Genomic DNA, 71,434 nt, shown 5'->3' on the forward strand with positions numbered 1-71,434 from the left:
GTATGACCCCTTGGGTTACATTATCCCTTTCACCACCCGAGCTAAGGTTGTCATTCAGCGTCTTTGGGACAAGAAAAGAGAGTGGGACGACCCAAGACGCCCTGAAGACCTGCTGCAAACATGGGAAATCTGGCAAGCAGAGTTGCCTGATTTGGAGAAGATTTCTTTACCCCGATGCTACACCACAGCAGCGTTAGATATGCCGGACAGCAAAAGGGACATTCATGTGTTCTGTGACGCATCTGAGCAGGCATATGGCTCAGTTGCCTATCTAGTCACAGAAGCTCCAGACAGGCTCAAGGAAGTCGCCTTTCTAGCAGCAAGGTCACGAGTTGCTCCACGAAAGCAGCTGTCCATTCCAAGGCTGGAATTGTGTGCAGCTCTTACTGGTGCCCAGTTAGCTCATGTGTTAAAGACTGAACTCAACGTACCTATCCAGAGAGTTTTTCTGTGGTCAGACTCCACCACTGTTCTAACTTGGTTGCAGTCTGAGTCATGCCACTTTAAAGTGTTTGTTGGGACCCGAGCGGCAGAAATCCAAGAGCTGACATCACCTCACGACTGGCATTTTGTGCCGTCGAGGGAGAATCCGGCAGATGACATCACTAGGGGAAAAACTCTAACGGAATTATCGTTCATCTCCAGATGGTCACAAGGACCACCCTTTCTTCAAGATCCTGTTGACAAATGGCCGCTCAGGCCCTCACTTCCAACACTAGATGGCGAAGATGAGTTAAAACGTTCGGCGTTTTGTGGAACCATGTCAGACATTCCAAGATCCACCATCCCTGATGTCACACAGTATCCAACTTTCAAGGATCTTGTCGAGGCCACGGTGAGACGCGTTCATGGGGCGGCTTACATTCCTGGCACCTCCACAGCAGATGATTATCGGAAGGCTGAAATGGAAATATTGCGTCAAACTCAAGAAGAGAGCTTTCCTACTGAGTTTCCCAAACTCAAGTCAAATCAGAGGGTTGGACCTAGCAGTCGCTTATACCTCTTAGATCCACAGTTTGACCAATCTATAGAGCTCATTCGTGTGGGAGGCCGGCTGCGACGTGCCACTGAGCTGGAAGAGGATTCTGTACACCCCATAGTCCTTGATTCCCGTCATCCCGTGACAGGGTTAATTATTAAAGATGTGGATGAACAACTTCACCACCCAGGACCAGAGAGAGTATTCGCTGAAATAAGGAGAAGATTCTGGATCCTCCGGGGCAGGGAGGCGGTTCGACGCTATCAGCGACATTGTGTTGGCTGCAAACGATGGAGGGGAAAACCAGTCGCTCCTCAAATGGCTGATTTACCACCATCCAGACTCAGAACATTTAAACCACCGTTCTACTCCACCGGAGTGGATTGCTTCGGACCCTACGTCATCAAGGTTGGTAGACGACATGAAAAGAGGTGGGGCGTCATTTTCAAATGTATGACCACCAGGGCCGTACATACAGATGTGATGTCAAGTCTTGATGCTGACTCATTCTTGTTGGCCCTCAGACGTCTGATATCACGCCGAGGGAAGCCCTTTGAAGTTCTCTGTGACCGAGGCACAAATTTTAAAGCTGGAGAACGTGAACTTAAAGAGGCATTCCAAACCCTTCAGCCACAGATCCAGGAGCAGTTGGCAAGTCAACAAATTGACTTCAGATTCAACCCTCCAGGATCACCACATTTTGGTGGATGTTGGGAAAGGGAGATTAAATCACTGAAATTGGCACTCACTACGACTTTGGGAGTTCAGAGCGTGACGGAGGAGGTTCTACGGACACTCTTGGTGGAAGTTGAAGGAATACTCAATTCGAAACCACTTGGCTATGTTTCAACAGATGTAGCTGACCCAGATCCCATCACCCCTAACATCTTATTGATGGGGCGGCTGGACCCATCTCTTCCCCAAGTCAAGTACCCAGAGGTGGAGCTCACTGGTCGGAGGAGATGGAGACATAGTCAAGTGTTAGCCGACCACTTTTGGAAACATTTCCTAAAATTCTACCTTCCAGGCCTTCAGGCCCGCAACAAGTGGCAAGAGAACGCTGAAGACCTACAGATTGGGACCGTTGTAATGATAGTAGACCCACAGTTGCCACGGGCTCTTTGGCCGATTGGCACAATCAAAACAGTTTTTCCTGGAACAGATGGAAGGATTCGCACTGCTGAAGTCCAAGTGAAGGAACGCAGCTATATTCGCCCAGTAGTCCGTCTAGTGAAACTGCCAGAAGTCCCAGATTAAATGGTCCGTCTTGACCGTGAACAGTTTCCCAAGTTGCAAATTATCATAGACAATTTGGGGGCGGCTGTGGAAAAGACTGGAAACTTGTCTGCCGGTGCATCAGAGGCTGATCTGGTACATCATTGGCCGGCTCGCCTGCCAATCATAATCAGCATCGACCAATCAGCGCTTCAGGATTCCGGGACTTAGCAGAGCAGTAGCACAGGACGGCGATGGAGTGCAGGAGGACTGTGAGCGAGCAAAACCGGACTTTCCAGTAGCTTTAAGTTGTTTAGGCCACTCAAGAGAGCTTTGTGTGTGCGTGCAGCTAACTGTAAGTAGATGACATTTAAGAGTTGATATTATTTGGTAGCGTTGAATTGGTAATAACTGAGTTCAGTGGTAATTAGCTAATTTTGTGTAAGACATTGCATGTTTACCTAGCGAATGTGGAAATAAGCTAACGGTAGGCGCCTGCAGACGCCATAGTCATGTATGTAGCCGTTAATTATCTTCTTTATCTGACCTACTGAAGTTACTTTGGCATTTAGGATGTAGCTTGCTACTTATTATCTGTTTGAACTGTATATAAGTGATGGAAGAAGATTACTGAGCATATTGTGCAGGTTTATAATTTGAATCCTGATTAGTATATTTTCTTGTTGTGTACTTTATAGAAACCATGCACAAAGGAACTGTAATGTGAGCAGAACTAAAATAAACGACAAAAGACAAGTAACGCCTCATCCTTGACCGGATGCCCGCAGCCTTTCCCCCTAAGAGTAACCAAGCCTTTAGTACAATGACTGAACATATTCTTATTAGTCATGATGGATAAGTGAGGTCCACAAATGCAAACTCAACAACTGCTCATTGCTGTGAGACAAAGTTTGTACCCACAGTGTTCAAGTGTGGATACTTCACTGACCCACACGTGGATTTGGACCCTTCAACATCCGAACGAGGGTTCTACATCACAGGCTACCTGTGAGTGTTTGCTGGGGTACCAGCAAAGTTTGAATTAAGTCCTTTATGGTCTCACAGATGTGTGTGTGTGTGTGTGTGTGTGGCAGCTCTGTGCATGACAAACTGGTCCAATTTCAGGCGTGTCGCGGCGCCCGGCTGATATTTGTCTCTCTGGCGTAGCTGCAGTTGTTGTTGTGGCCCTTCTTTACTTCCTCCGCCTCTTTTGGAGCTCCGTCTCAGATTTGAATCGGCAGGAGGGCCTCGGTCCGTTCCCCCTCTGACAGCGCAGAAATAATTACAGTACAGCCTTCCCCACTCGCCCGCTGTTATATTAGCCCTCTTATCAGGCTGCTGAGGGGGTAGTTGATCAACTAAGGTCACTGTATCCTGACCACAGCACAACAGCTACACCACCATTTGGAGATATGATAAATAAAAGGCGGGGGTGAGGCCGCAACAACACTGTTATCTGCTTCTTTTTGTTCCAGCCTCTCCCCTCCCTGCACCTCATCTGTGCTGGTGTCTCTGGAGGAAAAAAAGGGGGGAGTTAAAGTCAGCACAGGCAGGAATATGGAAAGCTGCGATGTTGTGGCGATTCAGTGTAACTGATTAGCTGAGAAATAAATTCACCTGCACTCCAAGCTTTACATGCACAGCCTTTTATTTATTTCCTACCCTGCTAGATAACATGCGAGGTTGGGGGGGCATCCTTGTAAATGCAGCTACATTATTCTGAAAGCGACCACAGACAGCAGCGCTGGTGTGAGCGGAGATAATAGATGCACCTACATTATCCTGAAGTGGTGGGGAAATTGAGGGGTTAGGGGGGTGAGCAGAACAGATGTGCCTACATTATTCTAAAGCCAGATTGATAGCGACGGGGGTCGAGTGTAAAAATAAATACATCTACATTATTCTGGAGTCACGCGAGAGCGAGAGGTTAGAGTGAGCCAGGAAAACAGATGCAGACGCATTATTCTGGAGTCAGAGGGAAATTTCTAGAGGTGGAGGTGAAGCTGGAAAACTGGACGACCCATTACTCTTCAGGTTAAGGATGCAGGTTTACCTACATTATTCTCAGCCTGAGGGAACTGCAGGGAAATCACACAGCAGTGGTGCCACACTGAAGGCAGCTGAAGCTCCTCTGATTCCTCACAGACTCCCACAGAGCCCACCGACATCATTACAGCCTGATACATAACCTGTCTGGATCTCTGTGGCAACCCCCATCATACTAATAGACCCCCCCAGTTCAGTTTTTATGCAGACTTGCAGTGTTGCATCATTGTAGCCACTTTAACACACAGTTTAACGGTGACACAGGCGCTGTAGTTAGACTGGACTAATTCAAGTCATTAAACTGTGTTTCTGTTGTCGGTGCATTTTTAATGCAGATACACGTAATTGTGGTTTACATGCACACGAATGTCAGGCACGAATGTCAGCGTAAATCTCAGCTTTTAATGATTTCTCACACACACTCAGGTTTACAGCAATGCCAACCTTGCTATCCCAGCTGATGATGCTTTCTAAAAGATAAATCTATATCAAAGTTGGTGATGCTGCAAAGTAATCGCTGAAAGGAGATCTGATAATTGTAATGATGACTTTTAAATACTGTTCATACTAAAATGAGGTTTACAAAGGCAGTTTTGGACAGATGCTCTGGATCTGAGTCCTGGTGCTCGGCTGCAGCGTGCTGTAAGGTATGAAGCTCCTCACACACACACAGAGTGACCGAGTTTGAATATTTGCTGTGGATCCTCTTAATAAAGTCAAGTGTGAATTTGTTGTGCTGAAACCTGCAGGCTGAATATGACAGCTAGTCAATCCTGTCACAGCCCCCCCAGTCTGCTCAGTTTAAGCAGAGACGACATGAAGCCTCCCGACAGGCTGCGTGAATCCGGCTCAGTCTCAGCACCCTGATTATCACTTTAAGCTTCGAGAAAACAGCTGTTTGGATGAAAACAGCTGCATGTGTCACGTGTGGCAGGCGGGACACGGACCCAAAACACAGGATTCAGAAACAGATGTGAACTCAAACCCAGCCTTTATTGCTGGCAGGAAACAGGAAATCAGGGAAACAGAACACAGCTGGAAGAACAGGTGAACTACACCAAACCAACGAGACAAGGGAAGCAAAACTGAACACAATGCACAACAAATAAGACTAACAAATCAAAACAGGAAGTGACTTTCACATGACATAAATGCACACCTGACAACAAGATGAGATGGGGACTCAAGAACATAACTCAAAACCTACAAACTAAGAATCAAAACCAGAAGCAGGCACAAAAGGATGAATATCAGGACCAGGACAGGTGAGAGAGGGCAGGTGAGGGTAACACAGGTGAGCACTGGCTACCTGTGGGTGATGACGTGATCAAACATGGAATCACTGCATAAGTGTTAGATAAGATGACAACATTTAAAATGAGTGCGTTTAACTTCATTTATGCAGCAGTGCAGCTCAAAGCACTACGTCTAACTTTAAACCCTTATTTTAGCTGTTTGATCATTATTTTAATTTTATTGTGTTTACATTTGGATTCTTGTAGATTTATGATGTTTGAGTGTGAGAAAAATGTTTAGCTAGTAACACAGCACCGTGCCTGAAACTCCTGCAGTGATTGACTCCAGGTTAGTGAACAAACCCTTTATTGAACCATATCTGATAACTGGATTTGCAGCAATGGAAATTTTAAAAAGAAAAAAACTTGTGTTGAAATTTTGTAATCCTAAGTATTTCAGTGAGTGCCCTATACAGGTTTAACTTTCTTTAAAACACACTCTCTCTGATGCGTTTGCTCTTGGATACCCCTCCTTTACTACATTTATTATGTAAAGTACTGTAAACTCACAGTAACTAAGTTAGTGTAGCTCACCTCTCATAAGCACCTCTTATAAGGCACTGCTTATAAACGTCATGTACACATGCAATAAATATTATATTTAATAAACATTCAGTAAATGTTGGGCAACAGTGTATCTGCAGCTTTGAGCAGCATGTTTGTGGAGGAGCTGGAGAACGTGGATTGAGAACCAGGGGCCGTTATTTTAGATATTTATGTAACCACTAGTTAGATTTATAAATCATGATTTAATGAACACAAACTACAGTTTGAACCTGCAGATTATTTGGATCAGTTTGCTAAACATTTGATTCAAATGTGTTTTAATCTCAAGTGTTTCAGCATGTGAAAAACATACTGATGAATACAAGTAAAACTCCTGAATCTCAGTTTATTACTGAACCCACATATTTGTTATAATAATCACAGTCAGCTGTCAGAAGCCTTAAAATGAGTCAAATGTAGGTTTCCTCTGGAAGAGTAAGCAGAGACTGAATCCAAGCCGAGTCCAGAGGAGATACATTCCTTTATTGTAGTCAGACGCTCGCTCTGCAGGAACGTCACATCAAACCAAAAAGGCTTAAAAAATCTCAGCAGATAAAGAATTTCATCATCAGTGGAAAAAAAAATCAAGTGACCGTTCTCGACCACTGCACTTCATTCAGAGGCCAAAAAAGAGGAATAAAACAGAAGAATGAACAGAGTTTACAGAGTGAGGAGGAAACATCAACAATAGCTCCAGTTTTGAATAAATGAGCTAAAATATTTGATTTATAGACTTATGAGATTTGAAATGTTGGATTTTATTCTGGTGAACAGTTCAGATCACATCTGTAGGATTTTCAGACTGCAGTCGTCACCTTCATTAACAAAGAGAAAAAAATCAATCTCAGCCTGAGGCCGAGCTCCGGACGGACGCCGACACTTTCACCTCCACCTCAAACTGCTCCTCAGCTTCAACACCAGCAGGAAATCCTTCACGTGCAGCGGAGCCTGAGACGCTGACGAGCACATTCAGAGTTCCTCTTAAATTTAAAACGCAAACATCAAAGTGTCCTCTGAGCTGAGCGGCAGGAAGGAAGGTCACACCGAAGCTTCACAAATATTTCAACACACATTCAGCATGACGTCACAGAGGGGGAGGATGTGCAGCAGAGGGCGTTTGGATCATTTACAATACAACGGAGCTTTCACATTAGAATTGCCACAAACTAACAAAGTCCAGCTCCATGTGATGAAGCTCACAGTTTAACCCAAACTGCATCAGACTCATTTCATGCAGACTTTGGGGAAAAACACTTTCCTCTGTTAATATTTTAATATTTGACACTTTTCGTGGCAAATTTATAAAACTTCATGATGTTTCTATGGAGGCTTGTTTTCACCACTGAAAAAATTATTAGATATAAAACATTTTTTGTCCTCCAGATGTCAAAATTTCTGGTTATTATCTAAAAAATTCCACTTAACTCAAAGTTATTTTCTCAGAAGTCTGAGTTAGTACGTTTAGATTTTAAGATAATAAACACCAAATTCTGACTTACAGAGGACAAAAAATGTTTTTAGGTTATTTTTTTTTCAGTGGTGGAAACAAAGTTTCATAAACTTCACTGGTAATTCTATTTAAGACATTGTGATGTCTGAAAGTTGCAGATCAGCCCAATTCATATTTCTGCAGCAGCAGCAGACGGGGGATTCTTCCTCCTCGGCTCGCGTCAGCTCAGAGGGGCACAGACAGGGAACGTTGCCTTCACTTACGATCATACAGCAACAAAAACACAGGCTCTTGTTTTGAAAGGCATGAGAGGAAGTGAGAGAACAGGTGACGGGACACAATACACAAAACAGAGGATGCAGTCAGGCGTCCTTCACTCTGGACAGCAGGCACGTTCTGACTCAGCGGTTTGAGGCGTTCAAACACACAAAATCTTCCTCTATTAAAATCAGCTGATGACTTGAACTGGATGAAATTTACTGATGATTAAATCAGCTGGCGGAGGAGTTTTACACTCCTGTGGTGTGTGTGTGTGTGTGTGTGTGGGGGGGGGGGGGGGGGGGGGGGGGTGCATTGTATAGAAGCCGCCATGAAAACCATAAAGAAATTAAATGTGTGGAAAGGCAAATACTTTTCTTTGAATCCCCCTAAATAAGCTTTTATACGCGACGTTACTGAAAATGTTTCATTCCTTTTTGATGGATTCATTTTGGCTGAGGGGAACCAAATCCCACCAATTACAAACCCAAAGATTTCCAGTTTATCGCGCTTCCATACGTCCCAACACCAAAACCTGTTTGTTGATGTTTGCTATAAAAGCCCTTACCCCCCCACAGAAAAAACAAAGTATGTGTGGCCGTAACCTGTGCTGCGTTCACAGTCATACAAAAATAGGAATTTCCAGGCCAAAGATTTCAGATTTAATAAAAATGAATGCAGGAACTGTTTTGTTGTGTCATCTTTCCTACATGTCCTAAAGCTTCAGTCGGGACATGAATGCAGCAAAAAACAAACAAACAAACAGGAATAAACATGGTCAACTTTTGGCTGATTTGCTGCCTCACTTCTCTTCTTTACTCTGGGCTTAAACAGGAGGAGCAGGAAGGATCTGGGAGGACAAGTGCATTATGGGTGCTGTAGTTTAACCAGAGCCGGCCAGGACTGTCTGTGCAGGAGTGGAGTCTATGAGATGGCCTTGGCTTCAGGTAAGAAAGCCTCCCAGTATTTTATCAGCTGCAGGAGGAAAAAGAGCGATTCACTTTAATTTCCTTACTTGAAGCTGCATAACTGCTCCCAAAATAATTACATCAAATTAATTGTTAAATATTGTTATAAAGCGTAAACCTGTTTTAAAAATGTTCATTTAAATCTGAATCTAATAAATAAAAGACAAATTACAGCTTGAGACGAGTCCTGAGTACTTTATGATGACACTCCAACTTTAATGTGAAAATTGAAACTTTTCAGTTTTCACAAACTTTATAATTCTAATGAAAATGAAACATTTTTCATTTTAATATCAGAACTGTTACATTTGGTTGAACAATGCTGATTTTAACCCAAATACTGTTTTTATTTAAAATTTATATTTAAAAGGAGAGACTGAGAGTATTTACATATTTACAGTCATGTTTACCTGCTGCTGTGTCTGAACCAGAGACTCCAGGTATTTGATGATGATCGTTTTAAAGTCCCTCACCCTCTCTTTCTGTTGGAGAACCACACAAATTAATGCAAACAAGTGCATTCATCTGGACACCCATCCACCCACACTCCCACCCATCCATCCACCCACCCACCCACCCATCCATCCATCCACTGTCCAAATACACTGTCCATCCATCCACCCACCCATCCATCCATCCACTGTCCAAATACACTGTCCATCCATCCACCCACCCACCCACCCACCCATCCATCCATCCACTGTTCAAATACACTGTCCATCCATCCATCCACCCACCCACCCCACCCATCCATCCATCCACCCACCCACCCACCCACCCATCCATCCATCCATCCATCCACTGTCCAAATACACTGTCCATCCATCCACCCACCCATCCATCCATCCACTGTCCAAATACACTGTCCATCCATCCACCCACCCATCCATCCACCCATCGTCCAAATACACTGTCCATGCACCCATCCATCCATCCATCCATCCATCCATCCATCCACTGTCCATCCACCCATCCATCCATCCATCCACCCACCCACCCACCCATCCATCCATCCATCCATCCATCCACCCACCCTCCCATCCATCCATCCATCCATCCACTGTCCAAATCCACTGTCCACCCACCCACCCACCCATCCATCCATCCACTGTCCAAATACACTGTCCATCCATCAACCCATCCATCATCCATCCATCGTCCAAATACACTGTCCATGCACCCATCCATCCATCCATCCATCCACTGTCCAAATACACTGTCCATGCACCCATCCATCCATCCATCCATCCATCCACTGTCCAAATACACTGTCCACCCACCCACCCATCCATCCATCCATCCACTGACCAAATACACTGTCCACCCACCCACCCATCCATCCATCCATCCATCCATCCATCCAAATACACTGTCCATCCATCCATCCATCCATCCACTGTCCAAATATGTCTGTGTAGATTCTCAGTCATCCAGGTCATAGTAGTCTCTGGAGCTTGAAAAAGGCGACTGGACTTCTTTTTGTTTCTTGAAGACGTTTCACCTCTCATCCGAAAGGCTTCTTCAGTTCTCAACCAAATGGTGGAGAGACCCAGGTATTTAAACCCCTGTGGGCGTAGTCCCCTGGAGGTGGTTATGACCCTCTATTGATCATGTGCGTGAACACATATGCCCAGGTGTGAAGGGGGCGTGGGTCATATTTAATCAGTGGTTTCAGTTGAAACCAATTTAGGACTCCGCTCCATTGTTTCCTGTGGCCTATTGAGGTCACTGGAACAAAGGTGTGAATGGGGGTTGAGACGTCTGGGAAGGGAGCTCAGGACAGCACTGTAAGCGGGGGAAAGTTGGTGACTCTCCACCATTTGGTTGAGAACTGAAGAAGCCTTTCGGATGAGAGGTGAAACGTCTTCAAGAAACAAAAAGAAGTCCAGTCGCCTTTTTCAAGCTCCAGAGACCACTGTCCAAATACACTGTCCATCCACCCAGCCATCCATCCATCCATCCATCCATCCATCCATCCATCCATCCATCCACCCATCCATCACCCATCCATCCACCCACCCTCCCATCCATCCATCCATCCATCCATCCATCCACTGTCCAAATACACTGTCCACCCACCCACCCATCCATCCATCCATCCATCCATCCATCCACCGTCCAAATACACTGTCCATCCACCCATCCACCCACCCTCCCATCCATCCATCCACTGTCCAAATACACTGTCCACCCACCCACCCACCCATCCATCCACTGTCCAAATACACTGTCCACCCACCCACCCACCCATCCATCCACTGTCCAAATACACTGTCCACCCACCCACCCACCCATCCATCCATCCATCCATCCATCCACTGTCCAAATACACTGTCCATCTAGCCATCCATCCATCCACCCACCCTCCCATCCATCCATCCATCCATCCATCCATCCACCGTCCAAATACACTGTCCATCCACCATCCATCGTCCAAATACACTGTCCATCCACCCATCCATCCACCCACACTCCCATCCGTCCACCCATCCACCCACACACCCACCCACCCATCCATCCATCCACTGTCCAAATACACTGTCCATCCACCCATCCACCCACCCACCCACCCACCCATCCACCCATCCATCCATCCATCCATCCATCCATCCATCCATCCACTGTCCAAATACACTGTCCATCCACCCATCCATCCATCGACCCACACTCCCATCCATCCACCCACCCACCCATCCATCCATACACTGTCCATCCATCCACCCACCCACCCATCCATCCATCCATCCACCCACCCAAGTCCACCCATCCATGCATCCATCCACCCACCCACCTCAAACCTGCTGACTTCTTTGCGGATGGTTTTGGAGATCTGCTCAAAGTCTCTCTCGCCCTGCTGGACTTTCCCCTCCAGCTAAAACACAAACACATAAAAAGACTTTATAACTTTTCTGTTAACGGACATTTCACTGTTATATTTTAGTAAGATTAATGGATTTTGTAAAGTCTTTAATGTTCTGCAGCTTAATTAGGATTGTTGTTGATGTTGGACTTTATGTGTCAGTGTACATAACCAAAAACAATATGACAATACCAATCAATACTGGATTATCAATGCAGACACTGATAATTTTTAAAAAGACAGATTTTAACCATCAATTTTTGGCTTTTATGCAGGTATGAATTGGATCTATATCAAGCACGATATTTGAAAAAGTCCATTTTGCCTCCAAGATCTGATGCAGGAAAAACTGGAACTATGCTCTGAAGGTAACGTACCTGTGACGTGGTCAGGTTTCTATTACAGGAAATGTTCTAAGTTTATTTGGTAAGTTACAAACACCTGAATACTGAATGCATCGGCATCAGTTTGTTCTGCCAACATATCTACCACCTAACAGGAAACCTGCTAAATGAAAATCCATGTTTTGGTGCTGTGAGGGAGAGACTTTCTGAACTTGGCTGAATTTAAACCAACTGACTCTGCATGAGGAAAGCAAAGAAGGTGCAAAAGTTTAGCTGTGGTTAAAAAAAAAAAAAAAATTAAGAAAAAAACTGTTTGAATGAACTTTGACTGTGAGCCAGAGATGCAACTGACCCACAGAACAAGACGACTCACACCCGCCCTACGAAGGAAGCTTTAAAATGCATTTGCTGAATACGTTATTATTACAAACTTTGGTTCTGATGAAGAAGACTTCAGCATTTTATTTCTATTGTTTTATTTCATGGCGATAAACTCGTGAAGGTTATTTATAGAGGTTATTGATATTAACATCACCTGTTAAATGAGTTTTTAAAAAGCATAAAACAGTCGAGGAACGGCCCTGTGATGGCGATCTGGATAAAAGCTAAAACTGTGACATATATGCTGTAAGCCACCAGGATGCAGATAAAGACCTGGATCAGATCAGTGATTCCCAACATTGTGTCACATGTACTCCGGCATGCTGCATGCTAACACCAATAACTACAGAAAAGCAGTATTTCTACGATACACTGAACACTCAGTGATGCAGTTTGTATTCATACAATCATTGTATAGATAAGGTGGGATATACTTTATCCCAGAGTCTGGAAATTCCTTTGATACAGCAGGAAAAAATAAGTTAAACACAAACATAATAAAAAGTTGAATTCAATAACAAACAGCAGTGTATCAGCTTTTATTTATCCACTTCTAACAGCTGTTATAATCCACCCATCCATGTATGGACTACCAAAAACACGAATAAGCCAATATTCAGCTGTCAGTCGTTTTATTTCAGTTACTTTTAGATATCAATGTTTCTCAGTTATCTGCTGTTTTTATTTCTTTTAGCATTAACCTTTAACCCCCTGCCTGAAACACCTCTGAGGGTCAGCTGGACGTTTTTCCCACCAGATCGGTAAGAAACGACTCGTGTTTCCTATGTTCAGGGTACAGGTGTGTGTGGTCAGGAATCACCGCTCTGCCTCAGTTAAGACGTCACATGAAAAAGTTTGTCCAAGTTTTGAGTGACTCTCCAAAAACGACTCCTCCAGCCTGACAGCCAAATTCATGTGACGGGAAAATGAAAACATGGTGATGAAATGGCGTTAATGAAAAGTGATAAACATGAGAACTAAATACTACGAAGAAGCAACTCAAAGGTGTGAAGCAGGCAGGTGAACACAGAGATGGATGGACACACAGAGAGGGCAGGTCCTACCTCCTCAATCTCCTGGTTTCAGGAAGGCATGGCAGGGAAAATGCAACAAAAGTTAAGAGGCAGGAAAAATGCTCAGAGCTTCCAAAATCATAGAGGAAGATCCAGAGAAATGACCGAACACTGAGGAGAAACGCAGGCGAGGAAAGAAAAGAAAATCCTCCCTCAACACAAAACACTGAGATCCTCAGCACGCCCTTCACTCCGGCTCGTTCTGTTATCGGAGCGCTGCTCATTTAAATCAACACTGTAGTTATTATACAACAGCTTCAGTGGAAAATGTCAGGTGCTGAAACTGTGGTGCTGGCCGAGCTTAGCATAAAGACTGGAAGCAGGGCAAACATGTCTTTTAAAAACATCTAATAAGGATACAAAATATTGCAAATATAACACAAAAACAGCTTGAAAACATTAGCTAGCATCCTAAATGCATGATTTAAATACTTCCATCATCTTTTTTTAACACTGCAGAGAAAACAAAAGGCCAAGATGACATCATCATAAAGGAGGTTATAACAAACAGGCTTGACGATGTCCTGAGGACATGTTTGGGTTTGAATGCAGTTTAAACTCAAGCTGCTTCAGAAGTAGTTCTCAGGGTGGAGCTTCCTCAGAGCATCGAGCGCCTTCTTAACGTCAGCGCTGGCAAGAATGGACAGCGTCACCGTCTTCCATCATTTTTATATAAACTTCCATAAGAAGTTACCGTAGCTGCTGAAATGAACCAAGTTACAGTTGTGACACAGCCTGCTGTCGTCTGTGGTTCCTCTGGGTTCTAGAGGCCCGAGAACATCGAGCTCATTCTGACGTCTCCATAAAGGCTTAAAGCTTACACTCATTCACAGCCCCATAGTTTTAATACGGGAGGGGGGGGGGGGGGGGGGGGGGTCTGCTCTCACTGACTCCAGTCAGAGCCCAGATTAGATTATTCTGTGCATACACTGACCTCATTGGGGATCCGCCACTGTAATAACATATTAATATATATTAATATATCATCCCCCCCCCCCCCCAGAGAGTTTTTGTGCTGGAAAGGTTGCTAACATCTCTTAAGAAGCCTCATTATTATAAAATAATTATCCTAATTATTTTGTGTGGCTTTGGTTCAGGATGCAAACTGGGATCACTGGAAGTCAAATAAGGAAAAAGGAATTTTGTTTTCCTTCCTGTTTCTCTGGTTTACATCAAATTAAGTGAGTTTAACTATGAACTTGCACATAGGCAGGCATAGACAGAAGAGTTTATGATAATAAGGTTTATCTCCAATACTTATGTAAGTATTCCTTAAGTGAAAGAAACCAAAAATAATCTGACATAAAGCTGTGATGTTTCTTTAATCAGCAGGCGCCTGCACCCTGAGAGGGACGTTCTTTAAAGGGGTCAAAGGTCACTGTGCTGCAAACACAAGCAGAAGGCTCCGAGGGAGCTTCTCTCTCAGCGGTTCCTAAATCTAAACGAATCTGATGTGGATACAGAAAACTACAAATGTGTCAGCTGTGAGTGTGAAAGCTTTTTCTCCCGATGGAACGATGCCACGTGTCTAAAACTGAAACGTCCTCTTAATTTGACATTTTTAAAACATTTCCCATTGTTCTCGTATTTATTTAATAGTAATCGTGTGTTCCAAAGGTTTCTCTCTATGGTCGTTTAATATTTTAATTAATAATAATGATCACATGTTTTTAAGCATTGTGAAACCTTTAACTGTAACTTTAAATTGACTGCAGCATCATCAGAGCCGCCTTTGGTTTAAAAAAGTGTGATTGAAACTTCTGAGAAAGAATAAAAATGTTTTAAGTGGAAGAAATGACTCAGAAATGATCGTTCGTGTGATGAAGTGACAGGAGAACAAACTTCATTCAGAGCAGCAGTGTTATTCTGCCCGGTGCCCACAGGGGGCGGTGTGGGCTAAAAATCTGACTGCTCCACATCTCTGTGACAGAGGAACCCACAGCACCAAATAACACCAGTTACACTGGGTTCATGTTATTTACTGAGTCGTTAGGCTGACTCCAGCATCATGGCACACAGCTGATAAATGTACATAAAAGCTTGTATTACTGCATCAGCTGTGAGTCTGCAAAGCTTCTTAAAGACAAACTCTTCTGAAGCTAAAGCAATAAAAAAAAACAGGACGTGGACGTGCAATAAGAAATCTAAAGTCAGACAGGAAGGAGAAATACGTAAACAAAGTATTAAAAAGTGTTTTTAGTCCTTTGTTCAGGTCAAACATTCAGTTCTGAATGCAAACAGAGGAAGAAGCAACCATAACCTGTGATAAACTGCATTTCACAGATGGGATTATGGGTCTCTCTGAGGAGGATATGGAGGTTCAGCCATAATAATATTTAACCAAACTGAGGCCCGGAGTGGCGTTTGTGCTCCGGTTCAGCTTCCAGAAACAGGAAGTTGTTTTTCTACCAGGAAAAAAATCATACAAATCACTTTCTTTGACTACAGCTGGTTATAAACGACAAATCCATCACAAACCTCTAAACAAAATCCCTTATAATAAAAACTGCATTTACATCTCTGTATATTATCTGCATTAAGTACTAAGCTCCAGCATTATTTTCAGTAGTTAAAGACATTCATAAATGTTTTTTAAACAACTTATTTCATTCATTTATTTGGACCTTGTAATAAAAGGTTTACGATGTTCACACCAATAAATAAATACAGTCACTGGAATTTTTCTGGGAATCCAGAAATATTCACTCCGGCCAGCCGATGGGAGGAAGAGGAGTGATGAAGTCACACTTTACTTCCTTTACATGCTGTCAGAGTCCAATCAGCTGTAAGCTTAAATCTGTCACACAGGCTGTGGAAAAACAGCCGCTCATCAATCTGTGAATTTTTCAAACATTTTAATGTGTGAACAAATTGATTCACTGATGACTTTGCTTCACATTTACTGTCACAGCACCATTAAACTGTAACTGTTATATTTAATATATTTTATTACTTTATCCATTTATTCTGCCTCACATGAAAACAGGAAGAACATCCAGAACTGGAAGGGTGCTCCCTAATCTGTTCATAATATTCCGAGTTATCCCGCTAACAGACAGACACACGCGACTGAAAACACGACCTCTGCCCGTATCGGTGGGCGTTTATGAATCAGTGAAATCTAACGTACGTCTGCTTTTTCCCCTAAGCGGGAATGATCAGTGGAAATTGGGACAAACTGCTTAACAATTCCTCCAGGACCGAGGACGAGGATGTCCCAGATTTGAGGCTCTTGAATACTCGTGGTTCCTTAAAAGATTCCCATTTGATAAAGTCAATCACATCCTGCAGATCACAGGCTCCAGGTTCACCTCCAGCCCAGTGTGCACGTGCAGCATTAACATGATGTGCGCAGCAGGAGTTCAGCAGCGGCGGCGTGAAATCAAACTGGGAAAGCTTCTGTTGTCAGAGCGTGAACAAAACCCGACTCCTGACAGGCGCCTAAACTCTCACCGCCTCCAAATAAATGCTGGTTGTAACTCTACTGCGATCTGTCCTCGTCTGCAGCTTCTGACAGCCTCCCCAAAAAAACTCCCCCCTTCCTCTGCCCAAAACCCCACATCTGACAGCTGCTCAGCTCTAATGCACAGGCACCCCCCCCCGACCACGCCGACTCTGCATTGTGTGTGTGTGTGTTGAATCCTGACAGCACCGAGGATGAATTTGTGTGGTGACAGCTTCAACAGACGCTCTAATAAAGTACTTTTCTCTTCTCTCCTGCTCTGGTTTGTCGTTCATACGAAGTCTGCAGAAACAATGTTTTCACATGAATGAACCGTGAAGGTGTGTTTATTGGACCTGACTGGACACCCGACAGAAATAAAACCACACACAGAGGAGAGTCATCCCTGAACCGCACCGTCACACTCATACGGGTACTGACCGGCTTAAACAGAAGTCTCAGAACAAAAACACAACCTTAGAAAACAATCAGGTAATAATCTGATACAAAGGTAGGGAAAAAAAACGTGCAAAGTCAACATTTCTTAAATTTCTTGGTCTTCAGCTTCTTTTTGGTGGGAAGTATTAGAGCACTACATCAAAGACTGAGTGAGGATGCACAAACTAAACTACAGCTGCAGGTGACATTAAAAGCCATCAGTCTTCTACCTGCAGCTGGACCAAGTTCATCACGCCTGGGAGAAGCTGAGAGAGAGCAGATTTCTCCCATATTGGCTTCTCTTCATTGGCTCCCTGTTAAATCTAGAATAGAATTTAAAATTCTTCTCCTCACATACAAGGTCTTCAATAATCAGGCACCATCTTATCTCAAAGACCTCATAGTATCATAGCACCCCAACAGAGCACTTCGCTCTCAGACTGCTGGCTTACTTGCGGTTCGTAGGATACTTAAGAGTAGAATGGGAGGCAGAGCCTTCAGCTTGCCTTGAGGTGCCTGTTTGTTCTGATTTGGTGCTATATAAATAAAATTTAATTGGCTAATGATAAGCTGGTGCCAGGCGAGCTGAGGAGGCCTTTGGAAACCGAACCTTTCCTCTGAGGAAGGCAAAGGCAGGAAGACCTACAGCTGCACCGAGTTTAAGTGACGCTGATCTGAGGTGTAGGTGACAGCGCTGCAGAGCCTGACCAAAATCATCTGATTATTATCTTTATACAGCCACACAGAATCAAAGCATTCAGAGCTGTATGCAGCCCTGCAGGTGGATGGTGCTCCTGTAACCCCCCAGCACAACACAATGTCTTATTTTCTAATATCATAATCAAACTCAGAGTTCCAGTCATAGTAAATGAGATTTGTGCTGCTCGTGCGTCACAGGACGGCCGTCTTACCTCTTTGATCTCGTCTTTGGCCTGCTGCAGTTTGTCGGGTTTGTTGGTGAACTGCAGTTTGGCTTCAGCTTCCCGTTTCTTCTGCAGCAACATCTGGCTGTCCTGCCACTTCTGCCACGTCTTCATACGGTGGTCAAACACCCCCTGAGCAAACACACTCACTGTGAGCCCTGCACTCAATCCAAAATGAACTAAAGCTTCCAAAAGACTGAAGAAACTTTATGCACAAGACGCCTGTAATGTGACTCATCTAAAACCCATTTGCACCACCAGGTGGTGCAGTGAGCCGACGTAACCTCTGCCTAAGCCAGCAGGTCATCATTCATTCATTATTCATAGGGAAGCCTGTAACATGAAGAAAATGTGACAATCTGACATCATTGTTTCACAGATAGAAGTTTCTGTTAACTCGGAGCACTTAAACCTGTTCTGCTGCTGACTGTAACAAACTGAGGAGGATTACTTTGTTATTTAGGCTGCACTCACATATGACTGCTCACAGAGACATCAGCAGCTTTCATGTCTACTGCGTCTTCTACTACTACTGTTATTCACCCCAGAACGACCTCCGCCTTTAGTTTCTAGAAGCACCGGACCAGACAGCAGGTCTGATTTCATCAGTGATCCAGCAGAAAAAGTTAGGACTGCTTTTAACTTAAAAACCAGGTGCAAATAAGGTCAGATTTACTCATCAGAATCAAATTTAGGTTCTCAGCAGCTCCAGCACACCCAGATTAAAGGCCACCTCTCCTGAACCTCTCACTAGTTCGAAGTGGAAACCTCCAGCAAGCGCACCTTCACGGCAGTGAGCAGGCGGACGTAGTCACCCAGCAGCTCGGAGAAGAGGTAGAAGTCAGCATTGGCCTGGTCCTGGTGCAGCTGATCAATCTTCTCCTCCACCTCAGCCAGCTGGGACAGCGCTCGAGAAAGAGCCGTGTGGTCCTCACTGTTCCCCAACATGGCCGCTGACTTGGCAAACTGTGCTGTGTTCACTGACAGCTCTGGAGGGGAGGGAGGGGAGGGGACGGGAGGGGAGGAGAGGAGGAGAGGAGAGGAGAGAGGAGAGAGGAGAGGAGAGAGGAGAGGAGAGGAGAGGAGAGGGGAGAGGAGAGGAGAGGAGAGGAGAGGAGAGGAGAGGAGAGGAGAGGAGAGGAGAGGAGAGGAGAGGAGAGGAGAGGAGAGGAGAGGAGAGGAGAGGAGAGAGGAGAGGAGAGGAGAGGAGAGGAGGAGAGGAGAGGAGAGGAGAGGAGAGGAGAGGAGAGGAGAGGAGAGGAGGAGAGGAGGAGAGGAGGAGAGGAGGAGAGGATGGACTTTAAAACACATCCAGAAACAGCAGCTTTACAGAGGAAGAGTTTGGACATTTTATTAGATCTTTAAGAAAAATCTGTCAAATATCGAAGTCAAAACGTCCTCTCCTTCTTTCTGTTTTATCTTCTGAGCACATCGTAAAACAAGAGCAGACAGAACTGTGAAACACGTCTGGTTTGGTAAACTGGAAACATTAAGCTGACCTTTCCTGTGACACACCAGAGACTCCACACTCGTGTGAAGTTTCCTCAGCTGGACGTCCAGATTCTCAAAATGCTGCTGTTTCTCCTCAAACCACTGACACACACACACACACACACACACACACACACACACACACACACACACACACACACACACACACACACACACACACAGTCAGCCAGGACATGCAAAAATAAAAACAATGGTATTTATCCAATATTCCTCCTTTTCCCATGTGGCTTTAATTCTTTCCTGTTATCTTAACCCCCCCCCCCCCGTGCTAATCCTTCAGCCATGTTCTCTCCTTCCTTATTTCATTTTCCTGTTTCCCTGTATCACATTCACACTCCAATCTCATTGTACATCCTGTATAATGACAATAAAGGCATTCTATTCTATTCTATTCATTCTTATTTTTTCTTCCTTCCTGTTTCCTTTCCCATCCGTGTTTCTTTCTTCCCAACTTCCACATTTCTTTCCTATTTTTATTTTCCTCCTCTTTCCTTCCTGATTTTGCTTTACTTAATTTCTTCTTCCTCATTTTGTTTTCATCCCTACTTCCTCATCATTACCTTCTGTTCATAGTCCCATCTGTTATTCCTTCCTACCTCTCCCCTTATATTTTAAAATGTATTCCCTTTATTATCCCGTCCCTTTTCCCAATGTTCCATTTCATTCTTCCTTTATTTTCTTGTTTCCTTGCTTCCTTCTTAAATCTCTGAGATTCTCTATCAATCCTTATTCTTTCCTTCTTTGCTTAATCTCCGTATTCCCATTTCCTCTCTTTCCTCTCTTCCTTACATTCCTATTCCATTCCTTCGGTTTCATTTTCCATTTTCTGTCCTCCCCTCAAACTTTCCCTTTCCTTTCCTCCTTCTCTCCATCCTTCACTCACAGCATCGGACTCGTTCATCTTGATGGTCATCTTGTTGACTGCGTCAGCCGCCTTGTTGACCATTCGCAGAAGTCCGGCGCTGCTCAGAGCCTGAGTGCTGACAGCCCGCGGCAGCTACACAACAAACCAACAAACAAAAGTCAGTTTCTCGTTAGCTTCATGTTCATTTAGCTTCGTTTTCCCTGCTTCCTGTTTGCCTCCTCAGATCGTTCCCACATATAGTTTTTATTGGCAGTCTCGTTGACTTTGTGATCTCGTTGCTCTTTGAGTTTTTTCCTTTGCTGCTTTCACTTCCTCTTGTTTCTCCTTCCTGTTCTGTCCTTCACTCCAATCCCAGCTGTGTGCTTTTCTTCTTTCCTCTCTGATTGTCTTGTCTGCCACATTTCAGCTCCAATCAGATTTAATGCGGCTTCTTGATCGTCTTTTACGGCTGTAAAAACCAACACAGAATCCATCGCATCAGGATGAAAAAGCTGGGACATCCATTTGAAAATAGCCTCATTTTTCTTCATTGTGGAAAAGTTTACTTTTTCCCGGACACACGGGGTTTTCCTGAGATGGTTTACTTCCTCCTCCCCCTCCTCTACAATCTCATTTAGCAGGAGCGGCAGCAGCCGGAGGACGGCTCCGTCCCCAGGGCCCTCCGTTAAGGAGGGACGAGGGTAAATGAGTTGAGCTGGGGGTGAAAATAGCTTTCAATTGCAGCTCGGTGCCATTCACCCCCTCCCTCCACCTTTCCCTCCTCTGGTTGTGTTTCATTAAGCGGGCCAGACGGACACGCTCGGTCAAGCGTCCGAGCAATTCACCTGTTAAATCTGTGACACAAAGCTATTTATTCTGGACCCAACGCCTGCAGCCGTTTCACAACACAATCCCACCAAGAGTCAGGAGGGAGGCAGGGGGGGAGAGAGCAGGGAGTGGGGGTTGATAGTTTGAATCCGATGTAACAGAGGATTTAGTCAGAGTGGACGATAAAACAAGGAAACAAACTGCCGCAGGCCGTTAAACCCTGAAGCAGTTTTTGGTTCACAGCAGCGACTCTGCGTTTCGACCTCGTCGGGACATTTTGCCACTTGTTGGGAAAATGAAGCAAAGAGACTGGAAATGTGTGTGGAACATATTGGCTCAACATAATTAAAGGCAAAGCCACAGCGTAAGAGGCGGACGCAGCTTCTGAGTTAGTGCCGTAAACTTGCATTCTTTTTAAAAGCCAGTAGGGGGCAATATCCAGATTTCAAAGGTAAAAACATTCAGCTTGAGGCTTTATAACAGGACTTCTCCAACCAGTGGGTAACATCATGGTGGCTCCATCCATCTTTTATAATGTCAGTGGCCAATGCAGAAGTCCCAAAACCTGCAGTTCCTCTAATGGCCACTTGGGACTGGCTCCAAAAGCGAGTCAGAGGTAGGTAGCTAGCTGCCTGCTAGACTTCAGCCAATAAGAGTCAACTGGACGTCTCTACTGTGTTTGTGCTGTCTCTGCCTTCTGAAGTATTTTTAATGGACTTATTATCAAATCAAAGAATTTGCTGTGTCATTAATGGTACCAGCAGCCCATCCAGGAAGCCCGTGCTCTGGTTCTGGTGAGTGAAAGCTTTCTAATAGGTACTAATTAGCAGGTATCTGTGTCTATGCAATATATATGCAAAGGATAAAGCTTGCTAACCAAGCTGGCTAATGGTAGTAGATAAAATCAAGGCTTCAAATGAGACTTCAGTGACCAAACTGTGACATCACGGTGGTTATATAGATTTCTTAAATACAGTTTACGTTTAATATTCCATTGCCTTGGATTTTATCAAGATGCATCATGGGAGAAATCTGGCTCCCACACAGCGTCTCTGTGTGGGATGCTTTGGGCACACAGGATGAAACAGTACCTACAGAAAGCAATGACAGATCTGTCATCCAGCACAGAGTATTAATGAACCCACTGAGACTGCCGCAGTAAAGTTTTCCCCCAAATACGATCCAGTGTGGAAGAGTGTGGGGCTTGAAAGCAAATGGACAAACACTTGTGTGGAGAAATAAATGATTTTTCAGCTCACCTGATTCAAAAGTTTCCCAGCAAACAAACTGCACGTCACAACCAAACATGCTGCTGTGAGTTTTTAGCCCATTTTTTAGTGTTGAAATGAAAATAAAATGCCAGAAATCGAACAGACAAAAGCAGGAATGACTTCAGGTTTGCAGGTTGCGTTGATTTTCTGCAGTGAAGCGTTGAAGCAGGCTCTAAATAACGATGCAGACTGGCGGCCTAAGACACCGGGCTGCAGGAAGCACCGTTAAAACGACATCAAAGTGGAAGCGCAGAGATGTGATTATAATGAACAAGTTTACTGAGGTTTGCAGGAGGTCCTGCCTGCACTGACTGACGCTGATGAGTCCAACATCTCCAAGCTAAAGGTGTCATTTTTCTTATTTACCTCCGAACTCTCCAGAAACTGCAGAACATCAGGATCCTTCAGTAAGATGGGGTGCTTCACCGTTCTCATCAGATACCTGAAACCAAGCAGAAATACCAATCAGAAGACAAACTTTTCTTTTCATGAAGGTTTGCTTCCAGTCTGATGACGCGCCACTCTCCATCTTGGACGATGTCAGAAATCAGCTGCTTCTTTGATTGGCGGCTGTTCAAAGTTTAAGCTCATTATTTAATCCTAATTCTCAGTTCTGTGTTAAAATGTTCCCGTTAAGACGCTCTAATTAAAGAGCAGCAGTTCCTTTTGCAGTTAATCCAAATACAGAGTTTTACTCTTTTTCTGACCTCTGTTGTGAATCATTTAAAAAATATGTTGCTCCTAAAAATACAGCTTACAGGCCAAGAACTGACGGCTTTACCCCCTGCTGTACGTTTCTTAGGATGATGCGGTCCCTAACGAGGCAAAAAGTAAAGTAAAACAAATGAACTTAAATGCTTAGAAAGTACAAGCAGGGAGGAGAAACAGCAACAGTCTGAGCTTTGCTCAACAACGTCGCAGCACTGAGTGGGTCTGCTGTGTGAGAGAAGCTGCTGCAGCCACAGAAAGTGAATGTTTCTGGTCATTATGGTCTTACTTCAGTCTTCTATAACATGTGGAGATGAGCTGTGGCTGCAGTAAAGTGCACTCAAACATCACAGTGTAACACAAAGTCTGTTAAACTTCTGTCCAGGTAAGAAGCATCAACCACTGTGAATCTTGCTTGGTGCAAATAAAAGTGACTGCAGTGTCTGCTGGCCACAGACATCCTGTCTCCTCATCCCTCCTGACTGGTTTTTCTCTAGTTTTGCTTTTTGCCAACGTCCTGGTCACTACTGGTAGCATGAGATGGTGCCTGCCACCTGGTTGCTCAGGTAGACCAGTTTCTTAAGGATCAGGAAGAAGGTTTCCTGCATCTCACAGCACAGTGTCAAGAAGATGGGCCATTACATGAGGAGAGCTGGACGGGGCCATACAAGGGTGCCAATCTAGCATCATGCCCGAAATCTGCTCCTCTGTGTGAGGAGAAGGGCGGAGAGCAGGCCACTCGCTTCTGATAAAACAGCAGCTCTATAAACTGAGCTATGCTGAGCTGCTAACAATACTCTCATTAGTGGGGATGTAATTAGACCTTTGACCCTGTGTAGATGAGAGAAAATCCTCAGTCATGCCCATAATGAGTACATGTAAACTGTATCTGCCCGTTTTCTGCACCTATTCACTTTTATGGATGCATCTTGCTAACAAAGCTAATTAGCATTAGCTGGTAACTGAGCACTCTGTCCAAATATGATCCCTTGTGGCTCCAAACAACCAACATTCTCACATTAAGGCTTCATAACATGGGATCCAAAACCAGAAGGTGACATCACAGTGGCTATGTGGCTTCTCTTCTAACATTTGCCTCTTTAATTCTCCCAAAATTTGAATTTTGATATTGTGGAGACACCCCTCCATCTCCTTCCCAGCTTCCACCTAAAATCGATTCATCGTTGGTTTGATCTTTGCACGTGAGTCGCTGATGCAGGGAAAAAAATGTGTGGAGTATTTTTAACAGCATTAATGTGTATTTGTGTCTTCTATTTGTCCTCATTAACTGTGTGTGTGTGTGTTTGTGTGTGTCCGTCCATCAGCGTGGAGTTCTGCAGCTCTGAGCTCCATCAGCTGTCACAGGCTGACCTTCCTGTCAATCAAACAGCATCAATAAAGGGCAGCAGAATGTCAGCCCCGCCCTACCTGCCCTCCCTCCACCTTCCTGCTCAGTATTCAAGACACACACACACACACACACACACACACACACACACACACACACACACACACACACACACACACAGGTTCCATAATTTCTTGTTAGATATGTTTTTGTTTGTAAAACAAACTTAATTGCTGTTGTTTTGTCACAATATTTCAGCTCAGAGAACAAATAATAATAATAATAATAATCATCATCATCATCATCATCATCATCATCATCATCATCATCATCGTTAGGACAGTGAAAAATGAAGTACCAAAAAACCTGCAGCTCTTCTCCTACAGAGCCACAGACTCCTATGATAAACAGGTGGGAAGAATTATATTGTCTTTATGAACAGTTTCCTTCGGGTGTGGGTGACCTCATCCATTTGAAGTGTGTTTGACTGACAGGTGTGTAGCCTATAGCTGTAGAACATGTTTGTGATGATGGCACCTTTGGGAGCATTTTTAATGCAGTCGTCTTGCTGTGTAGCTAACGTCACTTTCAGCCTATGGAAGAGCCTGTGTTCAGTTTTAATGAGTGAAATTTGAGTATTTTATTAGTCCGCACTGATTAGCAGGTGTCTGTGAAATACACCTGTACAGTCTACAAAGCGTGCCATGAGTCAAAACGCTAATGGGTGATGTCACTGCACCATCATTTATTTACAGTCTGTGGAAACAGTAGCGGTTCCATTTGGCTGCTTCAGGTTCCGCCAAAATAAAACGTCTCCTGTGAAGAACCCCTAGATTTCTACTTTCTGCAGTTTTTAAAAATCAATATTTTATGTCCAGCCATTTTCTCTCTGTCCTTCTATTAGTAACCTGCAGTTCACTCCGTGCCTGTTTAAACTTTTAGGGCTTCAACAATTACACTTTAGACTTCTGAAACAGCACACAGGTTGCAGCTCATTACCTATTTCTCCATCATTCTGGCTGAACACACACAAAGCTCGAGTTCACGGCCTTCTGGCCTCACTGCTGTCCAGCTGTATACAAGAATAACTCAGCAATACAATTAACCAATCAGCACATCTTCAACAAAATGATGCACAGAGAGACTCGAAATAGCCACAAAAAGATGCAAATATATTTAATTAACTGCTGATTTTTCATATATAACAAAATGAAGATGTAATCAATATTTATCCTTAAATCTTCTTGATTTTAATACATTTTAAAATTTAGCAGCTGATGCACATTTTTACACCTCAAAGCGTGATTGAGCACATCAGAGATGAAAGATCTAATGCTGCTCTCAGCATTCCCACATGATGATCCCACATGTGATGATTCATATTTCACAGTTAACGGGTTTCCTGCCTGACAGCAGGCGGGTCCCTCTCACTCATGTTCACATCAAATTTCTGACGATAACCTTTCAGGGACAGTCGTACCTCTCGAGTGCCGACCTCCTCTTCTCCACAAACTCGTTGGATGACTGGTCCTCCTTTCCCACCTTCACCTTTGTCATCCCTGTGCAGGAGGAGACGCTCGTCAGCATGCAAGACTCTTTCTTTCTTCCTAATGCTGTGACCAACCCCTCTGATTCATCTTTGCAGGTAAATGAAGACAAACTGAACTGAGAGGAAAAGCTTCCTGAAATCCCCCCAGGAGTCGAGCAGGTGCAGCGCGTGCTGGTTCGTCTACTTACCTACGATGCTTTTCTCTGGCGCGGGGGGGACGATGTAGCCTATGTGCAGGTACTTGGAGGCCAGTTTACTGTGCAGACCCAGAAAGTCACTGAAACGCCTTTTTACTGAAAACTCACTGTGCTTAAACACAGACATGGAGGTCTGAAACCCAGAGAGAGAGCAGAGGAGTGAGGAGAGGAAAAACATGTTCATCAGGACGCTCAGGCTTCCAGGGAAACTTTAATTTACTCAATACGTTTTACTAAAAAAAACTTTGTTTGAATTATACAGATACAATACAGATGGATTACGTCTCATATAATAACAAATCAAATAAGTTATTAAGCTATATGAGGCAACCATACAAAATCGTGTGGTTTCCCTTATTTTCTCTCATATATGTGGTGTTACAACAGACGGCCAAAGAAGGAGGATGTCAGTGTTCAAGTAATCTAGACTTCACACTGAGCTGATCTTGGATCTGTGTGGCTGGCTTATTTCAGACTGCACCAGGATAAGAAGTATAAGAAAGGATTATTTTGAGCTGTGGATCAAACAAAGCTGCTCTAGTCTGAACACACGGAGCCGCTTCACTGGAACATGTTCACTGCTGCTTTTCTAGTTTTCCATCCAAGAAAACTCAGAAATACTTCGTATGTGACACTCTGAGAATTTCACACGTGAAGACTCCGACTCACAGAAGTCACACACAGACACACAAAGACCAGCAACACTAAAAATCTCACCTTCGTCGTCACTTTGTAGGCCATGTATGCATTCATGCCATCACCTGGAAGACACACACACGCACACACACTTTAATGACTCCATTATATCACCGATATTTATATGAAGCAGTGAAACATGCAGAAACTTTGTGTCCGTCTTGAAGTATGAGTGAAAAATATCTGATAGTGGGAACAGGAACACTGCGCTCACACACCAAACTGGTCAAACTGGTTTCCTGTGCTTCCTTGCTGTAACAGATGAGTATCAGATATTTACTGTTTACTGTTCCTTGTTTGACCTTTATATTTATTTACAGGAGCTAACCTTTCACTGACTGTTGAATAAGTAATGGCAGTCTCTTTGGGGCTCCAGCAGGGCTCCAGTGTTACTGTTTAGTGCGATCATTTGGCCGTACGATGACTAAAAGTGTGACTGTACAGACTGTTGAGAGAAAAGCTGATGTGAAATATCACTTCCAGCATGTTGACCCTCTTAAAGGGGGATAGGTAAGGTAACAGTAAGAGGGGGCTGATGGGAAATCTGGGCTTAATGAGTGAGAAAACTGCCTCGTAATGCTGCCAACAGGAACTAACATCAGATGACTGTGTGTGGGATGCACGTCGGGGATGTTTCCCAAAGATTGCTTATAGTGATGTGAAGCTGTGCACTCACCAACTTTCTCAGGGTCAGACACCGATATGTGAATATCAAAAGAATCTCCGCCCTCCTCTTCTTCAATCTGCAGAAAACAGGAACAAAACATCGAGCATTTCCCGATTTTATTCCTCCAGGGTCATTCGATTAGTGCCTGACAGCAGCTCAACAGCAACATCGTGAATATTTAATGAAGGCAACAGGAAAAAATCCATTTTCTATATCAGCAACTGATGTAATTTAAACAATAACAATGAATCACACCTAAAATGATCAAATGTAATCTGAACAGTTTATATTTCAGACTCCACTCAGAAGTATGTGTGTGAATGACATCATAATAAGAACCGTGGCACCAGCAGGGGTTCATTCAAACCTGCTGACCTGCATGTTTCCACAGCAGAAGATATGCAAGCTGAGCACACATCGCATTACTCAAACACTAACAATGATTCCACTTTGTATTTGGAGCACCTTTCACACAAAGCTGCAACCCAAGTGGTTTACATCTCAAAAATAACCACACAATGAAACACTAAAATGATCATCATTCTGTGTTACTGTAGGGTCTTTAAACCTATTTAAACCCATAAAATGGCTCAAAATGCGATTAAAATACAAGGAGGAGGCTATTCCACACTTTAGTGTCATTAAATCCAAAATGAAGGCAGGATAATCAAAGAGACCTCATTGGTTCATAAACTGAAAGCCAGCTGTTGGCACAGGAAGGTCCTGCTTCTGCTAAGGCTTCATAAATCGAAGTGTTGTGATTTAACACCCACTCACAGCATCGTAGGACAGCCAGTAAAAAGTGAGCTGCGGTAATCTAAGTTACTTTAAAAAGCATAGCTCAACATTTCAGCAACACTGGAGTTAAAAATTGTCTCGTGTTTTGAAGGTTAAAATGATTTTTGTTCCCTTGTTAAAAATCTAATAAAGTTCAGGTCAGAGTCTGAAAGCGTTTCCAGAGCTGGCGCTCGTGTCAGAGCAGCAGATTGTGTCTCGGGATCTGAGCAGGATCTCTTTCTGTTCATAATGTCACCAAAATGGGTTTATGAATTCAACAGCAGGACCATCTGACATCACTGTGCATAATAACACAAGAGAAAAGGACCCAGAATATCTCCTTGAGGAACACCATATTCAAAACTGGTCAGGCTCTACACCACATATACCTCTGAATATTTACATGGACCTCTCAAACACTTATATGCATCTCCATATAACAAAAGCAGAGGGCGCAAACCGGCACCATGACAGCTCAGTCTCTGGGCAGGATTTACTTTAACAGGAATAATATTGTAACCTTAATAAACTTACCGTGCAACACAATGAAACAGGAATATAATTCAACATTTAATCAGCTGTGTAACAATATTTGAATATGGATACAATGTATTAATAGGATAAACTGATGTCACAGAGGTGATACTAAACTCTTCAGAGTTAAATGAAAAAATGTTTATCAAAACAAATTCAGTTCCTGTTTGAAAATGATCAAGAAAGCAGATTTTGTTCACCACTTTGTTCAGGAACGACCTCAGAGGAGTTTAAAAACCAGCTGTGAGTGCAATTACCTCATCAAATGAGGAGTGTGTGAACATGTCGTCGTGGGTGTGGCCAATGCGAGGAGTGATGACGGAGGTGGGAGGGGTGATGGGAGTGATGGCGGGCGACGGGCCGTCGGACAGCAGAACGTCTCTCTCTGGACTGTCCAACGAAACCTCCTCCGTCGCTTCTACAACACCACAGAGCCCAGACAGGAAGTCCCAACGCGTCATCGTTAGCTTTCACTCTAATGGACCATCACTTACAAAATGATCATAATTTTATCAGAAAGTCTTTACTGAGGTCACTTTTGAATAGATTACTAATCTCTGGCTTTGATGCCTGTGTGGATTCATACCTGCGAACAGGTCCTCTGGGTCGTCATCAAACAGCAGGTCTTGCTTGGGTCCATTTGAGTTGGTGCTGATGTTCTCAGCAGGCAGACTGGCTGGTTGTGGCTGCACAGAAACAAAAATGTGGACATGGAGTTAGCTTCAGAAAAAATCCTGTTGTTAAATGATGGAGCCTATCCCAGCCGTCATGGGGCGAGGGGCAGGGTACACCTGTGCAGGTCGCCAGCCTGTCGCTAACACAGAGAGACAGACAACCAATCACACTCACATTCACACCTATGGGCAATTTAGAGTGACCAATTAACCTAACAATAACTAACTGCATGTCTTTGGACTGTGGGAGGAAACCGGAGAACCCGGAGAAAACCCACATAGAAAGGCCCGGGCCAAGGTGGATTCAAACCCGGGACCTTCTTGCAGTGAGGCAACAGTGCTAACCAACGTGCTGCCCTCTATAATTCATATTTCAGTTTAATAAATGTGTTAATAATATCCTGAGATCCTTCTGTACTGACAGGTTAATGCAAACATTTAAGAAAATGTTATTCATGTTACTTTGTATCAGTTATAGCTGAACTAATGCAGGCACAGCAGAAGTGTGCACTTCACTCCAGACGGTTTCCTCAGGACTTGAGCTGCATCATTTTCACAGCAGACTGACTCAAATTTGAGCTCTTTCCTGGCAGCGCAGGAGAAAAGTGGAAGCAGAGCAGCTGCCACATGTGCACAGAAGCCGTGCAGACTCAACATATTCCACAGAAGCGGCAGCAAAAAAGAGCTTCCAGCAGTGCGTGTCATCCATCCTGCTGAGCCACAGAACTTCCTGCCCGGGCCAGCTGCTCCACAAACACCGAAGGTAAAACTGATCGATCAGCAGCACCGAGGGCTGAAATGACTGCATCACTACAGATTAGTACTGATCTGATAACAGTCTTAAATTAATAAGCTCTACTCCTCACTGTGAGGAAGAGACTGGGTGCCACAACTTTACATGTAAGGAAAGATGGGATATTTGGAGCCCAAACACTGGATCACAGCTCCTGTAAGACAAGCCTGCTCAAACGTGATTGGTCAACAGTTCAGACAACAACAACAAGAAACCAGGAAGACTTCCTCCTCCAGACTCTCCATATTCATATGCAGACTTCTGACATTTCATTGCTCTTTCACGGATTTGTTAGGCACTCAGACAAAAGAGCTTCTCAGTGAACTGAAAACTGCTTCCCAGCAGCACATCTGCATGCAGCAGTTGACCGTTAATGAATCACATGTGCAGCGTGTCGCAACTTTATGGCTTTAAGGAGCGGAGATGATTTTATGTTCCGGTTTCCAGTTTAAGTTTACAACCTCCAGGTCCTGATCCCTCACAGGCTGATGACCGGAGAACAGGTTCATTAAATCAGCAACATGAAGCTGTCCGTGTGAGGTCTGTTCTTATCTGTGTGGCAGGTGGAGGTTTCTCTGCTCAGCGTGGTGGTGAAACGCTGAATGAACCACACCTGTACAAACTGAGACCTCAGCTGGAGTCCCGGAAAGAGAGGAGGAGGAAGATGAGCCGAGGAAGACGGAGAGATTTTAGCTGAGAGGACAGAAAGGAGGGAGTGGAGAGAGAGAGGAGGAAATGAGTGATGATAACGAGGAGCTTCCTCCCTCCTTACTCAGCAAGCACAGCGGGGTCAGAGGAAACACAGGACACACACAAACACAGCAGAACAGCTGCTTCCATTCAACAACAAGTGTTTTACACTTACACAGCTCAACAACACGGGACGCTTTAAACAAACTTTGAGGAAAAACACAAACTGACACATCATTTATGAAAATGCTGCAAAAATCAACCCTGACCTGGAAAAATCAAACCTGACAAGGTAAAACAAAATATTCAGGGATAAAAAAAAGCAGGAATGAGCAAATGTAAATTCATTTATAAAACATTACAAAAATGAACTGAACGATTACTGATTGGACCCACCGCTCAAACCTTAAAGGGTCAGGTCCAAATTTAAGAGAAAACAAAAATTTCTAAAATAAATGTTTGTGTTTTGTTATTTATTCTCCGGTTTGGGAAACAAAGAGTTCTTCATTATAAGTTACTACATGTTTAACCCTGTACACAGACTGTATAGAAAAGATGGACACAGCTACCATGGCATCATTCTGAGATGTTAACATTAGCACTTCAGCCCCCTCCATGCTACAAGAAGTGACCATATTTGGATGAAAGGGTGCCGTGCTATGTACAGAGTTGTTGGATGGTTCGTCGCGTCCAGCAGGCTGTTCGATTTTAATCGGCTGGCTGAAGGACCAACACAGTTCATGGACCGGCTGTTCCACATATTAGTGCTTCTCTCCCCTGGTGACAGTAAGCAGCTACAGTAGGACCAATGCACAAACCTCCCTGGTCCCTTCAGTCTGTCACACCATCTTTAAAAGTGATCATGGTTGTCACCATTTATCATTCAACAAGGCCAAGGCCAAATTTACCCAGCAACCCGAACCTGAAACCACAGCCACCAGCTTGGAGTGCATTATAACATCTCTGCAGCAAGATCAGGAAAAAAGACTTCCAGTGTTTGAGGTAAAACCAACTGGACTGAATGACCTCAAACAGACTGAGCAGCACCAACAGCTACAGGAAGCATCACTGGTTCATTTAAACAATATGACCCACAGTGCCTCAGTGCACTAAACACTACAAGAGAACAAAATGGAAATATTGGAAACAAAAACACTGAAAATTATTGACTGTTTCATTCAGCATCTTTCTACAACCAAAGCTGAGCATCACCAAGGATGGACCTTCTGCAGAACTGTCAAATTAGACGGCAGCAGTTTGAGGAAGGAGGAAATAATAATTGGAGGAAACACATAGTGGATTACTATCAGAAACACACAGGAGAGAATACGTTTCACATTCCTGCAAACTAAAAACAAAAGAGGGAAAAAGGAGGAGTTAAAACTGCACTGGTGATCCTGGGCCTGTTTATTAGCCCTGTGAAGAAGTGTGTGGGCCATAAAATCAGACCCAGGCTCACTCTGCTGCTAACACAGGAAGTGCTGCATGACACACACACACACACACACACACACACACACACACACACACACACACACACACACACACACACACACACACACACACACACACCACACACACAGACAGGCCTGTTTTTGTCATGTCAGCACTCTGGCTTTCATTCCTGGTGATGATTGTCTTCCTTGAGTGTCACAACAGCAGTCTTCAGTGACCTGTGTGTGTGTGTGTGTGTGTGTGTGTGTGTGTGTGTGTGTGTGTGTGTGTGTGTGTGTGTGTGTGTGTGTGTGTGTGTGTCAGCTGCAGCCTGGAAACTTTGTTTCAGAGTGAAGTTGCGACGCTGTGAAGCTGAAGAAAAACCTTTTCTCTGTAACATTTCAGGTTCACAGATCCAGCTTTCTGTCTTTCTTGAACACTGTAAAAGTTTGAAGTTCCTTCAGTTTATTTGGCTCCTCATCACAGAACAACATAAACATTTGGACCACCTCTTCATTCAGCTTTCTGCATCTGCCTGTTTCTATTTAGGCTGAAACATCCTGGGGCAACCACGGCGGGTCAGTGTAAAGCTGGTATGAAGCAGAGGCGATTGCTCTAAGACTGCAAGAGAAGCTCAGCTTCCCTTAAAATGTCAAAAAATAAGTGATCAAATATATACTGTTGTGCGTACATGTCATTGACTAAATATGCGCTACAACGCGCTCAACTTTTGTTCAGAATCAGCTTCTTATCACTGGTAACGACGCGGCTTTCCTCTCACTCATTCCCGCAGCTTCACAGTGCTTTAAACAGTGTGGACGCTGAGCGTCTACAGAGTTCAATAGCGAAGCAAAGAAAGCAGCGAAACGAGACGAGTCATTGGATAAATGCTGGGCTTTGTCCCGCCCATCGGACGCTCAGCGTCTCTGGGGGTCTATGGGGCAGTGGGCTGGCCTCGGGTGGCCCGGACGCTCAGCTTCTGCATGATGATTGGATGATCTGTCTGAGGCTGAATCCCTTTTTGATTGACAGCGAAATGAGCGAATCAGCGATCTTTTGGTGTATACATCCATGGGAGCATTTTTAAATTTTCATTCTGTTCCGAGTTGAACCGGAGACTTTCCTAATCCTCTTAGTGTCATTTTCTTTGTTATAAACGACTAGAGACAAATCGAGCTTCTATTGCTGGTGGGTTTTTGTAGCTGCTTGTGTTTGGAGACTGACTTCTGTCACTCTTTCTGACTTCTATCGCAGTTTCTGTCCAGCGGGTGCTGCTGTATAAATAAACCAACACATTTTATGATGTAGGCCGAAATTCAGCTTCCCCTCTTTGAAAGACCAGCATCCGCCACTGGTATGAAGAACACATCACCACACATAAAAACTGAAAGAAACTGCCAGAATCTGCAGTTCCTCAAAGGGCCACTTGGGGCTGACCATAATAAAACAGGTCACGGATACAGTTTGCTAACCAAGTTTGCTACTGTTAGCTGGTAACTGCACACCACCCTCCTATCCATATATGACCACTTTTGGCTCCAAGAACCTAATATTACAGTGGCCAAAAATGCAAACAGTGAAGCTTCAGAATGGCAAGTCTACACGTGATGCCATCTTTTGTATACAGTTTATGTTTCATGCAAACGTGGGTTCTCCAGTTGTATTTAGCTCCCTGCAAAACCAAACATGATAACACTATTTTGCACAGTAAAAGGAAAAATAATGTTTTCTTTAATATCTAAACAACACCAAAACACAAATATTCAGCTTGCTGTCAGGTGTGACCGAGAACTGTATTTAACCTTCATGTTCAAGAAGCTGTCAATATTTGACAGTAATTGCTCTCTGAGTAGTGACCTGATCAAACATGGCTGCAGCTCAAATCTAAATCTTATCAAAGCCAAGCCCTATCAAACAAAACTAGCTCAGCCTTAATAACTTTGGTGTGTTATCATTCAACGTTTTGTCCTTGATAGTTGTCCTCCTTTTGTTGTTCTGAGTCTCTGCAGTGTCCCCGTGTAAAAACTATCATCTGCCTGCTGGATTTGCTGAGCTGTTTTCACCATCACATTATCTTCAGACTTTAACCACCGTCTTCACTCAGTTCAGACACACAAACACACACACGCAACAAAGACGGCTGCTTTTCCGTTTTTCCACTCCGCCCTGAATGCACCATCTACACCTGTGTGACTGTCACCTGACTGCGAGCAAACACACCTATTTTGCGTTTTCTTCTCAGCCCCCAAAAGACCCTCCTCGGCTCCTGTAACGGTAGCTTAGAAGGCCACCGTTTGGTGTATTTACACCCAGCGCTTTTTAGCTGTTTTCTTGAATGATGACAGTGCACAGATGTGTCCAACAGAAGCTTCTACACACACCAAACCTCATTCAAAAATTAAACGATTTTACGGTGTCCAGCCCGCCTGCTGCCCCTTCTCTAAGTTTCCATCTGTTCTCAGCTGGAGGCATCACGCCCTGTCTGCCAGAGCTCCCCTTCGGCCTCCCCTCATCACCTCCTCCTCACCTCATGTGCTGCGGCCGGCTCCGGGAACAGTTCCTCCCCGTCCTCCAGCTCATGGAAGTCGGTCTGCTCCGGTGGAGGGTCCCTGGCCGTATCCGCCATATTTGCCTTTCGTTTCTGCAGTTTATTGTAGTGATGTTGGCTAGCAGCTAGCTAACAGACACACACACACACACATACACATACACACACAGCCCGAACAGAGTCGACTGACAGGGCGAGAGGAGAAAGAGGAGGAGGAGGAGGAGCGGGGAGTCAGGAGGTTTTCCCAGCTCGTCATGTGACCAACAGCAGGAATCCCGATGGGAGCCGGAGACACGCGAAAAGAGACAAGGACTCACTCCGCCGCCGTTTCCCGGAACCTCCCTGAGGGCTAAAAACAAACTAATAAAATAAAAGTGAGAAATTCACATTGAAAAACCACTTTATGTTAAAACTCTGTAAACATGAGGAAATTAACTGGAAAATAAAGTACATGAAACTAATTATAAAAGCAGCCCCCAAAATAATATAGATGCACTTCTCATATTATTTAATACAAAACAGTAAATAATTAAAAACATTGGCTAAAATGCAATAAACAAACAAATATGTGATTTGGTAATTAAATATGCATCATAAATACTATAATTTCAAATGTACTCAATTTGAGTACATTTAAGTTTAACATTGAATTAAACAATAAAAAAATGTGTATATACAAATGAGAAATTGAAAGAATATTTATTTAAATAAATAAAAACAATAAATAATTAATGAAAACAGCCAATGAGCAGAAAAATTAAGACTTTTTAATTAATAAAATCATTCATGTGAAAATTAGAATTAAAAGCAACAGAAAATATTAAGGAAAAGATGAAAATATAACAATAGTTCTTTATTATTATAAAATGCATCTAAGATATTCTATTTCAGTAGAGTGCAATAACAATGGATTATAAAAGCAAACAGCAGAAAAATAAAGATGCGATTTAGTAATTTAAGTTAAATATATATTTTTTAAAAAATAAACTGAAAAAAGATCATCAAAAAAATCACATTTTTAAAATAAATAAAATATAATAGAATTAAAAATAATTTCAAATACAATAATAATAATGCAGCATCATAACCAGGGTGATATGCGCACAGTTTCGAAGCTGCCTAATTATTGCTAAATAAATCAAAGATATGAAAATGTTAAGAGTTGTAAAATATAAATAAATAATAAATGTCATCAGCTAAATTACAAGAAAAATAATAAAAGTACAATTTGTTAATTTTTTAAAGCACCTAGAATAAACATGCACCGATTTATTCATTTTATAATTGTTAAAGCTCCACATTAATGAGTACAGGTTTTGTTTCATATGTGTTAAAAATAACAATGCAACAGTTAAAATCTCAAATTATTTTGAATTTATTCTTCACACTTTACCAGCTTTAAGTTGTAATTCTTCCCCTCCTGTCGTAAAATACTTATTGCTGTCTATCTATATGTCCTTATTCTAAGAAAATAAATAAATACATTTACAGATGATCTTTGTTTCGGAGCCGCTGGACGGATGAAGCGTTTCAGCCGGACCACTTTGAGGGACGCACACAGTAGCAGGCTGGCGGCACGCGTAAACAGGACTTTAAGAGTAGCTAATGTCGCGGAAGTTTTATTTTCAGGAGCTTTTCCGGAGCTCGTGAGTCCGCTCGGGGTTGAGCGAAGGCGGGTGTTTGTGTGGAGAGAGAAAGGCGGATCCGGACCGGCGGTTTCATTTCTGTAGTTCTTTTAACATGGATGCTAGCGTGGGAGCGGCTAATGTGGCCTCAGGAGATGAACCACAAGAGTTCGAAGTCCAGCATGTAACGCAGGAGGAAGACCCGTACCTGGATCCGGACCCGGACCTGGATCTGGATTCAGCTAAAACAACAGCAGAAGGTAAAGCGCTGAAGTTTCACACTCACAGGTGGACACTGAGGAGCGGAAGTACCTGGTGGAGCGTTACCTGCATTTATTCTGTTTTCACGAATGAAATGAAAGCTTCATGAACCGGAAAATCTGTTTGAAGCAGTGTTCAGCTTTTCTGGAAGATGAAGATCTGGACTGGGTTTTAGGCCCTGTCTAAAGTCATATAGATGCACAAAAAACCTTTTTGTGTGTTTTACGAGTAGATGAAACATTTCATGAACGTTTAAAGAGCGTTTAGTTGCTCTGTCAGAATCCAGTCCAGGTCTGATGAGTGTTAACTGCAGCAGCTTAGCATATTTCTGTGTTTTCATAAATGAACCTGACTTTAGAAACCGTAAACTGCTTTTTGCACTCCTTAAACTCTCCCTGTTACAATAACATCTTCTCTGCCTATTTAGTTGTTTCCTTCCTTCCGTCTTTTGTAGGTCTGATACACAAGGCCCAGGCCGTGCAGACAGACAGCATGACTGCAGAGTCCAGCGTCAACACGGAGAACGACTGGGAGAGCAAGGCGGCCGCCGTGTTTGAGTACAGCTCCACCCTGATGGAGCAGCACAACAAACTGGTGAAGGAGCAGGAGGAGGAGGAGGTGGAACATGAGAAGTACAAACAACAGCTGCAGAAGAGGAAGGAAGAGGCTACCCGCCAGCACCAGGTGAGACACCACACACACACACACACACACACACACACACACACACACACACACACACACACACACACAGGTGTGCCTCTCCTGTGGGATTAACAGACTGTCTCTGCGTTTTCAGGCTCTTCTGGACAAACTGGAGTCTCTGCGAGTGAAACTGCAGCTGAACAACTCCAAGGCCACCAGGAAGAACTTCTTAGCCAAGAAAGCAGAAATGAGCACAGAGAAAACCCGAGCAGAGGAGGAGAAGAACAGGTGAGGCGAGAGGATGCAGTAGTTTTTATCAAGTTCTGAATTCGGAAACCTCACGGTTAAAAAGCATCACTGTCATCGTTTTCTTCTATTTTTAATCTTTACTGTTGCTCGATAATAAGACAAAAGTATTTTTTATCCCATTACTCAATGAATCCATGGAATAATCAATAGAACTGATTACTGAAATAATCAATAGTTTAAGCAGGAATCATTTTGAAACCAGCCCCCTGCTGGTCATTAGGAAGAATGCAGGTGAATATACTCCCTGATGTTATTCTTGCAGGAAGCACTTTCAGATTGGTTTAACTTTCATTTCATATCCTGCTGTCAGCTCAGCTGTGACGCTGCTCCACCGCTGAGACTATCATACACTGTTCAGGCTAAATGAACCCAAAGTTTTGTGCCTTATTTTCTCCATAAAGTATAAAAACTTATACTTTGACTCCATGTTGGGCCTGATAGATGATTATATTGATATATCTGTGATATGGAAACATGGATCAATATGAGGTTCTAAAGTCACATTTTCCTAAAAGCTCAGTTAATGCTCTTCTCTCTTCGTCCTCCTCTGGGAATCAGGCTGGCCAAAGAGCTGGAGGAGAGCGAAAGGAAGCTGACGGCACTCACTGAGGAGCAGAGCGAGGAACAGCGGAGGTGGCGGGAGGAGCTGGAGGAGCTGAGGCAGGAGATGGAGCGAGTGAGGAAGGAGGTAGAAGAATCCCAGCTGCAGGCCTTGCAGGACGAAGTCGCAGCCGTGGAGAAGCAGAGAGACGTGGCCGTGTCTCGCATCGAAGCCTGGCTGAAAGAGGTTCAGACATCTCCTTGTCTCTATTGTGCAAACATACTTGATGTCCTCGATAAATGAAGCATAATGTGTCAGTAATCATGTCTCCACCCGTCACAGGTGGGACAGTATCTGAACACTCTCAGGCTGGAGTTTCCACAGCAGTATTCTCATGAGAGGTCGAAGTGGGAGAAGAAAGAAGGTTTGGTCCGGAGGAACCAGGCTGAGCTCCAGAGTCGCTTCAAGGAGGTTCTACAGCAGCTTCAGCAGGGTCGAGAGTTAGAGTCCCTCCCCAGGATCAATGTGCCGTCTCTGCCTCAGGTCCCCATGGTGAGAGACTTGTGACACAATAACTGTGGATCTGATACGTCGTAAACCGCCGTCCTTACCCCAGGGGACAGAAAGTGCTAAAATCACGAATAAAAAACTAAATAAATGAAATTAATAACTTTTAAATGCACCACAAATAATAAAGTTAATGAGTTTCTTCATTAACTTGGTGCTTCATTTGAAACTCTCTCTGTGTTCACATGATTTATCCCATCTGTACCAGTTTCTGTTTTCCTTCATGGAGGAACTAAAACTGTCAGGACTGTTTACCCAAAAATAAAGAAACACATTTTCAAAAGTAAATTAATCACTTTAATTCTTGCATGCATTTTCATTATTATAGGTGTATCTAATGGCGTATTAACGACCTAATTTGTAATTTTGGCAGCTCTGCTCTTCCGTAGCCGTCTCTGACGTTCCGTGTTTGTCCCGCAGGCTGAGCTGCGCTTCGATCAGGTGATGCAGTCGCTGGTTCGGCCACACATCGGGACTCCGCCTCTTTCGAACCCAGTTCACCGACCCCTCCAACAGCAGAGGCACCCACACTATTACCAGCAGCGGCACCATCACCCCCAGCCTCCCCAGTACCGTGGCCCTTACCACCACCCAGCCCCCCAGCAATACTTCCAACCCCCCCCATCACTGCAGGACCATCCTCCCCCTCAGCTTCTGCCCCACATCAGAGGCCAAATGAGGGTGACTCCCCCTCCCAGTCTGTCCCCGTCCCCCCCTTTTCAGCCTGCCCACCCTGTGGCGCCTTCCCCCCCTCCCCCCCCCTCAGCACCTGCTGGAAAACTGGACAAAGTCCTGGAGAAGCTCGGAGCAAGGTTCCCACAATGCAACAGGGCTCAGCTAACATCTCTGCTCCAGCAGGTGAAGAGCTCTCGCGGCACCTTGGCCGGCATGTCCATGGACGAAGTCATCGAGCAGGTCGGCTTCAGGCTGGCCCAAAATGAGAGGTCGGCCCCGGGGCCCATTAGTCGGCCCACACCCCCGGGCCCCATTCAGAGGCCGGCCCCTCCCATGCAGAGAGCAGCGGCGGCAGCGCCACCAACTGGAGGTCACGCCGTCGGGGCCCGTAAACTCTGCCTGATGTGCCAAAACCATGTGGACCCAGAGAGCCGCCACCCACTCAGCTGCTCCCACACCATCCACAGAGACTGCATCCAGGTGTGGCTGCAGTCCAGCAAGAACAACTCGTGCCCCTTCTGTCCAGCAAAGTGACCGAATAGACAGTAACACATCTGTGCCATTCCAGATGTTCTGTCTCATAATCTTGTGATATATTCAGTCTGTGGGACTCTGTATCATCTCTGTTTTCAGCAAACCTGTAACGAGGGTCTGAGGTCGAATTGTTCAGTACTTCAGTTTGAGTTACAGAAAGGAGTCAGTCTTAATGCATCGTTCTGTCACAGGCTGAAACGTGTTTGTACAGCATCGTGTCATCAGTAAAGCTGTCTGCATCATACTCATCTCTGGGTCTTTATAAATAATAATTTGCTTTGATACCTGGGCGTAGTGCTGATGTTCAGGTGTAGTCACTAAGCTCCGTACTGTAGTACAGGTATGGAGTAAAATAATGGGGTGTTAATAAGGGTAACTGGGCTTAAAGATGGTGTTCAATCGCAGTAAAGTGTGTAATAAAGTGTTTGTGTTGTGGAGGAAGCGCAGAGTTCCTCGGTTACAGATCGATGAGTGATTTTTTTTTTTTTTTTTTTGTATCATCAGCCCTGTGGAGGGGTGTCTGGGTCAGCTTTGAGCCAATCACCTTGTGGTGAGTTGATCAGGTGTCAGGGAGGATGCTGGGCAGAGCTGGTGTACCCGAGTGTGTAGTGATTGATTGGGAGTATCTGGCAGAGGGTCTGCATGATCTTCCCATTCCCACCTCTGGCAAAGCTTTGACAGCATTCCAAGGAAGGCTGGGATCATGAGTCAGAGTGGACCGTGGTCCACATCTCCATTGCTGAAGCTGCTGTATGGAATTGTGGCTGCAAGGTGGTCTGTGCCTGTCATCGTGGTAAACCCCGAACCAGATGGTGGACACCAAAAGTGAACGTGGAATCCTGTTGAGCTCGGTTGGCCGGTGGGACTCCTGAGGCAGCTAGAAGGTACCAACGGGCAGAGAGGGCTGCACCTGAAGCAACAACTCAGGTGTGGGAAGAGTTCGGTAAGGCCGTGGAGCAAGACTTCTGCTGACAGCACCTAGTCTGTACTTAAACATGGCCGCCACCATTTTATGGACCTGCAGAACCATAGAACCCAGTTTATTGTGGACTTTGTTGTGAACAGCTGGTATGAAACAGGAGGTTCTGCCAAAGGAAGTCTCTTCTTTTAAGAATCTCACTGTTAAAGGCAGAAGAAGCTTCCCCTCCAAACCCAGCACCAAAACTGTCCTGTCCAAAACTCGTGGATCCAAATTTTAGGCAAGAAAGATAAAACAGTTTAACATTTTTTTCTGTTAATTAAGAATCTGACCGTCAACAGCAATCACCTCACATGTACACAAACCCTCTGGGGGAGGTTTTGAACCTGTGAACACTTGAAGAACTGCTGCCTGTTAAACACACTCTCACCTCTCCCTGCAGACACACAGCAGCTTTAATGGGCTGTGCTGGACGGTCGATGGGTGAGGTTAAAGGAGCCGTCCCAATAAATATCACACAGTCCAGAGTGCTGATATGTCTCCTATATGCCTGAGAGAAAAATGGCAGTTGTGTATTTGTGAACTGCTTCCTGTTTACTGTCTGAATGGCCGTCTTGTCCAGCTGAGGACAAACTACTGCTGAGGGTGGAGGGAAGCCTGAAGAGAACAGATATGATTAAAATTTTTGTTTTGTGGCAAATTATCGCAGTTCCTGATCAATGATGGCAATGCTAACAACAGTGCAGCTTTATTAGTAACAATAACAGCAGCAGCTCAGTGGCAGTGGTCCATCCAGTCAGTCATCTTTCCCAGGACTCCCAACCCAGGAGCTAACATTCCTGGGTTGGACTTTTGTATTTGTAGCTGTGTTTCTTCCACAGTGGGTCATGGAGCTGCCCGGACAGAATAGGGAGGCCGTACAGGTAATGGTGAGGGTAAATAATCAGATCTACAGCACCAGCGTGGTGACGTTACCAGAAAGCCAACACAGGGTTAGTGTCAGGTACTAACAGGTGTGTTACCATCACCACACTCTGCACAGCTGCCACACAAACCAGGAAGAGAAAGCAAAGAGCAGCATTGGTCTCAGGATGGGAACTACGGAAGTCTGTCAGCTCTTCCCAGAGCGGAGGCTGAACTGATTCACTACATGAAAAAAATCCTTATTTTTTATTCTTTCATGTTTGCTTTAAAGCTGCTTTCATTTAAAATGATCTTTGCAGGGCTGCACTTCATAACTGCTCCTGTTAAAGAAGTTAAAACTACTTTTATCTCCTCTGCGGGCTGCTTTAGTGTGTCTGTGTGTGTGTTATAGATCTGATGTGTCCCCAGGGACAGAGGTATTAGTGATGGTCTGCTGTGTCTCCAGTGGATCCTGTGACAACTCTAATGTTGGTGTGATTTACAGACCGCTGGACAAACAAGCATCATTACCGCAGTCTGTAAACTCGGGCCGACCGACCGCTCCCAAACTGTGGTCTGGGGACTCTAAGGGGCCTTTAAGCGGCTCCCGGAGGACCCCTCAGCGCAATGAGAGAGTTTTATTTGACTATTATTTCATTGAGGAGGAGATAACGGAGCGAGTGAGAATGAGCGATCGGAGGTTTGAGTCCGAGTACGTGACAGACTGAATCTGCCCAGCTTCAGGTTTTTAGCGCTCTGTGAAACATGACAACTATTTAAAGGAAAAGAGACCCATAAAACATGCTGTGAAAAAATAACTGCTGCTGCTTTTGTTTAGTGGATCCAAAAATCGTTCCTATCAAGTCCAGCTTTTCTGTAATTGAGTCCTCAGAGTGTTATTTTCTTACAGGAAGTGAACTTGTTGTGAGTAAAGTTTGTTTTTGTTGACTCCAGGGGAGCTAACGCCATTATTTTATGTTACTTTTTGAAACGGCCTAATTTCGACTGTAGGTCTGTTTAAAGCCTGATTTCATTCTGGTTGGAAACGTCATGCAGCTCTGGGACAATGAAAGCAAGAAGGTTTGAAAAGCAGGTGGGCGGGGCTTCTGTGGTGACCACATTAGGGAAGTCTGCGCTGACTGACATCACGCAGATCCAAAAGTAGAAAAAAACAAGAGCTTAACTCAGAGTAACAAAACAAACTGTTAGAAAAAACAAATGGCAGCTCAAACTACAAGTTCCAACAATCACTGCTGTGGGTGGCTCCATGAAGACTACAAATAGACCTGTACAGGTGGGAGCCATGTTGGCTTCTTATATAAGGTGTGGTCCTCAGGGCGGAGCCAATCGTCTGCACCTGCACAGCCCAGTTAGCATGCTGCAAAGCTGAACGGATGGAGGTTCACGGTGCAAACGAGCCAAAGCTTACTGCAAACGCAACCCGAGAGTCTCAGTACAGCGTGCTGTAGACCAAACTTCACACACACACACACACACACACACACACACACACACACACACACACACACACACACACACGTCACTGTCCAAATACTTATGGATCCAGCTGCATCTGTTAGTGAGACAGAAAACGGAATATTACAAATAAAGTACTTCCTTACAATCTAAATACTCCTGATACTGAAACGCTGGGTTGATCTTCCGTGCATCGGTCTGCGTGCACAGACGGTTTGAGCTCAGATTTGTCTCAGAGTTCTCGTGTGTTTGCTGATGTGACATTTGAGATTCTGTCTTCAGAGGAAAGAAATACTCTGATGTTCTCTCTGAAACAGACAAATGTTAACGAGATGTTCCCTCTGTGGTTACTTCATGTCTGTGTGTGGGGGGCAGCTGTTTATCAGAGAACGTCTCAGCTGAAAACCTCCAGAACTTTTTTAGAAACTGGGAGGGAAAAATCAATCATCTCTTTGGGTGCAACACTCGTGTGTTTCTGACATTTTACAGAACATCATCAACGATCGCCTCCTCGTCTCCGGGGTCACAAACTGCTTCTGCACAGGAAGGAAGCCGAGCCCTCTGTCAATTATAGAGGCAAAAAAAGAGATTAAAATAAGACACCGGTTTACCGCAGGTTATTCAGAATCTGTGCTCTCAGCGCGCCCGTCCTCCGGGACAAACAGCCTGAAGGCCGAACAAACACTTTAACAAGGTCCCGCTGCTGTTTTCATGCTCACAATCAACTACATCGACTGCGTGACAGAGGAGCTAAATGCCAAACGGCTGCTGACGACCACGACTACTGCTGGAGGTCACTTTGTTCCTGCAGCAGCGCACACACTGCAATGCTGCCCCCAGCTGGCCGAGCAAGGGACCTGCACATTAGCTGACAACATCCAACGTTCAACTCACTCATTCACAGCAAAATACTGCGTTAAAAACTCAGGAGTAATACACAGAAAAACACATCTGTAATTTTGTGTGTGTGTATTTATGCTCACATTTTATATATATATTATATTATATGTATGTGTGTGTAGGAGGTAAAAATAGAAAGAAAATTAGAATATTTAAAGAAAATAAAAATATATATGCCTGAACATTAGCAGTGAGAACTACACTTAGATTTTGATGACAAAAAAAGTTTTCCTACTAAAATCTAAAACATTTGTTATGGTTTTCTAAACCTTTTAAACTAATAATCAGTTTTTAAATCCTGACATTAACAGGATGTAAAAAAATAAAATAATGATGAATAGTAATAAAAAACAGACAGCCCTGTGAGAACTCTCTTCCTCTCATGTTGTGATGAAGAGCTGAGTCGTCATCAGTTAAAGCTGGTGTAACTGTAACAGATGGCAGCGCTCAGCTCGGAGTCCCGTTATGTCTCTGAGTGATGATGTTTTTTCATCTGCCAATATCACAGCTGAATTATTAATGCGCTGCTCAAATATAAACCCTGAACTTCACCAACAGGCTGAACCATCACACCCTAGATCAGAGGGCAAAATGTGTGAAATGATCAGAAACAGCAGATAATAAAACCCAACAAATCACTGAACCTAATCAGGTTACTGTTTAATTTTTTATAGTCTAATTTCTGCAGTTTAATGAGTCTGAATTTGCCTGCAGTTATCCAAATACTGCTCACTGTGCCTTTCAGCTGCTCTTACAGACTAAATTTAAGCTTTCAGATTTCTCATCATCTCTGCAGCAGCTGAGCATCTCAAAGTGAAATTAACAGTTTCAAACAGCAATGATTTAGATACAGTTTGTTTCCTGTTGTTTGCTTGCTGCACGTTTGCTAGCTGCATGACTGACCCCACCTGCCTGTGATGAAGAGGCTTCATCCATGACGTTTGAGCGGAAGGGTTCGGGCTGAACCCTTTCATGGCCCAAAGCTTGAGGATCGGCTTAGGTTCGGGTCCTGCTAATCATCTGTCTGTGCATTTCATGTGCTGCAAGAGAAAAACACTCCTTTTTTAAAAAAAAAAAAAAAAGAAAGGGTGGTGTGTGCTGCATGCAAACATGCATGTGGGTTGGTTATTCCACTTTGAGATAACAGCATGAGGCCAGCCTAATTATGCCTTCCTCCTGCACAACAGTAGAACGCTGCACTGAATACAAAACACTTGGAAAGCATAGACTGTAAATACTAGATGGACTAGCATTGTGAGGTCAGCCATGGGTTTGGTGTTTTGGCCACCTTTGTGTTGGATTTTGGAAACAGTATCTGGACGCGGGGTGGAGTGCTAAATTATCAGCAAATGCTACCAAGCTTGGTTAGCAGGACAGATGCATTAGCCATATATCTGCTAATTTATGCTAAGGAACAAACTGATAAAATGCCAAAACCAAAGCACCAACTTCTTAGAATTATGATACTTCATGATGAGCCATACTGAGAGAGTATAATTCAATTAAAATGCTTCATAAAGCACCAAAAACCTATTAACCAGGCTGTAAGCACACTTTTTAATTCTGCAGAGATTTCCTCACTATTGAGGTTATTATTGGAACTCCAGTGTTTGGCACATCTATGCTGGCTTAAGTTTTCAGCCCAGACGTTGCCAGTTAACAGAAAAGTATTTGAGCTGTCTGAGGTCGGATGGAAGTTCTTGAGAGGTGTCAACCAGCCTCAAAATATCCGTATAAGGACCTGAGAACACCGCGGGTCACTGAGCTCCATGTATCAATGGAAACCTTTGAAGAAAAGTCAACTAATATGAGCTAAATATACATGAGTGAATGACTTAACTGCAGACAGAAAACACACTCAGCGCTGCAGGTTGCGTAAAAACCAACTCACAATAAAACTGCACAATGATGACAGGCAGAAAAAAAAATCATCTCACAGGGGCAAAAAAAAAGAAAAGAAAATAACTGAGGGCAAACCTCAATGTGACTAAAGATGCAGCAGGAAGGGTAACAAGGAACAGGTTAACTTACGATAAGACACAAAAAGGAGGGAAGAGAAAACACAGGAAACCTTCAAAATAAGACAGGAAGTAAAGTAAAAGAAGGCCCGAGCTCAGTGAGAAGCAGAGGGGGCACAGGAGGAAAACACTTTGGGTTAAGCTGGCTCAGGTCTAGGCTGCTTTCAGGCCTTATTTTTAGGCTTATGCAGAAGTGTTTGTTTGGCCTGTGTAAGCTATATATATCTACTATATAAAAAAATGATAAAATCTGCACTTTTCATTATCAACAGCTTTAAATTTGTTAAGGACTGAAGGACTCTGGAGAGACCTTAAGGCTGTTAGTGAGCAAACATGAGGCTCTGTTCTCATTTCAGCTCAAATTGCTGTCTGTGGGCCTGATGACGCGCCGTGTCCGTGTGAAGGCCTCCGTGGAAGATGAATGGTGTTTATCAGCCGCTCTGTAATCAGCGGTTCGCACAGAGCGCCGTCTAATTACCGTTTTTGTCTTAAAGGTTGTATTTATTAGTATCCATCATCGCCGCCGTTACATCAATTAATGCCGTTGATGGGCGGAGGAACTGTCACCCTCGGCCGCCTCTTCCTCACCCACACCCTCTCCATCCTTCACAGGCAGAAGAACCTCCTCTCCTCTCTGGCATTAAAGGCCTGTCATCCCAGCATGCCGCGGGGCCCCGACCATAGCCCAGCGGTGTCAATTAAATTTGATTGACTGAGTAAAAGAAGCACACAAATAAGCCAAAACAACAGACACAAAAATCTATACATGACTCCTGCAGCCCCCCACCCTCTCCGCCCCGGCTGTCAAATCAAGCGCTCGTCTCGTCTGATTCCGTGGCGTGTGCCGCGGACGTCCGCCGCAAGACAACTGCTACCGTGTGTGTGTGTGTGTGTGAAGGCGTCAGCTAAATGCACCGCCCCTTACCCCCCCCAACACACACAGTGATCCAATTAGCGGCTCTGGAGCTTGGTCCGCGCTGCAGTGGAGGCCCCTGGGTACCGACTCAAACTGTTGTCCAATAAATGAGGTCTAATTTATCAGTTTAACCCCCCCCCCCCCCCCCCCCCCCCCCGAAGAAAGGGAAAGACACTGGGGGGGGGGGGGGACAAATAGCTTTCGTTTTTTGTTGCATGAGGCGAGGAGCGTTTGGGAAAAATCCCAATAAATCCCGCATTCCTCACATATCTCCGTGTTGTTGTGCTAATTGTCAGCCGGTGAGCTCATGTTTCATATTCGCCGCGATGATTGAGGGACGCTATTAGAGCAAACCCCATTAGGCTCCGTGGGGAAGCGGCTGACCGTGCGTGGGAACCATCAAAGACCAATTTGCTAGCCCAACACCATAAATCTGCCCTGTTAACGGACTGTTTTTGATGCCGCTGCAGCGCACAAATATACGCTCTGTTATGTATTGTCCATTAAATTACCAGCGAGCACAATTCACACGACATTCATCTTTGTCAGGGGTGCTCAAAAGTGGGGTCCTGGGACCCGCAGAGGCCCTGTGACTGTGCTGGAGGAGGTCTCAGTGACGGCTTCATTTATTGTTCTATAAGAAGGCTGAAAACGAGGAAGTTTTATTTGTCAGAGCTACAGAGATCAATCCTGACTTTAAAGTGAGGGCTAGACAATGAAACACATCTTTACCATCAAATTCTCAAGCTGAGCACAGTTTACTCTTCCAGCCAGCTGTTCTCAGGAGAGCTCGAAGGCTGCAATCCCATGAAAGCTGCTGCACATCCTAAGCAGCAGCCAGGTCCTGCTAATCAAATGCATTTGATCAACTGATCATCAGCATGTGTGAGCACCTGTGCAGATGCTTTGGCACTTTGCTGGTCTGGAGCATTCAGGTGTGTATTAATCGTCCCAGGAAAGGACAGCTCACACATCCATCCTGGTCAACAGTGGGACCTGCAGAGGACCTCTGAGATGTTGGAGGAGGTCTCGGTGACAGCTTCACTTATTACTGGAGAAGCAGAAGGTGGTCGGAGAACCTGGGAAGTTGTATTTATTAGAGTGAAAGAGACAAATCTGGACTTAAATAATAATAACTTTATATTGCACCTTTCAATAAACCCCAAAAAGAAACAAATAAATGAATAAAATAGAGATCAAAGGCCTTTTTGAACAGGTGAGCTTCTTAAAGAGTGCAGTGACAGGTGGTGCGACGCTCAGAAGGGAGGAAGTTCCCGAGGGTGGGGGCTGCCGCTGAGAAGGGAGGAAGTTCCCGAGGGTGGGGGCTGCCGCTGAAGGTGCTGTCCCCAAAGGTGTGGAGGTTGGTGTGAGGGACGGAGAGCACACCTGCGGCTCAGGACCGCAGTGACCTTTACAACTCAACCCATTCACCAGTTATCTGGGTCACAGGGCAGAAGGCTGAGCTGAGCTCAGCTGTAACCTCTTCAGCTAGGCTGCACAGATCTGCACTGTTTCATTTACCTTTCACACAGCAATCCAACTTTGTGGCTCTGGGGCTGTGCATGAATTAGAAAAACAGCAGTAAGGTGACAGGTACAGGTCAAACATATCCACAGTCTAATAGGTGGACTAAAGAAAGTCGTGGAGAAGAAGGTAGTAAACTCTTGGGAGCTTTGAAAGGGTTCCTGGCACAAAGGTCTCCTTCTCTGTTAAAGGATCACAGAAATCATCACACAACCCTTTAATACCTGTTAAATGAGGCAATAAGTCACCATCAACAGTTCAAATATGACCTGAAGCCACCTGAAGTCCAGAAATAAAGTTTATTTCAGTTCGTCTTCAGCCTTCACAACAGTTTAAATAGAAGGACAGAAGAAGCCCGTCTCTGTACACACTGGTTAGTAAAAAATCTAAAGTCAGACACGTTCACACACACGTCTCATTTTACTGTTTGTGGTTTTGCATTGAGAGTGAACATCCAGGTGGATGCAGCTACAGTAACTGTCTGAAGAGCTCAGGTAAACTTCACTTTGCCCCCTTCTCTTGTCCTACAGGAGCGCCTACAAAGAAGGAGCTTCAGTTTAAATCAACATCATTTCAGAGACAGTTTTATTAACACGGCCGAGATTGCACCGACTGGCAACGAGCAACTGAAACCCTGCAACCTCCTCCAGGCACAGCTGTGACGGCCTGCAGTTTTCTCATGATTTCCCAGGAAAGGAAAACAAACAAGGGTCTGAAATTCCAAATGAAACCAAATATCTATTAAATAATAATAATAATAATAATAATAATAATAATAATACAGGCTGAAGTGCCAGCGTGACTGTAAAAAATAAAATCAATGAGTATATCATCTTTAATGTGATCATTCCTGATAAAATCAGTCAGAACAGTTCCTGCCTGAGCCCCTCAGACTCAGTTTTTCATAATGAAGACACGATTCATTGATTTACCTTCATATTATGAATTTACAGGCCCTCCAAGTACATATAACATTTTAAGCACAGCAGCTGGTTATGTGACATTTTCAGAGCAAATGATATTAAAACAGAAGGAAAGACGACCCCGGCATCAAAATGCTGCTAACAAACCTCCTCAGATGGTCCAGCCTCCTGTCACAGGCTAATACGATGAGCTTGTTTCTGTTACTGTACGTCACATTAAATCGCTGCAGGTTTGCTTTTCAAACAGTAACATATCCGTGGCCATAAACAAAGGTTATGACACTGACTTGGTTTTGGTTTCTCACAGATCTTAAACATGCTTTCAGCCCTAAACAGTTCATGTGGAGACCTGCTGTCCATATGAAGGAAAAACAGAGGCCTGGGATCACTTCATCCTATTACAGTAAAAGTTACTGTGAGGGTCAGCTGGGGGGCACTCACTGATTTTCTATGACCCAACTGAAATGAACTCAAAGTGTAAGAATTGAAACTATCTGCTTATAATTGATACCACAGTTTTTCTCCAGAAAAGCATCAAGTTGAGGAATTTTTGGGAATAATCAGACCTTTAAAAGGCTAACCTTCCCAGGTCAGACACTAAAGGGTCCGAGTCTGCTCAGTTTCAGCTCTAATCTTTTACCCGTGGACTCTACTGAGGTCGGCCTCAATTGGATGAGTGAAAGAAAAACTGGACTCAAGCTTTGCATGATTCACAGTTCAAAACAATCCGTATTTATGATTGGGCCTGGGCTCAGCCCCTCACGTCACCCTCTGTCGGAAACAAGCCGCTTTAGCCCCTCCCCCTTTAAGCCAACTTTCTCACTGGCTGCCCGCCACAAACCGAAGGTCTGAGCAGCAGATGGGTGGGGCTGCTGTGTTTAAGATGAGATTACTTGTACATAAGCTGACATCATTTTAAACTATGTTTAATACGAGCACCCACTGTAACAGTGTGTATATGACAGATAATAAGCATAACGGGTCCCCTTTAAGGCCAAATCTGACAAAGTGACTCCTTGTGTTTTCCAAAGTGCTTCCTGGGATCACTGGAATTTGACTTCATCAAAAGTAAATATGGAAACTTCTATGTCCTGATAACAGGTGAGTTTGAACTTTGCCTTAACTGTTGGAATTTGAAAATATTCACTATTAATACGAGGAACAGTCTGATATTTGGGAATTATTAATACAGATAGACATTATTTGGGAAACAATAGAAACTGTGTATAGATGGTTCCCAGACTATCACCCAATCAGAGACAGACAAAGTGCACAGAGATAAACAAATCAGGACTAGCTGCAGGTAAATCCACCTGAGCTCCTCAGATACCCACCAACCACCACAGCCAGGGGGAAAAGGTAAACTGCAAATAGGTGACTAAACCATCTGAAAGTAAACTGCAGTGCAGAATGTCACTGATTCAAACTAAATATACAGGAATGTGAATGAAACCCTCTACAGAATAACGAGTGTTTGAACAAGCATCAAAAACATAACCGCTTCCAAAAACTGAGGCTGTAATCTGTGCTGCTGTTGGGACTCTTCCAGTCCTCCAATCAGACAGTAAAACAGGAAGTAGAACAGGAAGTAGAAAGGATTGCTACCAGTGTTTGTGCATTAAGAGTGTTCCTTTAAAGGTGGAAACAAAAAAAAAAAAACCTGTTCCAACCCAAAACTAACATCTGGGAATCAAAGATAAGATTTGCAAATGTCTTACATTTATATCAATGTAGCTGACACTGAATCGTGTTGGAGTGGCCGCCAGGGGGCAGAGTGTCTGCTGGGGTGAGGTGAGGCCTACGAAGAAGAAATCAGGTCTTATAGCCCTCACCTGCCTTCAGTTAGGAGCTCTGCCTCATTTGTTTGCCTGGTGTGGGGTTCGCCTCCGACTTCTGCTTATTTATTAGACATTTTGGGTACGTTTGCCTGCCGGGATTTATTTTTATTCAGTGTACTGGTTGAAGGATTCTTATTCTCACCGTTTGCCTTTAAGGGGAGACGCACAGTGCCCGCAGCCGACATGGTTCCTTTTAAATAGCGCCCTTTGGGTAGTGGAACGAGGTGCGTTCATTTTGTGACAAAGTGTGGGATTTTTGGTTTAGGCTTCTGTGTTCTATGCTATTGATGATGATGTGTGTTTGTAATATTTTGCTTTGTTTGCTGAGTTTTGTTTGAGTAGTTTTTTCTCTTTTCTTGCAATGTGAATTTAAATTTTTGTAATGTATTGTTTATGTGATTGATCCCCTTTTTTCCCCTTGTATCTTATCTAAAGTTTTCACGGTGCACAACAAGCTGTTGGAACAGAAATAAAGAATTAAGCACCTGTTGACTCTCCATTCACTGACCCAGGGGCAGCTACAATCAATGTAAAGCTACATTTGTACTGCAGAAAGGTTCCATGGGAGCTAAAATCTTTGCACTTTCAGGGATAAAATGAAGTTTCAGGGACTTTAAATCCTCTAAAAACCCAAGCTGAGGTCTGTGCAGAACAGAAGTGGGCGTGCCTGAGCACGCTCTGTAATAATCAGATATGGGTGTGTGAGGGGTAGAGTTAGGCATAAGGTCAGTGGTTCTAATGACTATGGAACATCATCCATAATGTGTTCTGCAGGGATTCCGTCCTCTAAAGTAGTATGTATGGTGAGGGGGAGCGTGGTAGAAGCAGAAGTGGGCGTGGCCTGACCTTTTATGGTGGCGCTGCAGTGCCGAGTGTTGTTCATGTTTTAGTATGTATTCATACGACAGTGCTGAGCTCCAAAGAACACAGACTGACTCAGGGCCGGGTTATCCTGGGGACTGACCTCAATGTTGGTAACGGTGTCGTCATTTTTGTGTTGTTGCACACAAAAATCAAAGTCTAATTTCCCGGTCTGTCTAGAGCAGGGCTCTTCAACTCCAGGCCTCGAGGGCCGGTGTCCTGCAGGTTTTAGATGTGTCCCTGATCCAACACACCTGAATCAAATGGCTGAATTACCTCCTCAGTATGCAGTCAAGTTCTCCAGAGTCCTGCTAATGACTTCTACCGTATTTTCCGGAGTATAAGTCGCACTTTTTTTCATAGTTTGGCTGGGGGTGCGACCTATACTCCGGAGCGACGTATATGTGACATTTATAACACATGAACCAAAATACTCCAGCCACTTGACATCTCCGTGAACTGCAGCTTTAAGGCAGTCTTGCGTAACCTGTGGGCGCAGTGGATGATGGATGGAGAGCACAGCTTAACGGCAACTGGGAGAATGCGCCACCCAACTTTCCTGGAAGTCATTGGATGGATCAAGAAAACATGGGCTTCAGTGACAAACCATCCTGTTGGGATTCAGAAAGGCTGGAATAATTGGAACTGCAGCTGACGACGACTCTGACTAACGCGACACAGAAGAGGAAGCGGCGCTTCGTCTACGGAGTGTACGGAATTGTTTAGAAGTGACACCGAGGATGAAGAATTCAATGGATTGATGGTTTGGTTAACTTGTTAGTATGTTCTTTATGCTATGGTTATCTGAATAACTTAATGTTACGTTAACATACTGTAGCGATTCTCTTAGTTAGAGAGCGTGTTGATGTTGTGGGATTTCGGACTGTTCGGGAGGTTCGTGAAGGCAGCATGGAGAGAGAGAAAAAGACCGAGAGCTTGCCTGTGTGTGTGTTGCTGTTCCGCTGTTGTAGTTGTGGTTGGCGTGGCTGTGGCCTACAGCAGCCGTTTTTCTGTTAATAAAGACGACCTTTGTTGTGAATATCGCCGACTTTGGAAGTGTGTTTACAACGTTACAATACCGAACACGAGTTCGTTGTGCGTCATGTAGCTGAATGTGCTACGTTAGCATAACGTAGGCGTAACCGTGTTCGTCCTGTTCTTTAATCCATTATTATTTTAAATTGCCGTTCAAGATGGAATTTCTGCTCTGAGTCTCGGATTCTATCAACCCCCCCCCCAAAAAAAGTGCGACTTATAGTCCAGTATAGTCCTATATATGTTTTTTTCTTCTTTATTATGCATTTTTTGGCTGGTGCGACCTATACTCCGGAGCGACGTATAGTCCGAAAAATACGGTATATTTGACTCCGGGGTGTTGAAGCAGAGACACATGTAAAACCTGCAGGACTCCGGCCCTCGAGGCCTGGAGTTGAAGAGCCCTGCTCTAGAGTGTGGTAGGAACGTTTAGCTCTGGATGTTAGCACGGAGAAGCTCCGATGAGTTTGTTTCTTTATTACAAGCCACATTTCCACCCAAAGTCTCCCATTTTAAAGACCCTGAACATCAAATGATTTACTGTGAAATCAGTTCATCAATAACTGTGTCAGCACTAATGGAGACCATCTAGAAAAACCTGAAAACCACCTTCCTGTAGATCTTCAGATTTGTTATTCTGTTTGAATTTTCAGCAGAAACACGTGTCTCCACATGAGGATCAGATTACAGCCTCAGCCTTCATGTTTCAGGTTCTGAGCAAGTTTGTAAAACCTCACAAAAGTGGTAAAAAAAAACAAAAACCCTAAAGATCATTGCTGACACGGTCGGCCCATCGGCCGGCCTAACAGGTGCAAATTTAAACCTCCCACTCTCAAAATCACATCAAGCAACTAACTTCTACTTCATGCCAAAATACTGCATAGATGAGAAAAAAAAATTAAGTGGAATATAATGAAAACAAAATTAAATACTAATATATATACAGTGGTTTTTAAAACTATTTGTTGTGCTGGTGCACGTTAGCAATGTGCATGATTATAACCACATTAAAAATGAAATCATATAACTGTGTGTAAACATAAATACTAATATTTCATCTTTAGTGTTGATCAGAGCACAGTAACAATGGCAGAGAAACACAAACCCACACTCAGAACATTTTAACACTTTTTGTGCCAACAAAACCAAAAATAAAACGTATGAAAAGCTGAAATATGGAGACAGGTTTCTGCAGGACACCAGCTACCACAGCATCATCATCATCGGCCCATCAAATAAGCTGAAGAGATGTTTGAGTCCCTAAACTGTATAAAACCATCCAAAGCCAAACATCTGAGACAATGAACACGAGAAACTTCAGTTACATTGTAGCAGCTGTTGTTGTTTAAAGCTGTAAGCTTAATATGAACTAGTTTTTAGTTCACATTAAACAATCTGAATTCAGATTCACCATTAATTCAGTTCAATCCAGTTTTATGTACAGGCATCTAAAGGCGCTTTATACTGTAAGTCATAGACTCCACAGCATTGGAGAGAGAATGGAACAATCACACAATCCCCTGTAAGGAGACCGGCGACAACGAGGAGGAAGAACTCCTTGTAACAGTCAGGGATGGGCTGCCATCTGCTGCGAGTACTTGGAGGGTGGAGCAAAAGAGAAAATGACATGCAACTGTGGCACAGAAACACATGGGGAGTGAACAACAGTGCTCAGTGCATCATGGGAACCCCCCCAACAGCCTAGGTCTATTGCAGCATAACTAAGGGATGGTTCAGGGTCCCCTGATCCAGCCCCAACTATAAGCTTTATCAAAAAGGACATTTTAAAAATAGACAGTTGGGTTCTGAACCCAAACCAGGAGCTGGTTCTACAGGAAAGGAGGCTCCGCCTCTTTACTTTTACCGTGAGGTCTTTAGGGTATGATGGCGCCTGATCATCCTGGACCTTCTATGTGAGGATGAGGACTTAAAAAGTTCACTCTGATTCTGCATTTAACAGGGAGTCCGTTAAGTGAGGCTAATATGGGAGAACTGTGGCTCTTTATTCCTCTCACTGATCACTCAGGAGCACATGAAGGCTTTCAGGGAGCTTTGAGAACACCACTGGAAGATGGCTGCTAACTCTGAAGCCTCTGTATGCCACATGTCACTGTGTTACATTTTCTGCCTGACACCGACACAAACCATGTAACTGAAATGACTCAGTTTAAGTTTCTCATGTTCTGTCTCTTACTGTTTGCTCTTGAATGCATCGTTACGTGCTCTCTGCCTTTCACTAGGCACTCGCTGGTTAGACATTACTGGTTTTGCTCTTGCCCTTGGCTCCGCCTCCTGGGCTGCTTTTACTTTCTGATTTCCTGCCAGATGAGTTCTGAGTGGTGGACACTTTACCTGCAGGACCTGACTGAGCACCACTGTTGTTATTATGGTTTGAGTTTCCGCTCAGGCTCTCCATGATGGAGCGGAAGGTCCCGAATGGCCGCTTACTTTCAGAACTTCCTGTTGGAGTCCTCTCCTTCCCTTGATGCGCTTTGGTTGGCTCAGCCTCCTGACTGGAGCTCTTGTGCACCTGCTCGTCAAATGTGACCCTCAGTTTGAGGTTCTGGGACGTCTTCCTGCGAGACGAGGGAGACTTCAGGGCACTCTTGGGGCTGGTTGCGACTTTCTGGCCATTAGTGGCATCCTGGAAGTCCCCTGGAGTGTCTGGGGTTTTGCCATCTGTGGTCTCGGGGTCACTGGAGGTGGGGGAAGGGTTGTAACCAATGCTGTCCACGGACTTGGATCCACTGAGAGAAAATGCAAGCTTCCTCTCCACTGTGGAAGAAGATGATGAGGGAAGGTGCTTTCTCATCATCAGTTGGAGGTGGTTTGATGCTGGCTCCTCCTCTGTGATTGGCAAGTGGGATGGCCTATCAGGTCGTATGTTTGAGGCTGGGGCTCCCTGACTTTTGCCCTCCTCTGGTGGATAACCATCTGAATCTGATTCACTTAAGGAACGCTGCATGATCTGTTTGAGTCTTGCTAGTTTGAGCTCTCTCCTCTCCACCAGCCCTATTCTGCGGCCCCCGGGAGCCGGGGGGCCTTCTCTGCTCAGACCGCCCGCAGGAGGCAGCCTCTCTCTGGGACAGAGCGTCTCCGACATGTCCTTCCCCAGGAGCTGCCGAAGCACCGAATCTGGCCCCACCCCTCCCTGACGAACCAACCAGTGACCGTCACTGGGAGTCCCCTCTGCTGTCAACATCATCTCTTGCCACGCCTCCACTGAGGGCTGATGGGAGCTGAAGTCCAGACAGGGACACAGAGATCATTCTTCATTTTTTTTTGTTTATGCAAGTAGATAATGCACTGATTTATCACTACGTCTACTGCCACCATTACCTCTAACAAACCTCAATCAGTAGTTGTTTTGCTACCATTGTGACAAATACTGCTGCTACTACTGATGATTTATTGTTGGAGCTGATGTGATATGCATAATTGACTAATTGAGAAAATGATCCAAAAAACAATGAGAACAATCATTGGCAACAGTAACTATTTCTTTTATTGTACTCCAACTACCACCTAACAGTTGCTGTACTAGTAATATTTATTTAATAAAACCCAAAACACTGAAGCTCTGAACTTCATTCAACAGTTACATTTTTGCTTTAAACCAAATGATTGTAGCAAGTATTGCATTATAAAGCAGAGACCACACCATCCTGTGCCTACTAATATTGAATCTTTTAGGGATGTTCCTGGTTAATCAAAGTAAGGAAAAGCTCCCAGAAAGCAGAATGGAGCACAGAGTAACAGACGAAGATGAACGCTGTCAGTACTGACTGTGTATTTATACAAAAAAAACTTAACTGACTCGTATTTCTACTTCTCACCAGCCATGGCAGCAGTGTTAAACTGCCTCCCTAATACATCCGTGGTATCTGCTCTGCTATAGCTGCAGCATCCTGTTTACGCTGTGTGGTGCTCACCTGTAAACTGCTGGATCTGCTAGCAAAGGTTTCTGCTGATGCTGCAGTTCACTGACATGCTTTGAGGCCCTCATCTAAGTTATCGTGGTCCCTCACTGAGCTCCATCACACACACAGGCTGCTGTGATTAGGTGATTATTTGCTGTTTTTTTGTGGTATAACACTGGATGTGTATAAACGCGCACATGAAAATAAACATCAGGCCTGAGTGTAAGTGTGTCTGTGTGTGCGTTTGTGTGTGTGTGTTACCTGGGTGACCTGGAAGGCGTTCCCTCTGCCTTGTTGGGATCCGTCAGTCTCTGCAGCTGTTTCTGTAAAGCAATCCTCTCTGCTGCCTGTCTGCATGACAAACACACAACACACTGACACTGAGACAGCGCCACCTGTGTCTGTGACAAACCAGTAAACATGCAGCTTCATGTCTTTATAAAACACGTGCAGCAGAGGTCAGATCAGGTTTCTGCAGGGCATGAGAAGTTTAATTTAGGATACTTAGGACTGATTAGATATCATGCAAATATCCAGCCAGTATAATCAGATATCCTGGACAGACTCAAGCCCTCCAGCAACCCTGATCTGAATAAGCAGTTAAGAAAAAGGCTGAATCATATAAACGACCACAGCAGTGATTCTGTTCTTCTCTCCTAATGTAGTAAACAGACACACTGGAGACATGTGATGGTTCAGATTTAATAAAATGTTTACTTTTCAACCATTTTCTAAAGTTGTTTCACCCTGAATGATTAATTTATATAAATAAAAAATAAGTTCATTTATACCACACAATAAACACTAATGATATTAACTGACAGAGATTGTGGGTAAATGATGGAAAATTGGTGGGTTACCTACATAAAATTAATCATGTCAGATTCATATGAATTTTATATAAAGTCTGAGGGCTAGGTAAATTTAGTTTGCTCATGTTATAGAACAGCTGCTGTTACTACTAAAAAGCTTGTATTGGAATGGAAATGCAGGTTTCTTTTCTTACAGCTGGCACAGAGCACCCACAGCCCCTCAGCAGCCCCTCAGTGTCTGATGCAGGTTTCAGCTAAACGAAGCATCACAAAGCAAGGTGCTGGTTCCTAATAGCTGCATCCAGAATATAAAACTAATTACAAAATAAGCAGAAAGAAATCTGAGTGGGTGCCAGCGCTCGGCTGCTTTGTAACAGAGGGGCTGTTATAGGGGTTCAGGTGTGTGAAGTTCGATGGTCTAGCTTGGACAGTCTGCATGTACGTGTGAATCTGAACACCCTCGGTGAGATCGTTCTCGAGTTACGGCCAACGTTAAAGTCTTGGTGGAACAGACGCCGCCGTGACAACAGCTCAACTTTATCTTTGAAACAGCCGAACTAAAAAACTTCAAACTGTCTCAAAACAGTCGATTTAAATCTGCATGACTAAAATTTGGAGCAACGACTTAGAACAGGAACGTTGGTATTAATACGTGTCACTCTTATCGACTACATTAAGACTTTATGAGTGTAATAAGGCTGGTATCACACATGTTAGACTATCAAACTTCTCTATGTGGAAGTCTCCTTGTGAACACAGATTTAGTCCATGAACATATTTTTAAATGTCAGCCGCTGCAGAGATCACACAGTCAGCAGGACAACAGGGAGCCTTAGAGAGACCGTCTGAGTGAGGACGGTGACTCAGTGAGTTACTGCAGACTGCGATCTGACCACCTCAAACTCAAATGATGTAACAAAGTAGAAACTTACTCATTGAGCTGTTTGGTGAGTTTAACAACCTGTGAAGCCAGCGACATGCAGGTTTCCACAACAACCAGGTAGCGGGCGCAAGTGGTGTGTCCCTGCCGCTCGGCACTCTGGGAAGGCCGCTCCCCCTGCTGGTTCTGGAACGTCACATTGGAGCCATACTCCACCAGAGTCTGGGTAAACAAACACAAACCATTCAGAGAAGCAGCCATCTTATTTAAACCATATCATTAGTTATCAGTATTTTGATTGTCAGCCTGGCGAGTCAGCAGGAAGCAGACAAGACTAATAACATCCACCCTTCCTTCTGCAGGGTGTGCCACCTACAGAGAAAACACGCTGATGAAGGAACATTAGCTCAAAGCGTGAAACCTCATTTTTGACATAAATCAGTGCAGAGTCAGGGCGAGTAAAGGAACCTAAGCAGAATGCTGTGGAGAACGTTTAACCTTTCGCTCCACAGCAGCGTGACGGACAGACTGATACATCACCAAACAATATTCAGGAATATCAAAAAAGGCCTTTCAAATGTTTAAAATGACTAAACTGCTGTCAGAGCTCATGATGCTTCCACCTTTTGGAAACAGATCAATGAAGACACAACTGTACTGCAGAAGCATCAGCTGCTCAGAGACAGCATACCTTACCAGTCAGGCACTTTTATAAAATTCAAATTCACACTTCTTTGTGTCACTGGTGTGTGCACGCGCGTGTGTTTGTGTGTGCAGACAATGAGCCACATCTGCCCATTTGTCTTAAACGTTTCTATTGTTAATTAACACCATATATAAAGGGGCTCTTCTGCAGATGTGTTAGCTGCCAAAGAAACTGTGACAAGTCAACAGAACAACAGAATCAGCTGCTCTCTAATGAGCCTCCACTTTGTTGGACTTTGTTGTCTGTCAGCAGGAGGATCGACAGCAGGACTTACTGTATGTTTATGGGGTAAAAGATCCAGATGATGCACATCCAGCATCACAGAGCCAAACATCAGGTTACCTGTATACAGCTGAGGTGTCCGTACTGAGCTGCTATGTGGACTGCAGTGTTTCCGTTCTGGTCAACTTCATCCAGAGAGATGGCCTGTTCCTGCATGAACTGAAGCAACCACAGCAACACCTTCTCCTGGAGGGACAGACAGGCAGGAGAGGTGGTGCAACCATTCAAACCATGTATCTGAATGTGCCTCCTCTTACTGAATCACTGGTTTACAATACCCATGATAATGTGTCACCATGCTATGATAACAGGTCAAAGTACCCATGAATACTCCTAATAATAACTGTTAATGACAACATGTGAAAATAAAACCTACTTCTCTCCTCACCTGCGTGTGTGTGTGTGTGTGTGTGTGTGTGTGTGTGTGTGTGTGTGTGTGTGTGTGTGTGCGCGTGTGTTACCTGTCCATAGCGGGCGGCGTAGTGGATCAAACTGGGATGCTCTCTGGTGCAGCTCAGCTCAGCAATGGCCTCTGTTTCACTCACCATCCACCTCACACACTCCAGATGACCGTTCTACAACAAACACACACTCCTGTTACCATCACTTCAAACCACATCGGCTGTTTTCACACATGCACTGCAGCTCTGAGCCTTTCAGGACATCATCCAGCAGAGGAGCAGATGAGATGGGGTCAGTCTTTAATCTGCCAGCTTCCTTCAAAAAGTCAAAGTAGTGTGATAACAGCCCGGTGAAATCTGCAGTTAATGAGAAACAGCTTGACCTCAATCAAACTGAATCTTTCTAGGAATAAGAACGCAGCTGAATTTATTTCCTATAGTGTGAGAAAAAACAGCCCTCTACAGGACATGATTCTCATAATATTTGACCTAAATCCAGTCCATAACCACTATTCAGGTCTTTAACTGTGTGCACTGACGTTATGTGGACCAAAAGGTAGGCAAGTTCCCACAATATGAACCAGTGAAAAGATTCACGCCCCTGCGACATGAGTAATACGACTACATTCATTCAACATACTTCAGTGAGTACCAGGTGGCTGGAAATCTGTCATCCTGTTAATCTCACTGTATAAACAACAGCCTTGTTAATAACAGCCAATCAGGAATCAGCACACAGCTGTCAAGCTTGTCTCTAGATAACAGGCTTCCCCTCTGGCAGCCAATCAAGAGCCTGGTTTCCACTGCAGCGCTGCCAAAACAGGAGCGGCTTACAAATTCTCTCTTTTTAACATCCTGCTGCTGCCAATCGAGCTGAAGTAAACATTCACATCATCTTATCAAAAACCTCTATCTTATTTTTGCAGCATGACCTCACTGACCAGCTGTCAGCAACCAATCAAATGTCTGCATGCCCTTGTTAGCTGACAGGTGTTTTTTTTTTTTCTTTCAGGAGAACTTCCACTTCAGATTTTCACCTGCAGGTGGACACAGTGGAGATCTGAAGACTGCACAGAACACTGACCATCAACATCAGCCAGGTTAGATACACAGGGTTTAATATTTTTCCCGAAAATGACATGAATCAAGTCCCGGGAAAAGACGAGCCATTTCCCGGGAATCCCGGGAAAAAGTTGTTTTTTTTTTTTTTTAATTAGCCCTTCTGTAGCCTGTCGGCCTTAACCTATTTTGATATTGTAGAGGTAGCTTTCCAGCTATGTCCTGTTATGCCCAGTAGGGGGCAACGTTGGCTTGATTAATGCAATAAAACCTACATCTCGGCATTCGAGTGATCGAGCTATGTGGTGTTGTATCGTTCCTCAACACTCCCTTAACAAATATAATTCGAATATTCCTGCATTGTACATGGAATTATACCAAGCTATTTTACAATTGCTGGTGCAAAACAATACAGTTCATCTCCACACAGCATTGATAAAGGCTCAGCCACGCTGTCGTGCACACCGTTCCACCAGTGGAACGCTGTAATAGTCATTGAAAAGTTAACTACCGTACTACACTATAATATGGCATAACACAGGGCCTTGAGTAATGCACTACGACTTGGTCATTGCCATTCTGGCAACAGCAAATTTATAACGCCGTGTCTGAGGGTTAAAGTAGGTTCGCTGTGAATCGTCTTTTGAAAAACTGGCCAATCCTTATAGCCTAAAAAATATACATTTTACTCAACTCCATTTTAAAAGCGAAATATGTTAAAGTAATCTATTTCATGATAATTTCTTCACACATTAGGCCCGTATCCTAATTCATGATTGTTAGTAAGCGGCTGCAAACGAGGAAAAGAAACACTCGAAGTTAAACAGATATTTCTTTATTGTTCAGGGCAGCCATATTTTATAGGCTATATAATGCAATATAACAATATATAATAATTAGGGGTGGGACTCGATTAAAAAAAATTAATCAAATTAATTAGGAGCTTTGTAATTAATTCATCGAAATTAATCGCATTTAAATATTTAACATGATAAATATTAATTTAAGTTTGGTTGATGAATGAATCAATATACATAAGCTTAAACTTCAAAATGTTGTTTATTTTCCCACCAGTCTGCTACACAGACCAACGAAGGGTGGAAGTGCTCCTGTGATAAACTCCTGAAATTAAAGTTAAGCATCATAACTGGATAGTTTTATTCAACATTAATGTCTCACTTGTTATAGTTGGAAATGAATCATTAGCTCAGCTGTATTCCTTGATGTTGTTATATTTAAGGTTAATCTTGTTTGTTGATTTTATATATATTTATATTCTTTTCTTAATAGTGTGAATTATTATATTTTTATTTATATTTATAATAACTGCGGCTGCTGTTACACCCAAATTTCCCCTCTGTGGGACAATAAAGGCTGTTTCTTCTTCTTCTTCTATGCTTGTTTTAACAGCTTATTTTGAATTAAAGACTTAAAATTAAACCACAAAAAGGAGAAAAAGTTCGTTCTCCGTTTAACAGCTGCTTTTACACAGCTGTGCTTCGCACTCATGGTTGCTAGGCGACATGAGCTTCGCTGAGGTGAGGGCAGGTGACGCTGATATGAAGGCTAGCTGCTCACTTCCTCCCTTTGCGGTCTTCCTGGGCTGCGAAGGACGTGGGCTGGGTCCTTCGAAGGATGCGGCCCCTGAATTTGGAGATTGTGCGTCGATATAATCTGTATGCCGGGAACTCGCGCACTGAGAAACGTTCCACGGTGCAAAGTGCGATTAAAATGCGTTAAAATTTTTAATTCATTAATTTCCCCGTAATTAGTTAATCGAAATTAATGCGTTAAAGTCCCAGCCCCAATAATAATATAAAATTATCTAATACAAAATACCTTAGGCTAAACACAATACCTCTATTAAAACGCTTGAGATGAAGGCTGAAGCCTTAAACGGAGGCTGAACGTGCCTGAAATGAAGAGTAATGCTTTTCGCATTAAACGAACCCTTCTCTCAATATTTCCTTAAATTTAACATTCTGAAGCTTTCTTTTCTTTCTTTTACTTTTTTCCCGGTTTCCCGTCTTAATGTTTCCCAGGAAAAGGTTCTGATCGCATTTCCCGGGAATCCCGGATCCCGGGATTAAACCCTACTGAAGACATCTTCACACTTTTACTGGATTTTAAATGACAACAAATACACCACACAGTGGGGTGTCAGTACTCTGGCTTGAATTCAAAGCTGTCGTATCAATGCCATTAAAGCAGAGTCAGTCTGGATACACCCAGTCTAATGGGCTCGATACACGGGGAGCGACAAACGACAGCGACGAATGGGTCGCATCGCCACTGGGGTGAAACTGAACACACGGGACGCGATAGCAACGGCAGCTTTGCGAATCGCGCTCTTACGTCACTCGTCTCCAAGAAATGTGATTGGTTATGAAACTGGAGGGATTTAGACATTTTCAAAGCAGTCCGTGTCAGACACGGCAATAAAGATGAGGAGTCTGAAGATTTTATTGGAACTGACAGAAATCTTGCTGTTAAGTCTCCGCTACAAAAGAAAAAGACAACCTCGCGTTCATCCTATATTAGCACAAAAGTCCTCTCTATCCGTCTGTTTAACGTTAGTCTTGCACCAACACGTTCTCATATGGCTGCCTTTTATGTTTAACTCGATAATCACTGCGTGAAGTGTCATATAATATAGGAAAGTCAAACACAGCTAAAACGATGCTTTCCTTCCTGCTGAAAGTGGTTGCAGACTGCAGCGTGTAGCATACTCTTCGCTCATTGGTCAGTCAATGAAACTCTTGCTGATTGGTTTAGTGCCACGCGACAGCGACAAAAGTAGAACATTTTCCAACTTTGTTGTGTCGCGTCGCCTGGTCGCGTGTGCACGTCTACGTGTACGAGCTCGAAATTTCACATGCACGAATGTCGCCGGTCGCTTAGCTGGAGGAGGGCAAGCGATTGTCGCCTCATCGCTCAAGCTCCATAGGAAATGAATGGAGAGCGAGCGACGTCGCTCCCCGTGTGTCCAGCCCCTAAGGCTGAAGTTCACACAAACTGACCTTGACCCCCAGACCAGCGGGGGTGAGCTGCTGGCTGTTGCGCTCATTGAGACAATCCTCTCCCATCAAAGACGTGAGATGCTGCAGACAGTCGGCGTGACCCTGAGAGGCCGAGATGTGGAGCAGGTTGTTCCCGTCCTCGTCTCTGATCAGCTCCAGATTATCAGCTGCCAGGTGAGGCTGCACGGAGAGCAGAAAAAACTGAAGGTATAAAGAAATTAAGGCGAACGAGTGACAAGCATGACAAAATATAACGAAAGACGCACCAGCAATGAGATCTGTCCTTCTCTAACAATGTTGATGATGTTCTGGTTCTTCTTGGTTTCTTCATCCACCTCCCCTCCTGCTCCGCCACCCCCTCCAAACCCCCTTGGCCCACCTCCCCCTCCTCCTGATCCAGGAGCCCAGGATTTGGAGCTGTCCTGCCTGCTCACGCTGCACCCTGGCAGAGGGAACATCAGGGAACCTGAGCCCCCTGGAGGGTCAACACCGGGCCTCTGGCTCTGAGAGTCTGGGTAGACCCGCGCAGACAGCAGCTTGTCTGGAAATCAAGTCATGACTTTTCAGATCATATCACAATGTTAGCATAGGAGAAGAACAGGGGACGGTATATTTATTTAATACCTGCATCAGAGAAAGAGGAGAGGGAGGAGGAGCAGCTCAGGAGGCCAGAAGACAGCATCTCAGGCTGGTAGCCCCCTCCTCCACCTGGGGATCGGTGGAGGTGGTGGAGGTCTGGATCCATTGACTTGGACTTCCTCAGGTCGGACCACTTTACAGGTGAGAGAACGCAGTACTGTAGAAAAACCAGGTAAGTTTTCAATAATTCACTTATACAGAGACATATTTCTTTCAAAGATATCCTGAGTTCACTGTACAGTATATTTATGTGGTATTACATGAGGTGGAAACAGGCACAAAAACAACTGTTACATGAAAACATCCCTCTCTCATAATGCAGCACGCTGTTCAGTCTAACAGGACTATCACCTCCTACATGAACATACAGAATAAAGACCTCATCCTCTCTTCAGCTGCACCTTTACTCAGGTCACTCTGCAGGTGGCAGCAAAGTAACCTACTCACTCAGAGGATTCAAAGCCAGCTGGCCAATAGGAAGAAGGCTCCATTAAAGCATCCACAGCAGCTTCACTTTTCACAGCTGGAAGCTTCTTTCATTTTTCATGCACTGTGCTCTGCACATAAATGCATAATCATACAGCACAAAGGCTGCTGATGGACTCACCGGAGTCTGTGAGCTGCTGCTGCCCAGACTCAGAGGCTCATTATGGGGCAAAGCAGAGCTCTTCAGCCCTCCTCCCCGGTTCCTCTCCAGCGTGCCTCCGCCCATGTTGCTCCCTGTCACTGAACGCTTGTCGTGGGGGACACGGGGCAGCGTGGACATCTGCTGGCTGGACTTGATATAAGGTACGTCTAGGATCTCATCCATGTCCAGGTCATAGTGCTCCAGTTCCCCAAACAAAGCCTGAGGATTGTTGTTCCCTCCAACACCACCAACGCTGCCACTCAGGCTCTTGACTCCCTGCCCGTCGGAGGAGGCGTGAGTCTGTTTGTCAGGGTCATCCTTACTATTGTCAGCCGGCTCCCCCAGAACCAGCCCCTGACCCTGGACTTTACCATCGGTGTCTGAGTCTGTGGTTTCTGGTTGGTGTTTAAGAGGTGAGACCCTCTTCACTGGCCGGAACTTACTGTGAACCTCTGCGATCCCAGTGGGTTTGATCCCCCCACCGCTATGGGAGGAAACGCCACGACTCCAGTTGATGGCCGGAGCTGCAGGAGGACCAGACGATCAGAGATGTGACCTAAACTCTTCTAAAGTGGCACTTAATTAATGTTGGTTACCTGGTCTCTCCTCGGTCTGACCATCACTCCTCCTGGACAGCTCGGGGATGCTCTTCAGAGACGTGACAGAATACTGCAGGAGGACAAGGAAAGAAGGCAGCGTGAGAGGAAACTGCACACAGCTGGTAGCTGAAGTTATATTTAGATATCAGCCAATTACTGTAAGTACTGACAGACTTGTAGCAGTTACAGCTGTGTAACTCCTTCCAGTCTCATACACAGAACTAAAACCAAGGAAGGCTGTTTAAATCCTCCCTTCATGAAGGCGCCACCAAGAACTCAGAGGAACCTCAACAAGATTTCTACACGCTGCTGCAATCAAGGTCGCCTGTAATGTCACAAAGCCCTGAAAGTGTTAGGCTGTTACAGGCTGGGTGATTCATCCAGTTTTGTTCCCCTACAATCATAATACAGTTAATATCTTGAAGTCATTTTCAGTGCCCCTTTTTGCACCCCTTACCTTTAGAGGAAGGGGCGCCACTCCCCTCACTGTTTAGTTCAGCGGGAGCAGAGACTGTTTCCGTAGGTCGACCTGTGGAACGAACGGTCACCTGCAGCGGCCTTTGTCTCTGCATCTCTGAGGGTCTTAAACCCAGTCTACTTTTGGTGGTGTGTCAGCTGGTTATCAGCTTCAGCTCTCCATCACACTTCCTGAGGTTCACATCTGAGTCTGACTGGGCCTCTCGCTGCCCCGTCTGCAGTCACAGGCTTCCTGCAGTGGAGCGTCTGGGGCAGCAGAGACCAGCCGCTGCACTCAGGAGACAGTTTACAGTAAAAAAAATAAAAGCTAGTGTGGGGCTAACTCGCTACTGGACAACCCCACCACCTCCAACTTGCTTTTTATCTGCTGAAATTAGACTAAAAGAAAATCCCCCATAAAGGCACAAATTTTTAATCACGTTTAATAAATGATTAATCATGCTAGTTATTGATCAGAATGTTTTGTTTTGTTTGTACAGCTCAGCGGCTCAGTGGAAGAGCGGGCGACCATGTATGCCGCGACAGCAGGCAGAGCAGGTTCGTGTCCCGACCTGTCCTCCCCCATCTCTCCTCCCGCTTTCCTGTCTCTCTACACGGTCCCATAAAAGCCAATCAACAAATCAATAATTCTACAGTCCTAAATAAGTTTATTGCCACATTATCATTATCTGCATTTCTGTGTGGAAGCTGACGGGTGATGCTGAATAAAGGTTTTCTGAGCTCCACAAAATCGTCGGTAATCAAGAATGGCTGTTATTGCTTTGACTGGCAGTGTGTGTGTGTGTGTATTTACACACATGTTTCACTCTGTGTTGGAAAAAAAGAAGTGGTTAAAGCTGGTGAATCTGGTGAGACGGCTGCCGGGCTGAGATCACAGAGATTTCCTCAGACTGAAGACTGAGTATCGTAATGATATCGGGTACAGCCCCATCAAGCTTCACTGATAACAGAGATGGAGCTGCGCCCCCGCAGGGAGCTCATCGTATCATACTGACCACTGAATCATCAGAGAAGTCGATCTCATCCAGGTCGAGGTATTCAGGAGCCTCCATCTTCACAGCACATCATCAATCTCACAACCAGCTGCAGACAAAAACACAAGATTTCAGCGTGTGACTGAAAGACCTGAAGACCTTATTGATATCTACACATTCAAATTCAGGAGAAATTTGATCAATTAGATTTTCTACTGTTCTTGTTTGGTTTAGCAGAGCCTACAAAACAAGTCTCAACATTTCAAAGTTATGGGAACAATTTGCAAAGATAAAAAAAGGACACTTGTGTTAGTCCAGGACAGCAAAAGGCACAAGAAATAAAACACCTCTGAGAACTACTGCAGTGCTATGATAAGGAGGAATAAAACACAGGAAGTAGCTGCAGGAAACGTGCATTAAAATGTTTTTGATAATCTTTTTCCAACTGAGATGAGAACAAAGAGGAAACTGAAAATAACACTCACGTCTATTTGAAGGAGAATTTTCCGTCTCACCTACCAGCAAAAGGCTAAAAGGATTATTTGAAGGAAATCAAATCCTTTTCTACTGGGTAACGCTGCACATTTAAAACTGTCTAAAGCTCAAAATGTCAATTGCACAATCTGACTGAGCAGCTGTGATCAAAGGCAACAAACAGCAGGATAATCAGGACTAATCAGGGAGCAGCGTGACTCGCACCATGAGCACGCAACCTTGACAAACACGAGAGCACGACAAAGCCAAACTGTGAAACCAGAAACACTCTGCAGGGACGACTGGGCCCATAAAATCATACAAATCAGCCAAATCTCCGGTTCCCAGCAGACTCCCTCACAATCTAATGGGTTTTTTAACTTTAGGATATCGAATGAAGACATGCAAAATTTTACCCTCATACTAAGTAGATTTACAAGCCCTCAGAGTCCATCAGAGTGGGTTTTTAAAATGCTCAATTTTTCCCACCATTTTTGAGCCCTCTGCACTTATTAAGCAGAGGAGAAAGCCACAGGGCTGAAAAAGGGCTGAATGGTTTCATTAATTACACTAAAATTACTGCACAAAAAAGAAAGAGAAGCATTTTGAAGGGGTCTGTAAAAGTGTCACCTTGTGTGACAACTGCAACAAACTATTTGCCTTCAAAGCAAAAGTTGTGCTTGTAACATGTTGGTGGGTAAGGCACCGCTCTTACTTTGAAGGCAAACATTCCCAGTTTGCATCACACTTTAAATTACATGGGGAGTGTTTGCAGACAAGTTGGAGTCTTTCATGCAAACTACGAGTGACCACAACAATCACAACAATGACCAACCCTTACCAAACCTTCACTTACATGGAGGCCTTTGGTGCAGCGCTCTTTTTGTGACCAATGCCATCTACTAACCTCCAGCAGTGGTTACCAGGGGGTCACTGACCTCTCTGGGCCTACGTGAGTGGGGCTGATTGGGGGTAGCAGCTGATTTCACAGTGACTTCCAGAAACTGCTCTGCAACCGGTCGGCAAATAAACATTTCTCCATAGAAAAAAGAAAGGCTGCCAGGGGATCACGACTGGTCTCTAGGCCTGTGTGACTGAGCCCTAATATCGCACATGAGGGTTCCTAATATTACGTTTGTCCTTGAATTACTTAATAGACTCGCCTTACAAAGACCCCCGAGCCCACAGGGATGTTATCAAACTGCTTATTCTGTCAGAGACGTGTGAGAACCCAGTGAAACCAGCACAGGAAAACTCAACAGTCACGTCCGTGCTGTTTCCAGTTAAGATCCTGACATGCTGTAAGGGAAGAGAAGCCATGTCATTCATCAGTGCCGTTCTCCTGCTTTCAAAATGCAGCCAAACATAGAACAAGCTCTGACCATGAAGCTGGTGCTGTTTATAAAAAATATTGCTCACAATGCTGTAACCACCAGTGTTTTCTGTGTCATTTCCTGTTGTACTCCAGCTGCTTGGACTGCAGACGTCAGACTAACTGCCACTAAGCAACCAGGGAGGGTTATGGCTGAGACATTTTTCTAATAATATTGGAGAATGGGGTTTTCATACAGTCTGTGGCTCCAAGTTTCAACAGCAGTAAAGTGAAACACACATAACTGACAGTAAGATGTGCTGAAGACATGCTGTGTAACAGAGACATTATACAGTATAAGATGGAGATCCCACTGAATACCTGCTGTCCCACACCTGCAGCCAAAGACCAATCAACAGCAACACCAAGGCAGTCATGCTGCTGCAGAAACGCAAACTGAATCCACAAACAACAAATTGGAAAATATAATACATATACACATGTATATGTATAAATATGATTTAAAGCAGCTCCAGGACATTTATTTTAATACCAATCATGTCTTCTGGGCTCCTCCTCCTCACCTGAACTAGCACGGCATTCGCACAGTGCTATATGATTTGTAAAGGGGCGAAAAGACAACTGAAATCTAAGTTCTTCATTTAGAGCAGGGGTCAAAATACCTGCCACAATCATTCCTGAGGTGTTACAAAGGTGGCCGCCAGAAGGCTTGTAGAAAGACCAAGTCTGTTATAAGGTCAAAAAATATTGATACACAAAGTAGAAAACAAAGCGTGTTATGACAATTTTCTGTAAGAAATCTGCATCTTAATCAATGATGGAAGTAGTAATCATGAAAGGACTGAGAGCCCAGAATAACAGCATGGTTACAGCCTGTGAGACCGCTCACGTCATCAGGTGGTGCACCTACAATAAGATCCAGATGTGCTGAGGGAACATTTCATTTCTTTGGCCCTTCATGCTGCCTGCTGATGTGAGATCACTCACAACTCATTCAGAACCAAAAACTCGTAGCTAGTCACTGTGAGCCTCTGTATCTTCAACCAGCTACTACTTAACAGTTTCATCTTTGAGTACTCGCTGTCTCCTTGTGCACTACTTTCACACAGAGGTCAATTAAAGAAGCCCTGCTATGGTAGTGAAAGTCTGCTGCTTTGTTACAGAAGAAATAAAGCAAAGGAAAATTAAAGGATCATAATTGAAGATGCTCCTTTTAAAAAAAATAGAAATTCCAATGTTGTTTCCAAGGTGTTTCTATTTTTTTGTCCACCCATTAAGCCTGTGCTTAGAGATTTCCTTATGGTTTGAAAAGCACAAACTTCCAGTCACGGCTGCAGGATGTTCAGAAAGCAGCAAAGTGCGGAGCTTCCCTGCAGGACTGAAGCTGTTTTCAGACCGTGTGGGAGTCAGCGGGTCAGCATAAAAAAAACCTCTGATTGCAGCTTTGAGAAAGAGTCGAGCCTGCACGTCCT

General features: G+C 44.2%; 3 protein-coding genes across 4 annotated transcripts in view; 1 reads left to right on the forward strand and 2 right to left on the reverse strand.

Moving 5' to 3' along the window:
- Window positions 1-8,083: 8,083 nt before the first annotated feature.
- On the reverse strand, window positions 8,084-35,583 carry snx2 (sorting nexin 2). Of its 2 annotated transcripts, XM_030725695.1 has the most exons (16): window positions 35,268-35,583; window positions 29,736-29,835; window positions 29,407-29,567; window positions 27,848-27,914; window positions 27,193-27,236; window positions 26,467-26,608; window positions 26,210-26,288; window positions 23,040-23,115; window positions 20,614-20,727; window positions 19,718-19,811; window positions 19,002-19,207; window positions 18,207-18,350; window positions 13,407-13,418; window positions 11,549-11,629; window positions 9,168-9,239; window positions 8,084-8,764 (listed from the first exon to the last, which is right to left on the reverse strand). In XM_030725695.1, the coding sequence occupies exons 1-16, from the start codon at window positions 35,364-35,366 to the stop codon at window positions 8,714-8,716; spliced, it is 1,542 nt and encodes a 513-aa protein (XP_030581555.1). In that variant the 5' UTR covers window positions 35,367-35,583; the 3' UTR covers window positions 8,084-8,713. The 2 variants fall into 2 exon arrangements, with proteins under 2 accessions (XP_030581555.1, XP_030581556.1); XM_030725696.1 differs by lacking the exon at window positions 13,407-13,418 and having other exon boundaries at window positions 8,085-8,764; window positions 35,268-35,577.
- A 1,246-nt stretch (window positions 35,584-36,829) lies between these two features.
- On the forward strand, window positions 36,830-40,689 carry rnf214 (ring finger protein 214). The gene is made up of 6 exons (XM_030725694.1): window positions 36,830-37,173; window positions 37,629-37,858; window positions 37,974-38,107; window positions 38,687-38,915; window positions 39,012-39,221; window positions 39,657-40,689. Exons 1-6 carry the CDS (start codon window positions 37,029-37,031, stop codon window positions 40,443-40,445), a joined length of 1,737 nt encoding a protein of 578 aa, XP_030581554.1. The 5' UTR covers window positions 36,830-37,028; the 3' UTR covers window positions 40,446-40,689.
- Window positions 40,690-54,096: 13,407 nt separating this feature from the next.
- The window catches only part of sncaip (synuclein, alpha interacting protein), a 22,269-nt gene continuing 4,931 nt past the window's right edge, over window positions 54,097-71,434 (reverse strand). The window contains exons 2-12 of the mRNA XM_030725708.1: window positions 68,177-68,264; window positions 66,702-66,774; window positions 66,085-66,629; window positions 65,463-65,634; window positions 65,105-65,379; window positions 64,839-65,018; window positions 60,820-60,933; window positions 60,419-60,544; window positions 59,423-59,592; window positions 57,940-58,029; window positions 54,097-56,997 (exon numbers count right to left, since the gene is read on the reverse strand). Coding sequence (XP_030581568.1) covers window positions 56,010-56,997; window positions 57,940-58,029; window positions 59,423-59,592; window positions 60,419-60,544; window positions 60,820-60,933; window positions 64,839-65,018; window positions 65,105-65,379; window positions 65,463-65,634; window positions 66,085-66,629; window positions 66,702-66,774; window positions 68,177-68,233 — 2,790 coding nt within the window. The 5' untranslated portion in view covers window positions 68,234-68,264 and the 3' untranslated portion in view covers window positions 54,097-56,009. The remainder of the gene's footprint in view (window positions 56,998-57,939; window positions 58,030-59,422; window positions 59,593-60,418; window positions 60,545-60,819; window positions 60,934-64,838; window positions 65,019-65,104; window positions 65,380-65,462; window positions 65,635-66,084; window positions 66,630-66,701; window positions 66,775-68,176; window positions 68,265-71,434) is intronic.

Source organism: Archocentrus centrarchus, unplaced genomic scaffold (assembly GCF_007364275.1).
Source record: "Archocentrus centrarchus isolate MPI-CPG fArcCen1 unplaced genomic scaffold, fArcCen1 scaffold_68_ctg1, whole genome shotgun sequence".
NCBI classification, from domain to species: domain Eukaryota; kingdom Metazoa; phylum Chordata; class Actinopteri; order Cichliformes; family Cichlidae; genus Archocentrus; species Archocentrus centrarchus.

What these genes read in the sequence shown, in the direction of transcription:
- rnf214 (XM_030725694.1), top strand. Translation starts at nt 37,029, where the DNA reads ATGGATGCTAGCGTGGGAGCGGCTAATGTGGCCTCAGGAGATGAACCA. An exon ending in AGCTAAAACAACAGCAGAAG is followed by an intron (nt 37,174 to 37,628) that starts GTAAAGCGCTGA and finishes CGTCTTTTGTAG; the next exon opens with GTCTGATACACAAGGCCCAG. An exon ending in AGGCTACCCGCCAGCACCAG is followed by an intron (nt 37,859 to 37,973) that starts GTGAGACACCAC and finishes CTGCGTTTTCAG; the next exon opens with GCTCTTCTGGACAAACTGGA.
- snx2 (XM_030725695.1), bottom strand. Translation starts at nt 35,366, where the DNA reads ATGGCGGATACGGCCAGGGACCCTCCACCGGAGCAGACCGACTTCCAT. An exon ending in CCCAGAGGACCTGTTCGCAG is followed by an intron (nt 29,568 to 29,735) that starts GTATGAATCCAC and finishes GTGGTGTTGTAG; the next exon opens with AAGCGACGGAGGAGGTTTCG. An exon ending in AGGAGGTCGGCACTCGAGAG is followed by an intron (nt 23,116 to 26,209) that starts GTACGACTGTCC and finishes GCTTGGTTTCAG; the next exon opens with GTATCTGATGAGAACGGTGA.